Here is a 72,089-nt window from a genome sequence, read left to right as displayed (position 1 = left end):
AGGTGTTGTATAGCTAGGAATGAGATGGGAGTTGTGCAGGGCCTAAACACCATGGCCTTCTTCCTCTTCTGTGTGCAGCTTAGCGGCGGCCGCCGCGTGCGTGTGTGAGCGGCCGGCCCGGCGGCAGGCTGTGTGCGTGAGATTTGAGGGCGGCCTGGTGGCCAGCCCCTTGTGTGCGTGCGCTCCGTGTGAGCGGCCTGACGGCCAGACATATAGTGCGTGGCCCAGCCCCCTGGATGTGAAAATGTGCTCCTTTATATAGCCAATGCCTAGGGCAAGCACCTGCGTGGAAGAGATCAGCCGGCGCCGCCGCGGTGACGTTGCAAGCCGAGCTATTCTGCGGGGCAGCTCCTGCATGTTCGGCAACGCCCGCTGCATGCATGGCCTAAAGTGCTAATGAGAAGCTACGTGCTTATCTTATCCTCCTGCGTGCTAACAACTTTGACTAGTCGTGTGAGCTACAAACTCACATCTTGTACACATGAGGTCAGCTTTACGTGCCCATTGGCTGGATAAAGGTGACATTAGCCCGTGAATTTAATTAATAAACTACAACAAAAACATCCGGCCACGTGCATCAATATGTGAAGTGGGCTCTATCAAGTCAAGTCCACTTAGCCTGAGGAGATTACCACAAGTGTACACGATCACGCGCTAGCCCGTTCCAATCAATAAGTTTTCCTTATTTGTAGATGCATATAACATTGATGTATATTTATCATTTTCTCATACACATACATATGTGTCTGATAAAAGATGACAAAATCTCGTCGAACAAACACCTAGCACCCGTTGCTTGCTTGTTCATGCGGTCTACGTCTCCACCCACCACGACGGACCACAACCAGGCCTTTGCCGCTGCGGCTCTTCAGTATGGCCCCCTCTCCCTAAATTTGCAAGAGTATGTGTACATTTATTCTCCAAACATAATTAGATTTAGTAAGGAATTTAAGTTTACTGAATTTCATCTTACAAAACGTTATGAGAGCAAGCCTGTCTATTGACCACACGATATGCCCTCCTGCTAACATTAATGTAATTGGGTTATTTACTCAAATTTTTAAGCTTCCCATCCTCGTATAGTCTTCTGAATTTACGTACATGAAATAAGAAGTTTTATGCTTAACTTTGTTCTGGCATAATCTGCTCATTTTGACTATTTACTTAATTCTAATATATTTTTCCCATATTTGTTTTACTACATCGTTAATATTCAGAAAGTACAGCGCTAAGTCTGCAGCATATAATCCAGAATTGGTATATAACTCTAATATATCATGTAGATACGAACTTATCCTATGCACTATGAAATACGGTACATATGATTTATCCTGTTTCTCCTATCTAAAAAATAATATTCTGACCTAGCTTGTTAACCATAGTAGATGATACCCCGCGCGTTGCCGCGGGACTTTGTGGTTTCTATGAGTAGATTCAAAGAAAAACATATACTGTATGAATGATTATTAATACATTTTGAAATGTTGAACAAATATATTTCCGCACAAACATAAAGAGAATTTTTTTTTAGAAAAGGAGGATGACCCCCGGCCTCTGCATCTGGGCGATGCATACAGCCACTTTATTAATTATTCTCACAAGACCTTACAAAAACATAAAGAGAATTATCTGTTGAACAAATATATTTCCGCACAAACATAAAGAGAATTATCAGTAAAGTGCGCCGATTCCTCTCCCAAGCAACTATGTCAAATACCAAGAGATCCAACATTTCTAATAGCTAAAATATTCAAGAGAAAAAATAACGCTACCCAAATAGACAAAAGATAACAGTGGTGGCAAAGAGGGAGCTTTTGAAACCTTCTTGTAAGCGGATGGCGACGGCGTGTGATGGGACGATGGTATCCCCCAGAACCCACCAGCTGCTTCGCGCCCCACCATTTATCTTTGCACCACTACATATGCACATCCCGTGACAGATAGGTTAGGTTCAGCCGGCGGCATATGCCAATGTATGGCAGGTGAGGCGCAAGAGAGACATACCCTTTTTTACGCAGCTTGATTGACTGGTGGATGCATGCTCTGGACTATATTCCTGATTGCCGAGTGCATGGTTTCTTGCCCCTGGTCATGATTATTTGGTGGCACATATGGATGGAGCGAACTGACCGCATTTCCAACCTCGAAGCTTCGTCGTTCCTGCATAAGTGTGATTCCATTGTTCTGGAGCAGGGCACCTTGCGGACAGTAGGATCAAGAGCGTCCGGTGGCTGGGTAATCACGGCTAAGAAAAGTTTAACCAGTCCAGGCCTTTGCTGCTTTGCAGTTTTCAATCACTAATCGTCTAATCTTACTTATCCTTCTACTGTAATTTCATCCTTCTTTATTTCCTTCTGTCGACCTTGCACGGTGCATCTGTAACTGAACTTTTCACCTCATTTTGAGGTGTGCTCCCGTTCTTATGAGTGAAAACAGTGATCTAGTTGTGTTTCGTAAAAATAAAATAAAGAAGAGCACAAGAACTTAGACAAAAGCCTCATTCAGAAGAAAAGAAGAGCTTGACCAGAGAAGAAATGGGACACCGTCGTGGCCTCCTCCAGATCGTCATCTGTGGATCAAGGCGGAAGAAGCAGGCTGGTCGTTGGGGCCACAGACACATGCGTCGCTGGCCGTTGTCAGGCCATTGGGCGAGGGAGGGTGGGAGCCGTGCCCAGTGGCGCTGAAGGATGCTGACCGGCGGCGGGAGGTTGAATCACGGGCATAGATCAGTGTTGGGGGAGGCGGATCAGCAGCTGGGCATGGGTGAGGCTATCGTCGGTGGCACACGGCGTGTGGCTGGGTTGGCGGCTCGTGGCGCGCGCAGCGGCATGGTCGAGGGCGGCGCCGACGGTGAGGTGGGTGGCGACGGCACACTGGTCGCTGGCGGCGACCTGCGGGGTCCAGACGTGGTGGCGGGTGGGAGATGGGCGGCGGTGGGCGGCGCTCGTGGGGTGCATGGCTGGGGCGGCAGCTGTCTAGGAAGACGACGGCCCGTGCGCTTCTAATCGTTGCGGCGAAGACGAAAGTTTACAGGAGAATGGAGAAGATGAATCGGAATTGAAGATGGAAACCAATGGGTAGAGATCAATGGGCAGAGGAGTTAATCGAGAGGATTATTGGGCCGTGGGGAGAAGCCGAGCGGCTGCGGGTGAGGGGAAAAACAGGGTTTTTTTTCCGACCGTGACTGCAGGGGAATAAGAACGGAAAAAACCCTGTTTTTTCCACCATTTGATTGGCTGCTTTTGCAAACTGAATAATGACGTGGCACATCGCTGACGTGGATAGTGTGCATGATGAGAGAATAGGAAAAAATGGAGAGCAACTTCTTAAGAATGTTAGATACCCAGCACCCGGTACTCATTACGTAAAATTACGGCATCTGATATCTGCACCATGCCTTGACGCACAGTGTAGGTGGCACACATGCACGAGGTAAATTTCTTGCATGCATGGGGTAATTAATACTTACGGCTCTCTCATTTCCTTCACGGAACAAAGATGTTTTCCCTTTGGCTGTAATATTGGCGTGGGATGGGGTGGGGTGAGGAATAAGAATTCCTCGCCCAGGGTGACGACGAATAGCGCGATCCTATATATATATATATATATAGGACTCCTCTTTTGTACTCCCAGGAGTACATACTCCCACCTCTTAACCGATTCTTCAGTTTGGATAATACCTAATCGCAAGAAACAAACAGCCATGCAAGAAAAAACAATACTGTTGCATGCAACGACCACACGCATGCATGCGTCTGGTTGATCCTAAAATTAAGGGATTCAATACCAGGTGCCTAATCCATCCATATGTATGCACCGTTCAACAAGAAAAAAAATTCATACATTTTTTATGTCCCCGCAAGAAAAAAGGGATATATACTGTTTTTATTGAGTATATACTACTTTTATCCAAATGAGTGTGTACTGGACTTTTTTATTAAATATATACTGCTTTGTTTTGCTGGTACAGTATATACTGATTGGTTTCATAATATGGATATACTGGGATTTTTTCAGTTAGAATGAGTAGGTATTGCTTGTGATCAAAAGAGGTATGTACTGGTTTTATTGAGTATATACAGCTTTTATACAAATGATCGAGTGTGTACTGCCTTTTGATCAGTATATACTGCTTGTTTTGCGGGGCTAGAGTATATACTCCTTGATTTCATAATAGGCATATACTGGTTTTCTTTCCTTCAGAAGGACCATCTACTACTAGTACTTCATCGCCAAAAACTGAAAGAAGTATATACTGATTGGCAAATTCATCCGTGTATGTTAATCTAATGGGTATGTGCTACTTCCAAAACAAATGAGTCTACTACAATTTGAAAATAAAGGGATTGCCAGTTTTTAAGATCGGTCGAGTATGCATACTACTTGGTAACAAAGTAGTGTACTACTTTTTTTAAACATGTCAGGGACATATTTACTTAGCAAACACAGGTTCGTCGATTAGTAGTATATACTACGTTTCTTTGCAAGCAAAAAGAATACACAATGGGATATCTTTGATTTACCTCAAAAAGAAGTATCCATATTTTTATAACTGAACAAGGGGTATCACAGTACTGTTCACTATGCGTGTTATACACTCCCTCCGTCCCAAAACAAGATAAGTGTCGCTGATTTAGTACAAAATTGGTTTTGGGACGGAGAGAGTATATAAAACAAAAGTCACTCTGCTTCTTCCATGGTTACTAAAGATACTCGACACATTGGTACATCATGTACAGAAATTTTTATCTTTATACAAACATGTACACCGACTAAGCAAACTGGACTATGCAACTACTTTTACATCTCCAAAAAGGTTTAAATGCTAAAAACTGGAGAAGAAAAAAGTGGTATATCTTCCAGCAAGCTTCAGATAACACCACATGTACTACTGGAGGGTCGAGTATAATGGAGCTGCTCCTCGGTCAAACAAATATACAACATGGATATTCAATGGAAAACAATTAACAACATAAGTTAGACTTGATTCAAGAAACATTGATTAATTGTAAATTAGCTAATATCAAGCTATATATACAGAAAATACTGAACTGGGTACTATGAGAAAAGAAACAGAAGAAAAATCTTAAAAATTGTTTACACTAGCAGCTATAAGAGTAACCTGATCTGCAGACTTTGTTAAGGTGTTTAAGAATAAAAAATTCATTAGGTGTGATTGGATGAGACAAAGTGCTTCTCATCTGGTACTACAATCAATTTGGCCGGCCGGTGATGGCTTCACTTAAACAGAGAACTGGACAATATACTGAATATACTGCCGAACATACTCACTTGATTTACTAGATTTTGCACTGACGAGATGATGAATGGGTCTCATATCCTCAGTTACTCACAAAACTTGAGATGAGTATAACAATTAGTAGTTGGTATCGCTAATACATTAACCCCTTAATTATTAGAAGAAAAAAATGCAGAAAATCTATGATGGTTTCTGCACTGTTGCCTAAAAGACAAATTTAGAAGAAGAAGAGGGGCTAGAATCAATGCCGCTCAAGGAGAGGAATTGTGGATATGAGGAATTTTGTATCAAGATGATAGCGAGACAAATCGATGAGGTATCTAACCAGTGATTTGTGGACTCCAAAGCTGCTTGCGGTTGGAGAACTTGGAGTAGACTTTTACATCAAGCAGTAAGAACTGGGTTCCATTGTTCTCATGGATGGCACTCTGGTGTTGGAGACGCGGAAGGCAGTGGTTGCCTAATTCCAGCCACCTAGAAACCGGCAGAAACTGAGAGTTAAGTGCCTTGTACAAGATCTGATCTTGAAAGATACCTGGTCAGTCAGGCCGCCGTTGTCCGGTGTTAAGATGACCCGCAGCCAACGGAGGCTGCTGCCGAGCGAGCTACTTCCCTCGGAGGCAGATGTAATCCTCCAGCAGCGGTGCGAGCCGCCGCCGCCGCATAACGCCAATCAGACGGGAGGAGATATGGATAAGCGCAGCGCATGTAAAAACGCCTGAAAAAAAGAAGCAATGACCTTTGTTTGTTTTAGGTGTAGTTTTTTTCTTTAACTAAAAGCTAAATGGCTCTGTGCAGTAGGATTCTATAGCGCCAGTGACCGCCACGTACATAACTATATATGTACAAAATGAAGTCCCCTCGTGCATCTATTTTTCCTGTATAATTGACTACATAGATTATGATTTCTTCAGATAATTATGTTTTTCTTCTTCAATCTTCACACCAAATTTCATTGACATTTAGAAGTATGGTTTTAGACTGGAGAATAATAATTTCTTTAAACAAGCAGAAAAAGGGGTTGTACAGGTTGCTCAATCTTCAAATCTACAAAGTTGAAATATGCAAGCCACCAATAAAAGCTAGATCAGTCATCAAATACATAATTGAACATCATATAAAAAGATGGAATTAAACAAGTTTGATTGCTCGAAATGTTGGGGAACGTAGCAATAATTCAAAATTTTCCTACGTGTCACCAAGATCAATCTAGGAGATGCTAGCAACGAGAGAGAGGGAGTGCATCTTCATACCCTTGAAGATCGCTAAGCGGAAGCATTACAAGAACGCGGTTGATGGAGTCGTACTCGCGGCGATTCAAATCGCGGAAGATCCGATCTAGCGCCGAACGGACGGCGCCTCCGCGTTCAACACACGTACAGCCCGGGGACGTCTCCTCCTTCTTGATCCAGCAAGGGAGAGGAGAAGTGTTGGGAGAACTCCAGCAGCACGACGGCATGGTGGCAATGGAGCTCGTGGTTCTCCGGCAGGGCTTCGCCAAGCACTACGGAGGAGGAGGAGATGTATGAGAAGGAAGGGGGCTGCGCCAAGGGAAGGGTATGGCTGCCCTCCCACCCCCTCACTATATATAGGGGGAAGGGGAGAGGGGGCCGGCCCCTCTAGATGGATCTAGAGGAGGAGGAGGCGGCCAGGGGAAACCCTAGATGGGTTTGGGCGCCCCCACCCCCTAGGAAACTTGCCCCCCAAGCCGGGAGGGGCGGCTGCCCTAGGGGTGGCACCCCCACCTCTCCTGGTTACGTGAGAGGGGTTGGGAGGGGCGCACAGCCCCTTAGTGGGCTGGTTTGCCCCTTCCCCTTGGCCCATAAGGCCCCCCAACGCTTGCCGGGGCCTCCGAAACCCCTTTCGGACTTGCTGGCCATAGCCTGGTACCCCCGGAACAATTTCGGACTCCAATACCCTTCGTCCAATATACCGATCTTCACCTCCGGACCATTCCGAAGCTCCTCGTCATGTCCGGGATCTCATCCAGGACTCCGAACAACCTTCGGTAACCACATACTATTTCCCATAACAACTCTAGCGTCACCGAACCTTAAGTGTGTAGACCCTACGGGTTCGGGAACCATGCAGACATGACCGAGACGTTCTCCGGCCAATAACCAACAGCGGGATCTGGATACCCATGTTGGCTCCCACATGTTCCACGATGATCTCATCGGATGAACCACGATGTCGGGGATTCAATCAATCCTGTATACAATTCCCTTTGTCTATCGGTATGTTACTTGCCCGAGATTCGATCGTCGGTATCCCTATACCTTGTTCAATCTCGTTAACGGCAAGTCTCTTTACTCGTTCCGTAACGCATGATCCCGTGGCTAACTCATTAGTCACATTGAGCTCATTATGATGATGCATTACCGAGTGGGCCCAGAGATACCTCTCCGTCATACGGAGTGACAAATCCCAGTCTCGATTCGTGCCAACCCAACAGACACTTTCGGAGATACCTGTAGTGCACCTTTATAGCCACCCAGTTACGTTGTGACGTTTGGTACACCCAAAGCATTCCTACGGTATCCGGGAGTTGCACAATCTCATGGTCTAAGGAAACGATACTTGACATTAGAAAAGCTCTTAGCAAACGAACTACACGATCTTGTGCTATGCTTAGGATTGGGTCTTGTCCATCACATCATTCTCCTAATGATGTGATCTCGTTATCAATGACATCCAATGTCCATGGTCAGGAAACCATAACCATCTATTGATCAACGAGCTAGTCAACTAGCGGCTTACTAGGGACATGTTGTGGTCTATGTATTCACACATGTATTACGGTTTCCAGTTAATACAATTATAGCATGAATAATAGACAATTATCATGAACATGGAAATACAATAATAACCATTTTATTATTGCCTCTAGGGCATATTTCCAACACGAAATTCTAAAAGTTATAAGAGATCCATGAGAAGGAGAAAATGCCCAAGAGGCCGAGAAACACCACTGGCATGGTCACCAGCGAGGAGTCCTGATGTCTGGCCACAAGGGGCAGCCTTCCTGGCACCTGCTGCGGCTGATGCCTCTTGCCTTAATCCAACGCTAGTTGCCATGGGTGCAAGGCAGATAGCACGCCCCATTGTAAACGGTGACCCTGAAGCCTAATCGGCCATGCAAATATTGTCGATTGATGGGCTCCAAGAAGACGCCGAAGGCGTAGCAGGGAGGCATTGGTGCTGCTTGCGCAAGCATCATCTCCTAGATGATCCTCGAACCGAAGTGATAGCCTTCCTCCTCCTTGATCTCGAGCAAAGGCGACGAAACAAGGGGACGTCGGATGAGAGCGTGACGCAATATCAGAGGAGTGCGCACAACAGCGACAATGGACAGCACGAGAGGAAGAAGGGGTGACACAGGGGAGGGTGAGTGAAGGCCAGGGGTCTAAGGCGGCGGCTCGAGAGGAGGAGGAGGAGCAACACGCGGTAAGGCAGGGGATTTTTTTTCACGGTTGGGGAAGGCGGCGGTTCGCCGGTTCGATGCCGAGTAGAGGTTGCTGAGACATGGCAATGTATGAGAACGCAGGGGAAAATAGATGTTCACTCGCTGACTCGCGGGGACCACAACGAAATAACAGCCCCGGGCGAGGATAGAGCCCCATTTCATTGGAGCTTAGTAACTGTACATATATATAGTTATACTACATTTGTGTAAAAAAGTATGTATTTTGAATCATACATTTGTAATTTATTATTATGTTATTTTCAAATTCATGTCATCTTTGGTTATTATGGCATATACTGAAAGTCCGAAACCATACCGAAATAATTTGGCATGTACCGAAACCAAACCGTATCTTAATTCATAGTATATGTACCAAAAAGTATTAATACTTACAAACCAAAAAACTGTATAAACCAAATAAACCGAATGCACTGTATTGTCGACCCGCCACCTTATCCATCCGTGCAGAACATAGGTGGTGCCGCCTTAGCCCATAGCCCGTGGATCCCCTTTCCAGCGCTAACCTGCGCCTCCCGGCACATTTACCCGGCCTCGCCATAGCGGCTGCTCCTTCACACGGAGTGGGCGAGCGACGATGAATGGCTGCTACTCTAGGTCTCTCAAACTCCGCAACTCCTTAGCATGTCCGGCTTCCAGCTTCTCCCTAAAACACTCAGAGTTGAAGATGTTTTTTAGGGAATTTGAAGATGTGTTCAATGGGAACCCATATGTCTCGCATTCTGCGAGAGCGAGGGCATCGTCGCTGATGGGGGCGAACCAACATGGGCCGGCGCACGCGCGCACTAGGCCGCAGCCTGGTTCTCTGTTTTTATTTTACGTTTTGTGTTTTTGTTTTTTGCTTTATTTTTGGATTCGGTTTATACTTTAAAATATATAATACAAAAAACACTCTATAAAAAACTTTTGCAAAATGTTGAATAAGTATTTGAAAAATGTTAAACAAGTATTTGTAAAATGTTAATCAAGCATTTGAAAAATGTTGAACAAGTATTTAAAAAATGTTAATCAAGCATTCGGAAAATGTTGAACAATTATTTGAAAAATGTTAATCAAGCATACGAAAAATGTGGAACATGTATTTTAAAAATGTTGAACAAATATTTGAAAAAAAACAATCAAGAATTCGGAAAAATGTTGAACAAGGATTTGACAAAATGTTGAACAAGTATTTGAAAAATGTAAATCAAGCAATCTAAAAATGTTGAACAAGAATATGAAAAAAATTGAATACTTGAAAATGTTAAATAAGTATTAAAATTATTGAAAAAGTATTTGGGAAATATGTATTAAAAAATGTTGAACGAGTATTTGAAGAATGTTGAACAAATATTTTAAAAGTGTTGAATAAGTATTAAAATGTGGAATAAGCATTCAGACAATGTTGAACGTGTATACAAAAAATGTTGATCACTTATTAAAAAATGTTTTTGACATATATGAAATGTAGAGTGAAAACAAAGACAAACATGAGAAAAAAACAAAAATTGGAGAAGAAAAAACAAAGAAAAAATGGAGAAGAAAAAAGGAAACAAAATGAAAATAGAATAATGCAAAAAACAAACATAATAACCAAAAAACAAAATGCAAAATGAGAACGAATAAAATAAAACGTAAAACAAAGAAAATAAAAAGAAACAGAATAAAACAAAAAAGGAAAAAATCCCGAAGAAAAAGAAAAGAATGAAAAAATCCGACAAGAAAAAAACGAAAAGCCCATTGGGAAAACAAGAAAACCAGCTCTTTTCGCGTTAAGTGGAATGTGCCTAACATATTAAGCAAGAATGCGCCGTTAGCTGAGTGGCAAGCAGCGCGGTGCGTCAGCCTGCAACCAGGGTGTGTCATGCCTTTTTCATATTTTAAAGCGAAGCGACACAGGCCGGCCCAGTAAAGAAAAACCTTTAGCGATGTGTATGCTTAGCGCTCGCTTAAAGAGAAAAATAGTCACCGTGGTGTTCAGCATTGCAACTTCTCGGTTCAATCATTGTACCAGGCCGCCAACCCATTTAGGCGTGTGTGGCCTAATGGCCTAGGGAAATTAATAAGCTTGTAGCCTAATTCAGTAGCGGCTTTTGAGCCCACTCGGCTGCAGGGTCATCTCCCCCGAGTAGGAGCACATCCCCATGATCGCCGCACTGCTGCATGCAGACGTTGTCGAAGGGAGCTCCTATACGACGCGTTAAGTGCTAAATTTTTTTAAATAATACATTTTTTATTAAATTACAGAAATATTACGCCGAAAATATTATTTTTAAAAATAATACACCGTCGGTCCGCTGCAGGCCGACTGGACCTAATCAGCCCACAGCAGGCCGACTGGAGGCCCATCTGCACTTGCTGCTGGCTGATTGGGCTGTCGGCCACCAGATCAAGTCCAGTCGCCTGCAGTTGGCCGACAGGGTCCAGTCGGCCTGCAGTTGGCCGATAGGCCTGCAGTGGGCCGACTAGGCTCAGTTGGCCTGCTGTGGGCCGACTGGTGCATGCCATCATTTTTTTTTCGAATGATCCCTGGTTTTTTTGGTAAAACTATGACGTATTCCGCACAACCCTTTCCCGCCATATGTTCGCGCCAACTATTTCCCGCCACCCGTTTCCCGCCACCCATTTCCCGCCAACCCTTTCCCGCCATACCGCAGTCGTTCTTTCCCGCCATATGTTCGCGCCAACTATTTCCCGCCACCCGTTTCCCGCCACCCATTTCCTGCCAACCCTTTTCCGCCATACCGCAGTCGTTCTTTCCTGCCATTTTCTCCTCTCTACCTATAAAACCCCCTTCAGACGGAGGTGGATAAGCATTGCAGTGTAGTGTAGTTGAGATGTCCCATTATCCTTTCGATCGTAGTTTTCACCCTGGGATGAGCAGGACTCTTCTGAGGCTAGCTACCGATTTCAGGATGGATAATAGGATAGTTCCATGGGAGGAACTCACCGGTAGTGACACCATAATGAATGAGTTGGCTCACCAATTACGTAGGTCTGGGTGGCCTGAAAGGACCTATGAGGAGGTACGTAAAGAACTTCTTAGGTTGCATGACAGGTGGAAGAAGGTAGTGGTGCCAAAGAGTGAAACTTTCAGAAGGATTGCAGCAAATAATCCATGTTTATGGACTGAGGAGAGCGAGGACGAAGATGATATCTTCATGCCGCCGCTTCCGGGTTCTGCATCGTCGAAGGCCAAGAGTTCTTCATCATCGAAGGGCAAGGTTTCTGCATCGTCGAAGGGCAAGAGTTCTTCATCGTCGAAGGGCAAGAGTTCTGCATCGATCGAGGATGACGATGATGACTTCATGTAGTTTTTATGCTGTATGTTGTGAGTTCAGTTACGTACCATTTAATTTAGATGTAGTTCTATCTAGTTGTTTGTAATGTCTCGTTGTATGAATATTATGTTCTATCTAAATATGATCTTGTAGTTCGGATAACAGAGTACTAAAATAGAGTAGGCATATGTCTCGTACATAAGAACATAGTCATTTGTCTCATATATAGAATAGACATAAGTCTCACACAGAAAAGATGGTAATGTCTCTACTGATAGATAGAAGCGTCAGTGACGACGTCTGGCCTAGCGGAGAGGCGGATCTCGAATGACAAATTCATCACATATAACTCGGTTTCCTGTAGCAATGCAACTCAACAACCCTTTTCCATTCCCATTCGCTCAGCATTTCTTGAATCTTGCCATCATCAGTTATGTCAATCAATTTTCTTTCCCCAGGGCCATCTGACTGCTTCCTGCTGACGTAGTACACAAAATCGTCTTCCTTCAACCCTTGCTTCAACATGAATTCAGTTTTCAACCAATCAAAAGTGAGGTCCACTTCACTAACTTGCACAACACTTGGAGAAAATCCTTGGACATGAACAATAGGGCTAAGCACCCACTGAGTACCCTTAGCCATCTGCAACACACAAATCGCATTGAGTACCTAACCTACCCCTTAGCCATACTACCGGAGCACCTACGAAAAATAAAATGTGGGCTGAAATATACCTTTGAAGCGTGCGTGCGAACGAAGAAGGACGAACGGCGGCCACCAAACTGCCGGTACTCCGCCTCCAACGAAGAACGACGAACAACAGCTTCACCTCCACCACACTGCCCCAACTTCACCACCACCACACTGCAATGCTTATCCACCTCCGTCTGAAGGGGGTTTTATAGGTAGAGAGGAGAAAATGGCGGGAAAGAACGACTGCGGTATGGCGGGAAAGGGTTGGCGGGAAATGGTTGGCGGGAAATGGGTGGCGGGAAACGGGTGGCGGGAAATAGTTGGCGCGAACATATGGCGGGAAAGGGTTCTTCATCATCGAAGGGCAAGGTTTCTGCATCGTCGAAGGGCAAGAGTTCTTCATCGTCGAAGGGCAAGAGTTCTGCATCGATCGAGGATGACGATGATGACTTCATGTAGTTTTTATGCTGTATGTTGTGAGTTCAGTTACGTACCATTTAAATTAGATGTACTTCTATCTAATTGTTTGTAATGTCTCGTTGTATGAATAATATGTTCTATCTAAATATGATCTTGTAGTTCGGATAACAGAGTACTAAAATAGAGTAGGCATATGTCTCGTACATAAGTACATAGTCATTTGTCTCATACATAGAATAGACATAAGTCTCACACAGAAATAGATGGTAATGTCTCTACTGATAGATAGAAGCGTCAGTGACGACGTCTGGCCTGGCGGGGAGGCGGATCTGGAAGCGGCGACCATCCCAACCTGTCGGGTGCCCTAATGTGACGAGGAGGAATCTCAGACTCTCCCTGGTCATGCTGTGTATCCTGTGTGGGGCCTGGTGGAGGAGTCGAAAACATGTTCATCCACTGGGTGTGCTGCGACATCTGAGCATGTATGTTGTCCTCGGGATGTTGATCACTCCCCCACGTATCATGTGATGCCGACATAGACGCCTGATATCCATAGGCTCCTACGCGATGGAACGTTTCATCATGAAGAATGAGGTCGCGTCAATTAATATTGAAAACAATAAATATGAAGACACATACCTGTTGGCTGTGTCGTCTGCTCTGGCTGAAACACGAAACTGGATGAGGGACCGTGCTGTTGTGGCTATGGAGATAACACGAAGCTCGACAAGGGACCGTGTTGCTGTGGCTGTGGAGAAAACACGAAGCTCGACGTGGGACCATAGTGCTGCGGGTGCCACATAGAACTGCCAGGTTGGTCAGGACGGGGTGGCCTGGTTGTCGGCTGATGTGCTAGACGTGGACGTGGTTGATGTCGGTGCATGGAGTGACGCGGCTGCTCCTGCTGGTGCTGAACAACATCGGTTCTCCGGGTGCACGTGATAGCCTCGTACACAGTCCATATCTTATTCTGAATTCTTTCGAAGAAGGGCCGTAGCACTGGACGATGCTGAAGAAGAGGTCCAGACGATAGTGATCGTCCAAAGGTGGCCACGTCGTCGTAGAGTTCGCGTGTCAAGGTAGCCTGCAAATTTCCATGACGATTAATAATGTCTGTCTCTTGCACGTCAAAGTATGTGACAACATTACGTAAAGAAAATATATCTTACCGCGTACTGCCTAGAGCCCGAAGTATCATAGCTCGGGTACATATCCAACGGAGTAGGATCCGGTATCTCCTCTGGGTGGGAGTACTCAACAATGCGTAACCGTGTTCCGGTCATGTAGCGCCGCAAATAGAGATTGAATTCATCGAGATCGAAATTGTGATTCTCGTGCCATAGATTTGTGTTTGCTGTCTCCCATTCTATAACATACGGCTCTAGTCTAACTAGCCAGTCAGCAGTAGTCCTGGTCATGCCCTTCCTTGACGTCCTAAAATTGTGGTGTGTGTTCAACAATTACCTAAAGCTTCGAATGGAGTACTATGAAAGATAATGCAACATTGAAAAACTGGTTAATACCTGTGGATGCGTGCTGGCACCGGGTTCTCTATAGGGGGAGGTAGCTCCAACTGCAGAGGACCAAATTGCCTCATAACCCTCTGTTGTGCCATCTCCTCGACGAAGACATCGAAGATGATCTTAGATTTTGTCATCCAGTAATCTCGGTCCCTTGTGCATAGCACAGACATACCACCAGGGTATCTCGCTTGTATGGCTGCTTCCGTGTAGGGCTGACAGATGACCCCGGTGTACGCATCGAACTTCTCGTTCAATGCTGTGTAAGCCTTCCTGGTCTGATCACTAGCAAAGCGTCTCGGCAGAGAAGAAAAGTTAGTAGCCGCTAGCATCGAACTATCTCTTGTGCAGAAAAAAGTTGCATTAAACTACAACACGGTGCGCCATACCTCGCGACGTGTCCAACACAGACCGAAAGTAGGCATGTCGATGCCGTCAACATCAAACATGGCGTCTATAGGCTCATGAACACGTACATCTGGTCGCCCTATAGAGAACCTCTCCCACGACCACAGCTGTAGGAATAGAGGGCATCCAAGAAGGGCTGGCTTTCTCGATGGCTGGCAACCGTTGCACATACCTCGGTATGTAGCCGCTAAGACCGCCGAACCCCAACTCCTCTGTCTGATCTGATCCGCCGTCTGAGCGCTCGCTATCTCGAGTGCCACAGGGATGTAGAGGGCGCTAATAGTGGTGACATGGTTCTCCGTGAACATCACCTTGCCGAAAAGCCACAGTAAGTAGGCCTCCAGGCTCCGAGTGATCTGTTCCGCAGTCAACGGCGCCTGGAAGTTCTGGATCTGCATTAAGCGAAGAGAAAGTATTAGTAAGCCGCAATTATTTTCTGTAAAACTGTATGCACGATAATTGAAGATAATAGGTAGTGGAAATTACCCGGAAATTTAGCAACCACTCATACTTAGGTCCGTGATGCTCCCATACCGGATCCGGAGCATCCGAAAAAACACCATGAAAACGTTGTGTAAGAGCTCGCTCCCAACCAGCCGGTGCGTCCAACGGTCCTACGGCATGACCTGCCAACGGTAGTCCGAGCAAAAGTGACACATCCTCCAGAGTAGGAGCCATCTCTCCCCATCTGAAGTGAAACGTGTGGGTCTCTGGCCTCCAACGGTCCACTAAGCAGCTCAGCAAAGACCCATCGATGGCGAGGCGTTTCTCACCCGGGATAGACTCAACCAGACGCGCGAAAGGTAAAAGGCCGGCCCATTTCAACCTTCATCAGAGAACTTTTCAGTTAGTGTCTCCCATTTCAATCATTAATATGCATGTCAGTGTGCAAATTTATAAAGCACGTACCGCTGAAGCCATACTGAGTGTATCTTCCAGTTTTCCTTAGGAGTGCGAGTGACCAGAGGCTCAAGCTTGCGCTCATACCATATCGCAGCATGATGACCCCTATCAATGTCCCCATTCAGCAACCACAATCCCGACATTCCTGCACATACAAAATTCAGAACATAGTGTCACACTTCATAAAAATTCAGAACATAGTGTCACACTTATTACAAATTCAGAACATAGTGCCACACTTAAAAAAATTAGAACATAGTGCCACACTTAAAAAAAATTCAGAACATAGTGCCACACTTAATACAAATTCAGAACATAGTGCCACACTTAATACAAATTCAGAACATAGTGCCACACTTAATACAAATTCAGAACATATTGCCACACTTAATACAAATTCAGAACATACTACTGCTAGCTTAGCTTCTTCCTCTCGCCCTTACTCCTCTACTGCCTCTACCTCCTCTTCTTCCCCGGTTGCCTCGTCCACACCCAGTGACGAAAGTGGGACAATTAGTGTCCCTATGGCCAAATTCATTGCATAGAATGCATTGCCTAGTCGGACCACCTGCTTCAGATTCATCCATATCATTTCGGATGCGCTGACACTGCCGTCTGCCTCTACTTGTACGCATATGCTCTGGGTTTGGAATGTAACGCCTTTCGGCGGGGTTGACGCTGTTGAAATTACCCATTGATCGAAAACCCATCAGCTCACCTGTCCAGGTATTGAGGACAGACTCTTTCAGAAAAAATGGAGACACAAACGATATTGCGTCCATTCCAAGCTGCCCGCAAGCAGCAAGTACATGTGAGCAAGGTAGGTGAAGCAATTTCGGTTTATTGCATGTGCACTCACACGTTGGCCAGGCTTCATTGCCAATTTTCACCTCAAGCGTCCTCAACTCATTTGCATATCCGAATTTGTTGTTGGCTAAGCGGACCTCAAACCTTCTTTCTTGATTACCGATGGCGACTACAGTGTGTGACCTAGCTTTTTGCATCTTGTTGTCCATATACTTCGTGACTCTTTCACAGTACCGTGTATTTGGGTTGTTCAAGATATGCTGCTCTGCTTTTTGACGTCTGTCTCTGAAATACTTGACGGTGCCATAGAAAATACCCTCAACGATGGTTGTAAGTGGCAATGCCCGGTTTCCTCTGAGGACAAAGTTATATGTTTCCGCGAGGTTCGTTGTCATGATACCGTACCTTGCTCCATGTGTGTCATGTAGCAAAGACCACCTCTCCAGAGGCTCATGCTCTATCCACTGCTCGAAGGTTTTAATCGACCTCCCGAGCCTTCTCCTAGTACCAGGTGGGTCAAAGCCTGGCAGGTCACATAGCCCAACAGGCTCCTCCTCCACGGCCGCTGTTCCTGTTGCCAACTGTGCAGCTACTGCTTCAACATGTGCCCTCACCGCTGCATCTCTTGCAGCTTTCCTGTCCCTCACGTGTCTCTGCGTGCACACATTAAGTCTGTCGCGTATCAAATTGTACTTCCATAACTGGTTCTGCTTGCAGAGTTTTTTGAACAGATTCATCAGGTTCTTATTTCTAAACTGCGAGAAGAAATTTGCCCCCAGATGGCGCATGCACCAACGGCTCTGCAAGTCCTGCCATGGAACTTGTTCCTCAGGGCCTGGGTTTGTCAGTGTCCTTATCGCACTGAGTATACCTGCATGCCTGTCATGAAGGATGCACACATTGGGCTTCTCCTTCACAACTGATATTTTCAACTGCCTGAAGAACCATGTCCAACTTTCAATGTTCTCACTCTCCACAAAAGCAAATGCCAGTGGGACGACTTGATTTTGGCCGTCTTGACCTATGGCTGTCAGGATCTGACCCTTGTACTTGCCTGTGAGAAAAGTACCGTCAACACATATCACCGGTCGGCAATGCCTGAAAGCTTCGATGCATACACCGAAAGAGAAGAAGAGACGATGCAACACCCTCACAGTTGGGAACTCTGGCATGAACATATCTTGGATATCGATATAGGTGCCTGGATTCCGCTGCTGCAGGGTGTGGAGGAGGTGGACAACAGAGTCATATGCATCAAAGTAAGAACCAAATCTCCTCTCAAGCGCCGCATGCTTAGCCCTCCAAGCCTTGCCATAAGAAATTCTGTACTTGAACCTGGCGAAGACTTTTGTCTGGACTGCCTTCACTTCCATAGCTTTGCCCTGCACTATCTCATCGTAAAACAATTGAGCAATAAGCGTGGATGAAAGGTTGGCATGATCTTGAGGGATGCAGGGAATAAGACAAGTGTGATTAACTAAGTCACTTATCACCCAACTTGTGCCATACTTAGGGAGAAAGCCGTGCACCCTGGCGGGACAATCTGCGTTCTTGCATACCATTGTCAGGAATTTCTGACCGGACACCTGAGCTGTGAAAACCCTTTGCGTGGACATTGCCCAATTAATTATTGCATCCTTCAGGGCTTGCTTGTTCGGATACATAGCACCCGTCGCAATATTGTTCTGGTGATATTGCCAGGCTGAATCATGTCCATCATTCACGGTCATTGCAGATGATAAGTCATGATTCCACCATGCAGGATTCGGGACCTCCTCTGCATTTTCTTCTTCATCTGACTCGTCAGAATCATCGGCATGACCCCTTTCAACATCGGTGTCTTCTTCTTTCATCTGGTTCTGCATGTGCCCATCTACCTCGTCAGCGTCCACCTCGCAATTGTAATCACCATCGGCATTTCCTCCTTCTACCTGACTACTCTGCCCTGGTTCATAACCATAAGCATTTCCTCCTTCTACCTGACTGCTCTGTCCTTGTTCGTAACCATAAGCATTTCCTCCTTCTACCTGACTGCTCTGTCCTTCGTAGCCACCCTCGCCTTCATGTGCAGTGACCTCCTTCACGACGGGAAGCACTAAAGCAACAGGATTGCATCCCCTTCGTTCACAACCTTGTAACCACCACACCCAATCGGAGTCTCCCTCTATTGGCCTCAAATAAAAGTAAATTTTTGAACTTGACCGTGTCCACAATGCATGAACACCGACGGTGTGTGTTTCAGTATCAAGACCTAAACTTGCCGCAATCCATTCTTTCAACTGACTGACAGACCATGTTTGTGGTGCGCTCATTGCCACCTCTATGTGAGTAAATTCACTCAGATCTGCTCCCAACTCAGTTGTTTGGACAGTACCAGGACCGTAGTAAAATCTGAACTACACTACATCGGACATCTCGACTCACCTATTTTTTTTCAACAACGAAATACAAGTATTAAGCAACAACTTAATATCCCCACTAACAAATATTAGACATGTCTATATATTACCTAGCTATATATTACAGAATATTAACGAGCAACTAATACAATTCACACACCTACAAGTATATTACGAATATTTGTCGTAGCAACTACAAATATTGACAGATTAATATATTTGACTGGACTGCCTATATTACGGACCTTTTTTCGGAACTACTACAAATACTTACACTCCTAAATACTTGACATCCACATATAGTACGGATTATTACCGGAGCAACTACACATTTTTACACAACTAATTAGTTGACATCTAAATATATTTACGTATACTACCGGGGCAAATAACAATAATCGCACACCTAATTTATTTCACATCGAAACATATTAACAAATACTACCGGAGCACCTACGAAAAATAAAATGTGGGCTGAAATATACCCTTGAAGCGTGCGTGCGAACAAAGAACGACGAACGGCGGCCACCAAACTGCCGGTGCTCCGCCTCCAACGAAGAACGACGAACAACAGCTTCACCTCCACCACACTGCCCCAATTTCACCACCACCACACTGCCCCAACTTCACCACCACCACCTCCACCAAAATGCTCACCACGACCACCACGAGCTACCCCATCAGTAGATCGAGACCTCTTTTGGCTGCCCTAACTGAGTTGAATCCATTCACGGTGCCAGAATCGTGAAAAACTTGCTCATTTAGGTGTATAAATTGGTGGCATTTTTGTGTAGAGAGAGGAGAAGGTAAGAACACAAAAGAACAGAAGAAGAAGGGAGGAAGGGGAGAAGAAGAAGGGAGGAAGGGGAGGATAAGGCACGGGCCGGCCAGCTGCGTGAGGTGGCAGCACCCTGTCGGCCAGTAGCTGGCCGATCGGCCCGCGGTAGGCCGAAAGGGGCGCACCCACGCCGACAGCCCACTCCCTCCCCCTCGCGACGTGGCCCGACCAACCAGAGGCCGCCGCGTGCCAGCCTGGCCTGCAGTCGGCCTGCTGCTAGCCGATCAGCCTGCTGTGGGCCGATTAGGTCCAGTCGGCCTGCAGCGGGCCGACGGTGTATTATTTTTGAAAATAATATTTTTGGCGTAATATTTCTGTAATTTAATAAAAAAATGTATTATTTAAAAAAAATTAGCGCGCTAAGTGCCAGTTATAGCAGTTGGCGCTCGCTGCTGCACCTGGTGGGTGGGCCCACGACATGCAGTGCAGCGAAAAATTATTTATAGCGCAAAAACCCCTTTAAAATGTTGCTCCGTGAGGAGTCGACCTCGCGCCTTCCAAAAAAAAGCTCCATTGCTGGCTGCCTAGCCACTAGACATACCAAGCGCTAGTCAATTACTACAACGCGAACGTTTTAAGATTAAGTGTAGCCACACTATTTACCGCACATAAATTTTAGGAAAACGTGATTTTTTTTAGAAAAAAGTCTGAAGAAAAATTGAAAGTTCATAGATTTCAAAACAAATCATGAATTTTGAAGAAGTTCACGAATTCATAGAATTTCACATATTAGAAAAAAAATCATCGATTTCAAGAAAGTTCGCAAACTAGGAAAAAGTTCATCAATTCTGCAAAAAATTTCAACAATTTTGCAAAAAAATATTCAATTTGGAAACAACATCAATTTTGAATAAAGGTTCATCAATTCTGAATAAAAGTTCATCGATTTTGAAAAAGGTTCAACATTTTTTTAAGTTCATCAAAAATTGAAAAAATGTTTATCAAAATTAAAAAATAGTTCATGGATTTTGAAAAAAAAAGGTTCACTGAATTTGAAAAGGAGTTCATCCAATTTTAAAAAAGTCCATCAAATTAGAAAAAAAGTTCACCAATTTTGAAAATAGTTCGTCAAAATCGGAAAAAAATTAGGGATTTGCAAAAAAAGTGCATAGATTTGAAAAAAGGTTCACGATTTGAAAAAAGTTCATTGAATTTACAAAAATTTCATCAAATTCTAGAGAAACTTCAAGAAGTAGAAGAAAAAGTTCTTGTACTTGCAAAAAAAAGTCATCGAAACAAGAAAGAATGAAAAAAATAGAAAACAAAAAAGGAAAACGAAAAAAAGGAAACAGGAAAGAATAAAAGAAGGAAAAGGTGGAATGTTACCGGATCCCATTGGGTGGTCGGGTGGTTACAGCAGCCTGCTTTGATGAGGGAGGTAGCACTACAGGAAACAACTATTTTGCCGTCTGCCACGGCGGACGGCAAAGGCTCGAACGGCGGACGGCAAAGGCCTTTGCCGTCAGCCGCGGACGGCAAAAGGCTCCGGCAAAGTAGGCTACGGTAAACAGGTCCTTTGCCGTCTGCTTTTTATGGCGGACGGCAAAGAGTCCTTTGCCTACAGCGGCGGACGGCAAAGAGGGCGGACGACAAAAATACTGGACGTCCGCCAGCGTTAGTCCGTTAGGCGGCTAACGGCGGCCTTTGCCGTCCGCCAGCGGACGGCAAATTTGAGCGCCTCTTTGCCGTCCGCCAGTTGACGTCAGCAATGCGTCAGCGCCCGCTGTTTTTTGCCGTCTGCCACGGCGGACGGCAAAGGCAAAGTCTTTGCCGTCAGCTTAGCTTTGCCGTCCGCCACGGTAGGCAAATTTGCCAAATGGTCCATCTCTCAGGAAGCACAGGTGGGCGCCACGTGCCCCCTTTCCCGTCTGCCGCCTATGGCAAAGGTGTCTTTGCCGTCCGCGGCGGACGGCAAAGAGCCTGCACTGCCTCTTTTTATTCTGTTTTTCTTATATCCAACAATTATCACAGGAAATATATCACAACAAATATATCACAGGAGCCAGCACATATATATCCAACATAATAAATATCCAGCACATATATATCCATACATACATAGTAGGTTGCACATAGTTCCATCGATCCATACATATTACAATATGCAAAGTTCCATCATAGCAATCTAGTTTCATCATAGCAAGCGAGCAGAATACAAGAAGTGCATCAAAGGAAAAAACAAGCAATCCATCATAGAAAGCTGGCTTCCGTGAAGTGAACGAAACCTGCAAAATGACAAATAAGAAAGTTAGAAAAAGAAGACTAGAAGAAGAATTAGACTAGAAGAAAAAGAATAGAAGAAGAAGAAGAAGAAGACTAGAAGAAGAAGTATATGCCATTTATTAGCTAACTTAGGTGAACTGGATCATTTATGAGCTAAATTAGTTGAAATGGATCATTTATGAGCTAACTTAGGTGAAATGGATCGTTTATTAGCTAACCTAGGTGAAATGGATCGTTTATGAGCTATCTTAGGTGAAATGGATCGTTTATGAGCTATCTTAGGTGAAATGGATCGTTTATGAGCTAAGTTAGGTGAAATGGATCGTTTATGAGCTAACCTAGGTGAAATGGATCGTTTATGAGCTAACCTAGGTGAAATGTGTCGTTTATGAGCTAACCTAGGTGAAATGTGTCGTTTATGAGTTAACCTAGGTGAAATGGGTCGTTTATGAGCTAAGTTAGGTGAAATGGATCGTTTATGAGCTAACCTAGGTGAAATGGATCGTTTATGAGCTAACCTAGGTGAAATGGGTCGTTTATGAGCTAACCTAGGTGAAATGGGTCGTTTATGAGTTAACCTAGGTGAAATGGGTCGTTTATGAGCTAATTATGCAATTTTTGACAAAATGGATGGTTTATGAGGTCAGTAAGCTTATTAAGTCATTTTGGAGGAAAAGAAGCTAACTCTAGGTCATTATGGTAAGCATATTGGAGGAAATAAAGCTAAGTCTAGGTCTTTATGCATTTGTTAAGCAAAACACTAGAGAAACTTACCGTGATCAGGGAGGTGTAGGAGCGGGGTGGCTAGTGCCGCTACCTGGAGAAGGATCGTGCGATGCGTTTCTGGAGTTAAGCTGCACCAAAGATCATTTCCAATGTCTCGTTAGCATTACGACACTCAAATGTTAAGACTAGCAAGTAATGTCCATTCAAATTAAACTCACCGTGCTCCCAGAAGCAATCACTGGCATCGGCGGAGCGGGCTGACCGGACTTCTTGCACACAGACTGCACATTTGGTTTTCAGAACAGAGTCATACTAGTTAGTAATGAGACTCAAATGTTAAGACTAGCAAGTAATCCGCAGAAGAAACTTACCACAAGGAGCTCGTACATGGCCCTTGCCTGCATGTCATTCCATGCCCTCTCCTCCTCCATCATCTTTCTCGTCCTCTCCTCCATCTCCCGCTGCCTCTCCGCCGCCTCCGCCAGAAGTTTCTCCGTTCTATCTCTCTCAGTCTGTATAGCAGCCTGCAACACCACTCACATGACCATTTGTAATCATTGATGGAAGCGCACACAATGTAATGGAGAAAGATAACTGAGTACGTATCACTAACCTTGATGGCGAGTTGCACTGGCCGTTCACGAGGCCTTATCTCAGGAGCGGAGCTCGACTGGCGCGCCTTGATCTCCGGGAGAGTGCTAGGACAACGGATAAGTCCATCTCCAATGGCTATGGAGCCATGGGACCTCCCGCCACCAGATATCATCACCAGCTCTGGATCAATGGGACCCTGGCTCGGGTTAAAGTCCTCCCCTTTCCTCGCCTTCCCCTCATCTCTATATCTCACGAGCTTGTTGTGGGAGGAGATGTTGGTGAAGTTGTTTGCATCATCGAGGTCAGACTGAGAGAAAGCCTTGACTTTCTTGAAAGAGCTAGTGTGGGCCATGGCATACAGGTCGTACACCTCTGGCACCTTATCCACCTTATTGTAGCGTGCCTGAAAGAGAGAAACAATGAAAATTAGTAATTAAAGGGCTCAAGCTAGCATGATGAATGAATTGCATGAATCATGAAGCAAACCACATACCCAGTTGCGCCCGAACTGATATAAGTTGGAGCTGCCTTGATGGTGTGGCACACCTTCCATTTGGGCACGTTTGTCCTTGACCTCGTTGTGGAGGGCTAGCCATTCTTTTGAGCACCACTCATCGACCAACACCTCCCATTCAATTTATCAAGACTGGCTCCCCTCTGTAGATTCGCTGCATACCCATCGGGGAACATCAACTGCATTTTCACCCACAAGATAATTTCCCTCATAGCTGGCCTTCCAAGATTGAACCATGCCTTTGGCTTCGTCCAGTTCTGCTTTCCTTTCGGTTCTTTCATGTTTTGTAACGGCCTATCACATAGCGCCTCCAGATCGACTCTAGCCTTAGTATTATCCTTTGACTTCCCATCTATGCCGAACAATGTACCAAAAAGTGCCTCGGCGATATTCTTCTCAGTGTGCATCACGTCGATGTTGTGTGGGCAAAGGAGGTCTTTGAAGTAAGGCAGATCCCATAAGCATGTTTTGTGAGTCCAGGCGTGCTTAGAATTATACCACTTGAAGTACCCTGGACGCTCTGGATCTGGCTCGAGGGCGTTTAACTGATCCAGGGTCTGTTGGCCTGTCAATGCAGGTGGTGCAGAGTTTTTGACAACTCTACCTCTGATGAAGTTCTTCTTGTCTTTCCTGAACTTATGGCGAGGATTCAGGAACTGTCTATGCATGTCGAAGCAAGAAAACTTGCGACCGGCCTGAAGCCAACGAAACTCAAGAGCTCCCTTGCATGTGGGGCATGGGAACCTTCCATGCACACACCAGCCAACGAATAGCGCATACGCCGGCAAGTCATGCGTCGAGTACATGTACCAGACACGCATTATGAAGTTCCGTTTGCTATAGGCATCGTATGTCTTGAACCCATTATCCCAGGCTTCTTGCAATTCGTCCTTAAGCGGTTGCATGTACACATTCATATTTTTCCCCGGATAGTTGGGCCCTGGAATTATCAACGTCAGGAAAATGTTCTTTCTTTGCATAATCTGTCCGGGGGGAGATTGAGTGGAAAGACAAATACGGGCCAACAACTGTATTGGGCTGCCGTCATACCAAACACACTGAACCCATCCGTGCTGATGCCGACTCGAGGATGCCTCGGATCTGCCGCTTTGTCACCATGTAATTCATCAAACTTTTTCCACGCAACACCATCCGATGTGTGTACAATCATCAGATTCCCATCTGCATCTAGTTCGGTTCTTTTGCCCGTTTTGTGCCATGTCATCTGTCTGGCCGTCTCTTCGACCATGAAAAGACGTTGAAGTCTTGGTACGATTGGCATATACCGAAGAACACTAACGGGGATTTTGGTCTGTGTCTTCTCACCCATACCGTTGTCTACCACAACATACCTGGAAGACTTGCAAATGGGACAATAGTTCAAGTCCGCATAGTCAAGCCTAAACAAGACACATCCTTTCTCACAGGCATGTATCTTATCATAGGGCATCTTCAGTGCACGGAGGATTTTGTCCGACTGGTACAGGTTTGCAGGCATTACATGGCCTTTGGGTAGAAAGCGTCCAAATACTGTCATCATTGCATCGTAGCATTCTCTGCCCAAGTTGAACTGAGCCTTCAGAGCCATTACTTGTGAGATGGCATCCAACTGACAAAGCTCAGTGTGCTCATGGAGCGGACGTTTTGAAGACTCCAACATTTCATTGAAGGCCTTTGCAGATTCCTCCATCTCCTCGTCCGAATCCCGAGCATCATCAAAGTCTTGCACCATGTTTTCCATCCCGGTACCATGCTCGTCGGTGCGACGACGATCCACCTCAGCTCGGTCACGTTGGGCAGACTCACCATGAAATGTCCACACCGTATAATCGGGCGTAAAACCACTCTTCTGCAGGTGTTTGCCCATTTCAGCCTCTGTCCTCTTTTCCCAATTGCCGCACCGTAAACAGGGGCACCAGGTTTTCCTCTGGCCATTTGCAAATGCAGCTCGCACAAACCCCTTGGTTTTTGTGAACCATTCAGTGCTCCATTTGTTCTGACCAGTGTGACCGGTGTACATCCACGCACGATCACTCATCTTGACTTTCAGAGCTACTAGACACACAACAAATATATATATATATATATAATTCACCATGTATATATTCATCAGTTGATCTACTTTGTCAATTTTATTACGTCCATGCAACCTACACTCTAATAGGTAATGATAGGTCCTAATCCCACCCGAGTATGTTTAGATTGGGTTCATTTTCCCATGCTATGCTCCGGATCCTACGTAAAATTTCGGCAGCACCTCCCCGCTGTTCTCCTGATACACGTCTCTGCAATAAACAGAGAGGATGTGTACCCGGAGAACAACATGGGAGGCACTGACGAAATTTATGCGTCGGATCCGGAGCAAAGCATATGGGAAAACGAACCCAATCTAAACATACTCGGGCTGTCCATGGATAGCGTTGGACAATTCGAAAGAATTAAGGTTATAAATATGCAAATGCATGCATATTTATAACTATGACGCTTTCGAACGGGAGACACATATTGGTTACGCATACTGATGATTCAAGACACATATATATAGCTAGCTATCAAGTTTCATTGGAATAGATCAAATAATTAATGGGGGAGGAGGACATGTCATTTGTGCTCACCCACGAACGAAGGGGCAGAGCTCGTCAAACGCACGGCGAGGTCGTCGAACACCAAACCTCGCAGCGATGAAACAAATGCACATTTAAAACTACCCGATCAACACAATTATATATGATATTTTTCATAACAAAATCGAAAAATATATGACCTAACTAATAATTCACAAATATATGACCCCGTCGGCCTCTGGAAGGCCAAAGAACACCTTTTCGGGAGGTGTCGGGGGTCAGGGTGCCGTGTCGGGGTCGGGGTCTCGGGGTCGGGGTGTCGGGTCGGGGTGCCGGGTCGGGGTCGGGGTGCCGTGTCGGTGTCGGGGTCGGGGTGTCGGGTCAGGCTCGGGGTCGGGGTGTCGGGGTCGGGGTCGGGGTCGGGGTCGGGGTCAGGTTGTCGGGGGTGTCGTGTCGGGGGTCGGGGTGTCGTGTCGGGGTCGGGGTGCTGTTTCGGGGTCGGGGGGTCGGGGTGTCGTGTCGAGGTCAGGGGGTTAGGGGGTCGGGTGTCGGGGTGGAGTCGGGGTCGGGTGTCGGGGTTGGGGGGGTCAGGGGGTCTTCTCATTCTTCTACTACTTCTACTTCTTCTCATTCTTCTACTTCTTCTCATCCCCCGTCTTCTACTTCTTTTCTTCTTCTTCTTCTTCTTCTTCTTCTTCTTCTTCTTCTTCTTCTTCTTCTTCTTTCTCCTCCTCCTCCTCCTCCTCCTCTTCTTCTTCTTCTTCTTCTTCTTCTTCTTCTTCTTCTTCTTCCCCCTTCTACTTATTCTACTTTTCGTCTTCTTTTTTCATCTTTTTTCACTTCCTTTAATTATGACTATTTAACTAAAACCTAACACTAGTCTAATATAATCCAATCTAATTGATCTAATCTAGCTAACTATATAACCTAAACCTAAACTAAAAACCTAAACTAATTAAAACTAAACTATTTAAACTAATTAAACCTAAACTAATTAAACTAAATAACCTAAACTAATTAATTCTAAACTGAAAAAACTTAAACTAAAAAACCTTATCTAAACAGAAAAGAAAAACAAAAAAACAGAAAAAAAATAGGACACAGGGGGGCGGCAGGGGCTCACCGTGGGGGGCGGCGACGGGTCGGGGAGGGGGCGGCGACGGGGCGGCAGCAAGGCGGCGCAGCGATGGGGAGGGGAGGGGCAGCGATGGGCGGCGCTCCTTGGGGGGCGGTCGACCCGCGGCTGCAGCGGCAGCGGCGGTTGGTCGGGCGTCGGGGGCGGGGACGGGCGCGGCGGTACGGGGCTTGGACGGCCGCGGCGCGGCTGGCCGACGTGGAAGGAGCGGCGGGGCCGCGATGGAGGTTGGGGAGGGGTGCGGGGCGGCGGGGAGGCCGGCTACGCCGGACGGGGTCGGCGGCGGCGGCACGGGCTGGTGTGGGCGGGGCGATGTGAAGAGGCGGCGAGGGTGCGGTGGAGGTCGAGGCGGCGAGGGTGCGGTGGAGGTCGGGCCGGGGCGGGGCGGGCCGCGGCGGCGGCGGCGGGGTGGGAGGAGAGAACGGCGAGGAGAGAAGAAGTGAGTAACGGGCGGGGGGTACGGGCCGTTAGGTAGTGCCCTCTTTGCCGTCCGCCTATCTTTGCCGTCCGCCCTTTTTGCCTCTTTGCCGTCCGCTGGCGGACGGCAAAGAGGTGGGCCGTTAGGTTTTTTCTAAATGGGCGGGGGGTGGGGGCCACCTCACTCTTTGCCGTCCGCCAGCGGACGGCAAAGATTCTTTGCCGTCTGCTAGCTGACGGCAAAGATTCTTTGCCGTCTGCTGGCTGACGGCAAAGAGCTCGCAGATGGCAAAGAGCTTCTTTGCCGTCTGCTTTTGGGTAGCTGATGGCAAAGAGCTTCTTTGCCGTCAGCTAGCAAACGGCAAAGAGCCGGCAGATGACAAATTAGCTGATTCCAGTAGTGTAGTGGGTTTAATTCCATGGAGTTCGAGTTCGCCTCAGCCACCTAGTGTGGATTTTCCATACTCCCATGTAGCTACACCTTCTATCTAGGCCATCCAATTTCCATATATATATCTTTCTTGTTTCTTTCAAACAAGAGAATATTTGACCTTGAAACTTTACAGGTCAATGGTACACAACTGGCAGTCTTGTGCATAAAATGTTTCCGTCTTTTTATGAAACATAAATTTGTCAAAATTCAAATTTAAATAAGTTCCATCATTTTAAAATATTTCAGCCGCTCAAAATTCCGAAAATATTTCTGCATGTGGTACTGGTAGTGTGATGTTGTTTTGCAAAGTTTCAAGTTCAAAATGTTCTTTTATTTGGGAGAAACTGAAAAAATAGAAGTTTGTCATAACTTTCTCAGATTAAAACTCCTCGCAATTCTCAAAGATCGACGAAGGCGGCATGTGATCGGGTGGGAAGTAAAGAATTAGGAGAGGTTGGTAGTTGTGTGCATTAAGGACATCATAAGGGGATCATCTGCAGATCACAGAGCCACATCAAGAAGGAAGTAGAAACTTTTATTTTATTTTAACAGTGGCAGGGTATTTTTTATAGGTAAGGTTTTTGGTAGATTTTTTATATTTTTTTAAGTTGTTGTCACGGGAAGAGAAAAACGAAAAGGTTCTTTGTTACATAATGGCAAAAGTGGGTAATTTGCCCAAAATTATATTTCTATTAGTAAGATCAGTTGGTCGTGGTTTACTGATGTATCAAATAGACGGTTGCATGTTACTGATTTTTGTAGGATTTTCTAATCTATTTCTCATTTTTATGGTTGGCCCATAATGTACTTTTAATTATTATACTCATCTAAAGGATGCTGCAGTATTCGCCTCCATGGGCTCTCCGAGGACGAAGAGCGCATCCGAGCTGTCCCTTGCTCGGTGGCGTGCGCGGGGACTACTTGGTGGGTGCTCCGAGCCATCTGATCTTCCCGGACGGCTCGGACCCAGGCGACGCGGCTGGGCGGTCCATGACGAATGGACCGTCTAGCGCGCCCGGGGCCACCGCCATTGGGCAGTTCCCGGCGTGCCCATTGGTGAGAGACCGCGCGCTTTCTTGCACGCAAAGCCATGCCTGTGCCCACCTTGCGGCATGTATGCTCCGCACCGGGCTGGTCCAGTCGCAACGGGTGTGGGTTCATTGCGGTCGCGACTGGCGCTTGGGGCTTGTTTTGGCATGTATCATTGTCCCCACGTGCCGCTTGGGGCTTGTTTTGGCATGTATCATTGTCCCCACACAGGCACGTGTGTGGAGTGTGCACTGCTTGTTCCGTCTTTGCATCCAACCAGTTGTGCGCCGGCTCTACGTCCAGTCAGCTGTGTGTCGCCCATTCAGCCGGCCATTTAAACGCCAGTTTAGCCGGCTGTGTGGACGCGCAGTCAATCGGTTGTGCAAGATGTGTGGCATGGTGGACAGTCATGTATCTGGATAAGGTTGTCATGTCGGTTTGCCCTGGGCCCTTCGCATACTCTGCGGAAAACGAACGCTGCTAGATCAGGACCTAACAGCGGCATACGCTGCTAGTACAGAATTTGACCCGGGCGCTGCTAGAATCCTGTTACCAGCGACGTCCTACTAGCAGCGCGCCGACCAAACACTGCCAGCAAGCACTTTCACGCGTTGATAATTAGGGGGTCCTGTACTAGTGCCTAGTTCAAGGCATTCCATAGTGGTGTGTAGTTTTGACATTTATTTGCTTAATTCTGGTGATATTCTCTCTTTGTCCACCTTGCTCTCGTAAAATACACTGAAGGACCATATGGTTTATTAACTTCCAACTTGTTGCAGATGCAAGTTCAGGGTCAAGGAAAAATCTTTTTCTCTTAAGCTATGGATGAGAAAAGATCTCCCAAAATCCTCCCTCCATGTGCCCATATTAGCAACAGATGTTACATGGCTCTGTGTCATTCAATGATATTATACTATGGTGCACCATGCAGATATGCATGTGTTTTCATTGATTTCAATATTCGCCTTACAAGGTTGAGCACAATTTACACTCTAGAGCACTTCATAAGAGGCCTATATATACCTCACAAGTTCAAGCTTCTTTCTGTGTAATACTCCTTCAATATGAGCTAGGAAGAGGAAGAAATAGTCGAAGAGCGGAGAGAAGGGGAACACAGAGGAAACTCTAGAAACAGAGGTGGATATCTTTGTCAGTGTTTCCCCTTGCCTCCCATTCCAATTGTTCTTAGGTTCCCCTTCCTTTCACCTCATGAGGAAGTGTTTCCATGCTGAAAGCTTAGTAAATGGTAAATCTTAAATCGTGAGGCCTTGAGAGAGAGTAGGGAAAAGGAAGCCACGAGTATCTCCGAGCGGTGGGCATGGGAACATGGAGGAAAGCCTAGATTTCTTGGCCTCTTAATTTAGGGCAAAGTTTTGATTTCTTGTCGTAACTATTGTTCCTTGGAGTAAACATGGCACATGCTTTGCTTATTTAATTTCAATAGGAATTTAGTAATATCAGTTAACTGTTTGATGCAACTTGACTTGCCGTTGAGTATTTTGTTGGCCCGATCCTTCACATTACTCAATGAAACAGGAAGAACACGTCGACGAACGATCGTCACAATAACAGTGGAAGCAAAAGTAGTAGAACGATTCTTCGGATCAACCAATATGCAAGAAGACCAAAGAATAAAAAAAACAATTAATTGGAATCAATTAGATCGAACCGTTCGCGTAGTAGCAACTAAATCACTCAGATATTAGCAAACGAACACATATATTTGGCGTGCCCAAACATCTTATATTTTCCTCAACTCCGATCATAACAAAATTGTGCCTTACATGGTCGTACCCAACCTCTTTTAGAGGCGACCCAAACATAAGCAAACCGACTATGGAACACTCTCTTTCTCTCTTCTATCCAAACTAATCAAGGTGATTCGGCCACGTTGATTACATAGGATCTTCTTATCTTACCTACCAAAACTAGATAGACTAACAAATAATGTGACTAGTACTCCATTCAGGCGACCTTCTGACTCCAAAAAATAAAGGACCCCAATAACGAACGGACATTCGATCCGGGTGGCTCTCAGATCGAACGAAATGTCCCTTGCAAACCATCAAATTGATCGAACGAAAACGTTCGATGTGTTAGCGACTCCAGATCGAACGAAAACTTAACCGCTTGCACCGATCGGATCAAAGCCTTATGGATTAAACTCCACGCGTTAAAAACACCAAGACCCGATAAACTTGACTGCACACATGAAGCAATATGAATTGCTACATGACCAATTTGACCTCTTCTTTCTTTGGTTCTATTGATGGGGGCTCGATACAAAAAGCGCCAACCTGCAACGTATATGGAATAGTATGGTCTATGGTTATATCACTGTGCTTGTTTGTCATTAGAATGAAAAACCGTGAGATGTTAGTTGGAGGTTCCTTGTCAACCGGGTCATGAAGTGCTATGCTTGTGGAAAGTTTGTGCACATATGTGACATGTCATGTTCTCCACTCCCCCTGGTCACTCCTAATAAGAATCCAATAGAATGGTTCCCTTTCCTTACCCTTCTTATAAATGCACCACCCGGGGTTAGACTATTTTTACATTGAGTGTTATGTGTCCATGCCATCATTGACTCCAATGCTATATGGTGCACCATGCAGTAGGTGCATTGATTTAGTTGCTTTACTGACAGAGTGTCTGTGCATTGTTCAATAGTATTAGCTATCTATTTTTAAAGATGTGTAGTTCAAGGGCTCAAGAGTGAGCTGAGAAGAGGAAGAGAGAGATTCCAAGAGCATTGGGAATAGGATCATAGAGGAGAGTCGAGAGCTCGATTTCTCCACCATTATCAGAGGTAGAAATTTGCTTTGTGTTTTCCCGATGCCTCATATTCCTATCAATCCTAGGCACTCCTTCCTCTTCCTTTTGGCTTGCCTAAATATTTTGACAGGAGAAGGTGGAAAGTACGAGTGCATATGATGTTTCAGATGATAAAGCGGTGGAAGTGAGTCGGGGAGAGGAAGAAAAGAGGGTCCGGGAGTGGTGGTCATGGGAACATGGAGGAAATCCAATATTCCTGTCCAATGGTGGAGCTAGGATTTCCAACGTGGGTATGCAGAGTTCGATTTGTATGCACAACAATGTAAGATATAAGAAATTCATAATAATGACAATGAAACTATATACATTGTTCTTTGTAGAAACAATGTCGCCAATAAATTAGTTACATTACAAGAACAAGGAGAACCATAATATGACTTTATGATCGCCCTTTTGAAAATGGGAAATGATCGTGTTTTCCTATAATTGCATGAAGAATTTAAGTAACAAGCAATCATTTAAGTATTGTTACCCCCATTTTGGCTGTTATATCTTATTCCTCACATAATTCATTGAAGAAACAATATTAATCAAACAAATATTAAGGAATGAAGAAAAGCATCTATTCCTGATTAACAATTCTAAGAAAGAAAGATTAAAATAAACAAATAAACATAACACTCACAAATTATAATCAGACGATGGGCGAAATTGCATACGCCGCCGTTGGCGACTTGCCTGCTAGACAGTGGATACGTCGTGCACGTCGTGTCTCTCCCGAGCGCGTACTGCGGTGGATGTGGATGGTTCATCAATCGTCGGCAGGTGGCAGGTGGCAGCCTAATTGGTGACGATCCACGATGAACGGTGCGGTGGTTGCTTCCAATGGACGATGCGGGCATGCCGTGATGCCCTAGTTTTACGATGCGGCAATTCAATCAGCGGAATCATACATCGAGTAAACGCACTGGATCCTAGTCTGACGTTTCTCCTCGGCTTAGATCGTTCTCTTCTTCTTTTCTCATGTCTTTTTTAACACAGTACAGACGCAAATGCTCATACATACGCGTATACACTCACCTCTGTGAACGCACACACGCACACCCTACCCCTATAAGCACCTTCATCTTGAGAAAGCGTATCACCGGAAATCCTAAAATAAATTCAAGAATAATGCGAGCACCAGGACTTGAACCCTGATGAGCTGGGGATACACTGTCCCTCTAACCATCCAACCACAGGTTGCCTTTCTCATTTCTCATGTCTTGTACGCATAACTAGGCCGCCATATGCTATATAAATCCATATTAGAGCTTAGGCCAACTCTAGCTGATCCCCTAAAAATAGAGGATGATCCAGTCTACTAAATTTAGTGGAATAAACTTTTACTACTCTGTGGCCGCACCTACCCTATCCCCTAAACTTAGTGGAGTAAAATAAATTGCATAGGTTATGCGTCCTAGCCGCATGAACTTCAAACACTTCGCAATATGTATCATAAAATATTCAAATTTAAACATGCATAACGTAATCGTTAACAAGCATATAGTTTCATCATTGCGATTTTGAAATTAAATCATGCATAGTTCATCCAAAAGGCATCACTTGAACACAATGTTTGGTCCAAAATCACCACAAAGATAGCATGTGTATGTTGTGGATCGAGCCAACCAATGGATGGGGCAGCCGGACGCGCCAGAGCAGTGTCCGTAGGGATGGGCGAAGATGCTGCACGAAGCATCGAGCATGGATGGGGTGCCGGAGTGGCCGTTGGTTTTTTAGCTCTCTTGGCGCTGGCGGGAGGGTGGCCGAGCATTGCCAGAGAGGCAGTCGCCGCCCCGGTGGCCTTTGGTGCGGTTGGAGCTGGTGCTTGTGGCCCGTGGAGGTTTTTCATCCCCAACATTTTTCCGGCGTGGGGGTGGTTTCCTGCAGCGACAAGCCGACCGTGGTGGCGGAAGCGTCTTGGCTATCCATTCCAGCGACAGGGCCGGTCATCAGTGGAGACCACGGCGCATGGGGGCAACAGTGGCGGCAATGGCGGAGCCACGAGGGCGGGAGAAAGAGGCACGCAACTTTTACTTGGAGGCGTAAGCGTTAAGTATATTTAGGCGGATTGGAGGGGGTTTTCGGCGAGGGAGTAAAAATTATCCCCCCTTATAGATTTTAGTAGTTCAGATAGGTGCGGCATAGAGGAGTAAAACCCAAATTATCCTCCCTTATAGACTTTTAGGGGATGGGCTAGAGTTGGCCTTATACACTTATATCTTTTTGCAAAAAAATATTGGGTACGCATTGCATGCCCTTGATTAGCCTAGCTCTACCTTGTTTCCCTTCCTGACTATGCCTCACATGCCTATTGTTCTCTGATGCTCCTTCCTCTTCCTTTGGACTTGCTCGATATAGATTTTGGAGATAACAAAAGATATTAAGTCATATACTTAGCATATATGGCTTTGAGGATGAACCGGGAAGATGAAAAGAAAAAGTATCTGCAAGCACACAAGCAGTGACCATGGGAACAGAGGAAAGAACAAAAAGTTCCATCTAAAATTAGAGACTGAGGTTTTATTATTTTCTATTATTTTTCTTAAAAATATCCTTGGCAGACAAACAAGAGACAACTTCATTGTTTAGTTGATCTTTTTGGCTTGCACGATTTCTTGGCCCATTAAACAAAAGGAAGTTTCAACTTTCATGGTTCAATTGGTTTGTCGCTTTTTTACAGTATGGAAAGTAAGTACTAGGTGTTAATTATTCATTGGCATGCGCGGAAGCCCTGCATATGCTATTCCTAGATCAATAGTTTGAGTTAGTAGCTATTAACTAGTGGCACAATGGCTCGTGAATGGCGATGCCCTATACGAACTAGTGAAATAAATTATAGGATGGGTAAGATGCCAACTAGTAGTCAACCCTATTTGTTTTTTACCTGAAAACCTGAAGGAATTTCTTCCCATATAGTACTTCAGTAAAAAAATTAAATAGTTATGTACAAAAGGGAAAAATAGCCATCCCTAATGAGATATTTCTTTTAAGAAAAAGGCATAATGTATTTGAAGTTAGCACATATGCAAGGGTACATTCTTTTTTCTTGCGGGGATGCAAGGGTACATTCTAATGTTGCTTGTAAGATGTTAAATTCGAATGTATACAGATTACTTATGAAAAACGCAAAAGGTACATTGGTAAACAAAGTTCAGCAGGAATCACCATTGTAAACAAGTGTGGTCCCACTAGTAGAAAACGGAGCTTTATTACCAGTTCGTAAGGGCCTTTAGTGCCGGTTCAAGGGTGGAGACTAAAGCCCCCCCCCCCCTTTAGTCCCGGTTCAACACGAACCGCCACTAAAGGCCCACCACGTGGCGCGAGCCCGCGCCGTGGTATGGGGGACCTTTAGTCCCGGTTGGTAACACAACTGGTACTAAAGGTTTTTCTTGAATTTTTTGAAAAAAAATGATTTTTTATTTATTTTATTTTTTGAATTATTTGACGATTTAGTCTCTAATCACCCCTCATAACTACTCAAGTGTGGATCACTCATTCCAAATCGTCTAACTTTCCGGCCGATCACCCATCCTCTCACTACTCCAGCCTGAGCACGCTTAACTTACGAGTTCTATTCCCCCTAGTTTCCAAGTCTGCACTTGTTGTTTTCCTGACAATAGTAAGTTGTCAATCCTATTAACCCTCGGGAGTTTATCTTGAGCATTAGGTCACACGTTTCACCGTTTGAGTTTGAAACTATGATTTAAAAAACAATAATTATTTAGTAACACTAATATTTCTTGAATAAGTAGTTTGACCGTAGTTTGATCAGATTTGACCAAAATTCAAAAAACTGAAATAATTATTTAGTAGCACTAATATTCTTGAATAATTATTTAGTAACACTAATATTTCTTGAATAAGTAGTTTGACCACAGTTTGACCAAAATTCAAACAAACTGAAATTTGAACATATCTTTTTCTCCTTTTAGAATTTTTGACGGTCGTAGGCCGTTCTGCAAATTTTTAGAATCCTCAAATTCTAAAAGGAAAAAAAGATATGTTCAAATTTCAACTTTCATCACACTTTTTTGCAAAACATGTCCAAATTTAAGTTTTTTGAATTTTCCTAACTAGTACATGTAGTAACATAACTGCATCTCGAAGGATTTTAATTTTTGAAGTTTTTAACATTTTCTTTTGTTTTCTTCAAAACTGAAATGGCGATACACGGGTGGGGGGGTGTAGAGTTTGAAAATTGCCCTATAGTACCGGTTTGTGTCTCCAACCGGGACTATAGGTTAAGACCCCTTTAGTGCCGGTTTGTGACACAAATTGGGACTATAGGTTAGACCTTTAGTCCCGGTTTGTGTCACAAACCGGCACTAAAGGGGCTCGTGGGGCCCCTGCCTGACGCCAGCCTGCCACCCCCCCTTTAGTACCGGTTCGCGGCACGAACCGGTACTAAAGGTTCAACACGAACCGTCACCAATGCATAGCCGTTCGAACCGGCACTAATGGTCACATTAGTGGCAGTGCCGGTTCAGTTACAAACCGGGACTAATGTGCTTCACATTAGGCCCTTTTTCTACTAGTGTCCCTACGCAGTATGAATGAACATTGTCACATGATAAATGCAAATATAAGAATACTATGAAGATATTACAACATTGATACTCTAGAGCTACTTGATACTAAGAGATCAAGTGTACACAAGCTCAAAACGAGAGTTGGAACAAACCATGGAAGGGAATATGACATAACATGAACATGTAAGAATTGCAATATTTAGAATAACTAGAGTAACTTATAGGCTGAATCCTGATGAATTAATTCTTCATCAAAATAAGAACGCTAAGAAAATTTCTTAGCAGTGAGCTAACATGTTCTCAAAAGAAGATAACTCGGGATGATGCTATCGAGATGAATCATGAGGCCTTCAGGTGCCTGAAGCTAACTTGTTCCGGCTGTAAACACTGATCAAGCATTAGACGGACCCGCTCTGGAGAAAAACATCGCTAGTCTAATGCGACCTCGATTAAGATCAGATAGTTCACGGTCCTACTACTATTGAGTATTGACCAACATAACTATCAACCACTTAATTAAGAAGACAAACCTTCACGTAGCTAGCATATCAATCTTGTGACAAACTAACAATTGGTCTTGAGAGTTGAGAGCACCCTACAATTTCCATGTCAAATATAGAGTTGCCTTGGAATCTTGGTTGGTGGTCATTTGGTATGTGCTCTTCCTGTATTTATCTTTCTTAGCATGTTAGTGTTTATAGGATCTCCCAACATAATATTGGTGCCTTTTGGTTCCTCCTTGCCCTCGCAACTTCCTTGGTTCCTCCACATCGTCATCACTGGTGGTTGCCCGATGTGGCGCGGTTCCTCCCTACGATCCACCTCATCCATCCACCCACCCCGACGTCCGGCTGTCCGGCGTCCTCCCGATGGTGGAGCCTCATCCCGGCCAATCCTTGTCCTCTCAGGTTGGTCGTGGGGATGCTGATGGCGGTAGATTTGGGCCTCCTGTTGCAAGATCTGGCATGTAGCAGTTTTCGGTGTTGGCGCCACTAGTATAGACTAGTGCTATTAACCCCCCTATCGTGTGTGTGATTAATGCATCACATACAATATATAAATAAAACTAAAACAAAAATGTGTGCAAAGCTGGAATCATCACACACACATATTTTCGGACAAACTACGTGCGATGAGTTCAACTATAAAACAAGATCCTGTTATGTAAACTATGTGCGATATTGTTCCACGTTAATATCAAAACATTCGTGTGTGCTATTGCAAAATCGCACATGGGTGGATAAGAACGCCCGTCGGTCCACATGTCTTCTCTTCGCTTGTCAGGAATGACTCGGCTGGACCGGCCTAGTTTCCACCTGTGATGACTGGGCTGGACTGGGCTGGTCAATTTCCACCTGTGCGCTAGGGCGTGATTACCTTTGATCTAGTTCCAGATGTAGATAGTCCCTTCCTTTTTCCCAAAGGTGACCTTGGGTATCAAACCCACGCGACGGATGATAATTGAAAGGCGATTCTTGCAAGCTTTTGTTGTCGTAAAGAATTCCAGTTTCCTAGACCAAAATCACATAGGTTTTAGAGTCAAAACAATGATAGGAAAATTGGCCAAGGCTAAGGTCTTAACTTGCAACCATATACTTGCACTTGCAATTTCATCTAAATATTCAACATGGTCCCGGTAGACACCACTATTATGTGTTATCAACGTGTATATGTGGGGGATGCGTCCTATTGACCCCGCCACGGATCAACAACTTGCATTGTAAGACCGTTCCATCTATTGAACAAAATGATACACCGATTTGTGTATTCTCTAATACAAAAAATCTAGCTCATCTAAAAGTAGATACCACATGCAGGCATATGCTACAATTGACACCAAATCATTAAATATAACATATGCATGTCTAAAACAATACATGATTCCAAATTGTAAAGGTTCATGATAAATTAGTCTAGTTATTAGCACAACAATATCAAGTAATTTTGGTACCAGAATATAGGAGAAATCTTGTATCGTGCGAGGGTACATACTGAGTGAACCAGAGTAAGAATCTGAGATATCAAATTTTAACAAGCTTTGAATTACTGTCAGGTATATTTGGTAATAAAGATCGATTGAGAACTCTAGCGTATATGGAAAACTATAGAATAATTACAATTTTATCATTGTCAGTACTAAGTGCATATTGCATAAAATGCATTAGCGCTATCTTATTACTTCTAGCACTTTAAAAAAGAGCAACACCCCATATATTGATTAAATTAAAATATTGTTACAATCTTTCGTTATAGGATATGCCATGAGGGCGGAACACTACTAACAAGAATCCCATCAGAAAGTTTATCAAAACTGAACTTTGCTAACTCATGCACCACCACATTTGCGTTCCTACTTATCTTAACCAATTTAAAACTTTGAAGAAGTTTTGTGATGCCCGATGCTTCTTCAAATCAACAAGCGGGGGTCTGTCAAGGAGCTCATTTGCCAGGAAAAATCTTACACAAAGGAACAATCAGTTACCAGAATAAACGATCAATATCCGATGAGTTATCCGAAGTTAATATTAGATGTTTCTCAACCAATCAACACATCCGGGAAGTTTTCAAACAAAAAATAAATCTCATGCAATTTATCGAGAATCATCCGATACAACGATATGTTCCTTAGTTCAAGGAATTCCATATTGGTTTGTAATTGTGACAATTATTTGCTTGGTTCTGGTGATCTTCCATCACATGGACTATTCTCTCTTCATCTACCTTACTCTCATAAAATATACTGAAGGACTGTATGGTTTATTGCCTTTCCACTTCCTGTGAATGCAAGTTGAGGGTCAATGACAAATCTTTTTGTTCTTTATCTGTAAATGAGAAAAATACCTCCTAGTATCCTCCCTCCACGTGCCCATAATAGCAATAGACGTTCGATGGCCAATGTCATTCATTGATACACTATGGTGTACCATGCAAATATAAGTGTGTTTTCATTTATTTCAACATTTTGCTCACAAGATTCAGCACAGTTTACACTAGAGCCCTTCATGGGAGGCCTATATATACCTTACGAATTCAAGCTTCTTCGTGGATTTTTAGATTCATACTCCTTCAAGGTGAGCTAGGAAGAGGAATAAATAGTCTAAGAGCCTTGAGAATGGAAACACAGAGGAAACCCTGAGCTATCCGTCTGCGCCTCTAGAACCAGAGGTGTATATCTGTCTTAGTGTTTCCCAATGCCTCCCATTCCTATTGTTCTTAAGTTCTCCTTCCCCTTCATTTTATCTCAGGAAAATGTTTCCGTGCTGAAAGCTTAATAAATTTATGTATGTAATGTTTAGGGCGAGTAGGGAAAAGAAAGCCATGAGTATCTTAGAGCTATGGGCATGGGAACATGGAGGAAAGCCTAGACTTCTTGGCCTCTAAATTTAGGGGCCAAGACTGATTTGTATTTTCCCGATGCCTCTCATGCCTATTATTCTTAGATATTCCTTCCTTTTCCTATTTGCTTGCGCAATTATCTTAAAAAAATGTGCACATTTTAGGTTTAGATGATGGGGACGTGAAGGCAACTGGAAGAGGAAGAAAATGAGCATCTAAGAGCATTGGACATGGGAACATGGAGGAAGGTCTAAACTAGTGTGTCTCTCTACAACTAGGCCAACCTTTTTCTTCGGAATTTTCTCAATGCCTCCCATGCCTGTTGTTCTCAGGTGCTCCTTCCTCTCCCTTATGATGTGCAAAATTGTTGTGAAAGAAGTGACAATAGATATCTTCGTGACTCCAGTTCCAGTTTCTGGTTGTGCTTCTGTTTTAGTCCTATTTCTTTATTCTCTTTCACTGTTTGTTTGGATAACTTAGGTACCTTTTCAGTTTTGATTGGGCTTTTTTGGATATACTCAAGGTCACCTTGACAACTTTCTTTAATAGAAAACAACAAGCAATTGGCTGTGTGTTAAGGGCTCAAAAAAATTGGGTGTGTGTTCAAGAAAAGGACATGTATTGTACGATGCTTGGCCTTAGAGTTACTCATATGCACCAGATAACTGGATACGCATGCCACATTTCCATCGAATTGCGTCATATGAAATCTTACCATCAACTTGACCTATGAAGATTTCACTTAATTTAACCGAAGGCATTAACATGGACAATTCCAATGCAGTGACTTTGACAACAAAAACCACATCGCATATAAACGAGCTATCACCTAAACAGGAGCAACCAATTATAACTATAGATGATGAGAAGGAACGATTGAAGAAGGGAACTCACTGTACAATCACTCTGTGCATTTTAAATCCAAACCGGAAAACATTGAAAATAAACCGAACTGAATGGCTTTTTGTTTAGGTATGGTATGAACTTTCCATACCGGTTTGAATTTCAGTTTTTATGGTATATACCCAAAAACCGAACGGTTTACCGAATAAACCAAGATAAAAATGTATTTATATTTTTTGAGGCAAACAACGATACAAGTTGTTATTTTTCTTATATAGGAGCCAGATTTCTTGCTAAGCACGTCCATTTTCTTGTAACGTAGTCATTTTTATCTTAAGATAATGCTAAGCACGTCCTTAACAATCAAGGCATGAATACATGCATGCATATATACTTATATATAGTTAAACTACATTTGTGTAAAAAAGTATGTGTTTTGAGTCATACATTTGTAAATTATTATTATTATGTTATTTTCAAATTCACGACATCTTTGGTTATTATGGTATATACCGAAAGTACGAAACCATACCAAAATAATTTGGCATGTATCGAAACTAAATCATATTTACCAAAGTATTAATACATACAAACGACATAAATCGAACCATGTAAACCGAATAAACATAATGCACAGAGTTACAATACATAGTCGATCCGCCACCTTATCCATCCGTGCAGAACATAGGTGGCCCTTGCCTTAGCCCATAGCCCACGGTCCCCGTTCCGGTGCTCACCCACGACCCCCGGCCTCGCTATAGCGGCTGCTCCTTCAGCGGAGTGGGCGAGTGAGGATGATGGCTACTACTCTAGGTCTCTGTTGTGCCTCAAACTCCACTACTCCTTAGCATGTACGGCTTCCAACTTATCCCTAAAAAACTCAGAGTTGAAGATGTTTTTTTAGGGCATTTAAAGATATGTTCAACATCGCAGCTTCGCGGTTCAATCATTGTACCAGGCCGCCGATCCATTTAGGCGTATGTGGCATGATGGCCTACTAATGTAGCAAAACACCATACCTAAGCTAATCAAAAGATTAGCCACCACAAGAAAAACAGACACAATGTAAAGGGGCCTGTCCTAAACAGATTGACAAGACGAGCCTCGACCAACACCGGCCACTCCAAAGAGAAACAACTTCCACTGAACTTTCCTCGTCGACGCACCAACCTCTCTTGTATGCCTACTAAGAAGAGACGGTGAGTGGGTAGTGGGACTTAGTCGGACCTGAGAAAGTCATCATCTTGGGCTCACTAGCAGTTGCGTACATAGCGCTCATGAAGATCCACTTTGACGAGCAGCAAGCACCGGAGAAACACATCGGAGGACCTCCAAGCCAAGTCTCCATCCACGATGCTCCCAACGGAGTAACGACGCCATGGCGCCGCCATCGCCGGTCCGCCAAAGAACCTTGGGTTTCGCCCGGAGACAACACCCCAATCGAGAGAGGAGAGATGCCGACACACATCAACGTTCCATCCATCCTCCAACACACCAGCGCCACAAGCAGCCCCTTCCGTATTCCAACACCCGCACCAGCACGGCCAGGCCGCTGGCACCACGATCAGCAAGTCCACCACTCCAGGCGGACAACCGAGTGACCCAGATCAGATCCGGTCGACGCTGCCGCCATCCACACGTGCGTTGTAGCCTTCGACAGACTCCCATGACCCCAGGCACCCACGCACAACACAAGTGATGCAGCTTCAGTGACTTTATGAAGCCAAGTCTCACCGTAACTTAGCCCCTATTATCAGCCGTCCGTGAAAGATCCAACGTTCCAGATTGACCTATTTTCCATACTGAAAATTTTAAAGTGTTTAAAAAAATAGAAAAAAATAAATCATAAATATTTTGTTTTGTATTCTGGGAAAGTTTCAACCTATTTGGATGCATGGTTTGCGATTAAATAGCCTTTTGAGCTCAAATAAATAAAAATGTGTATTCACAAACTATACATCCAAACGGATTGATTTTTTCACAGAATACTAAACGAAACATTTACGATTTATTGGAATCTATTCAAAATTTTCTGAGCACTTTAATAAAATTCAGTTGAAATATGAATCAATCCGGTCCGTCGGATAATAATTGGATGACTGATAGTCGGTGAAGCTGCGTTGGTCCCAGCACAAGCCGCCGCTCGCGCAGCATCTTCGGGCCGCGCCGAGCCGCGCCGCGCCTCCCTCTGCAACCACAGCCCAACTGCGCCGCCACCGACGCGTAGCCTGCCGGCCACTCCTCTGCGTGCTCCCGAGTCCCGACCCATCTCCGCCGTACCACGAGCTCCCCGCCGCACCGGAACTCATCCCGCGCCGCCCCTTGACGCCGCTCCCCCGCGCCGCCCCTTGACGCCGCTCCCCCGCGCGAACGAGGCCCGTCGGGGCGCGCCGTCCACGCCCTCCCTCCGCCTTTGGCGGCGGCGGCCAGGGGAGCACAGGGAAGGGGGTGTCGCGCGGGGCTCCCCTCCGGAGCCGCCCGGGACGGAGAGGGGAAAGTCGCATAGTGTGGTGGCGGCCCGATTCAGTGGCGGCCTTTCAGCCCACGAGGACGAGCCTGAAAGCCCGAAGCCCCCACTCCACCGCACTCCACTAGCTTTCCCAGCCAAAAATTTCAAAACCCTCGTCTCCGGCGGCGGCGGCGGCGGCGGCGGCGCCATGAATGTGTTTGCGGGGATTGGCGGCAGCGCGGGGGAGGGCGGCGGGGCGGGCGCGGGGACCGGGCCGGCCGCGAGGGACGCGGACTTTGGGGCGCTGCTGGAGCTGACGCCGCACAAGATGGCGGTGTGCCACCTCGTGCAGGTCTTCGCGCCGCCGGCGCAGCAGCAGCAGGCCCCGCCCTTCCCCTTCGACTCCGTCGCCCACCACAACCGCCTCGGCCTCTTCCTCTTCGCCCTCACCCGCGTAACTTCCCCTCGCTCCTACGCTCGTGCCCCCTCTCACTCTTGTCCCTGTGCTCCCGCTGCTACCATTTGGTGGAGATTAGCTTTACCGTTATCTCTAAGCCCCATTGCATACAGTAATGTAATTAGCATCAAAATGCAGAATGGGCTCCATCTGCTCAAGTACTCATCTAGTGAGCAGCATTGCTTCTTCTACTGTTTTTGATATATACAGCTATATGTTGCCAAGTTCGTGGGCTTGTGTGTATTGCATTGTAGCTTCCCTTTTCTTGTCTCCTTCTCCAATGCAACATTTTGACTCATAGATGTCCTGACTCGCACCTTATTCTTTTTGCAGTCATGTGAGGATTTTCTGGAACCGCCGCTGGAACAGCTTTTAAGGCAGTTGAAGGCGATAGATGATTTAGTTAATGGTTGGCTTTGTGAGCAGTTGACAACCACACTGGCTGGGCTTAACTCACCAGACGATTTGTTCAACTTTTTTGATAAGCTGAGAGGTGAGCTTCACAGTATGGATGGATTTTTGAGTCCTTGCTATTCCCTTCAGCAGTTGACAACTTGCAGTGTTTTTCGCCAGGTGTGCTCACTTCACCAGAGGGTGGAAATGTGGAAGATGAATTTCTGGACCCAAATAGCCAGCTTGGAGTTTTTCTTCGTTGCTGTATACTGGCCTTCAATTCCATGACTTTTGAGGTGCTACAAGTAGAATATTGCACTCACAGCCCTTCCTTTTGATATTTATGCCCTTCTTTTGATTATTTATATGCCCTTCTCTTTTCTTATTTGGGATATTAACTGAGTAGGCTGAAAATTCTTGTAGGGTGTCTGCCATCTGTTGGCAAATCTTGTGGCGTACTGTAACTCCGCTGACGCTTCATATGATTTGGCAGAAGATGAGGACTTTAATGGTGAAATAGAAATGAGCGACCCGATGGATGCAGATATAGGGGTTAGATCTGGTGTATTTGACAGATATACTCAAGGCTATGCCACTGAGAGCCATATGGGGGAGAGCTCTTCGTCTCTAATCCATGCACCTATCTCACTTCATAATTTTGATGAAGGTAAACTTGAATTCTAAACCCTTTTAACCTAATTTTAAATTTTAAATTTAACTTTGATGGGACTGTGGAATTATTTGAATTTGCCAAGGAAGAAAGAATAAATGGCACACCAGAATTTTTAAAATCATCTGTGACCAATAAGAAAGACAGAATGCAAAAAGTACAACATGGAAGCAATGGTAGCTCAGAATTTAGCATGTAGTCAGCCTTTTTTTTTTGTGCTGTCATATGTGATCATGCAGAGTTATCTGCCCCTGAGTTAGTATTGACATTAATGTCAAGCTTGTAATGTTTGCCTCCCAAGATGCTATCTTGACATCTGGATCTGGTATTAGAAAAATGCACACTATTATTCAACCGATTTCCTCCAAGCCATTTAAATAATGTCATCTAGCTGTGTCAGAATTGCTACACTTTCTTTTTCCATGATATAATTATTTGGTTATAGTAATGCCAGCATTTGCGACTTCACCACCTTGCTTCTTTTTCTAATGCCATTCATGTGCTGGAAAGTGAACCATTTGGCACTCTGGTTATGTGAATTGTGATTCAAAATATTACCAAATGATGCTCCACCACAAATTATTGATGATTGATCTTTTATTTTTTATATATGCTGGTTTTTTTGTTAGCAAACAGATTAAGTGACTGAATTTTAGTCTTCTTATCCATACCACATGAAATCTATTTGTGAGAGTTACTTCGGTTTTACCAGGATGGTGGGATGTCAATGATCAACTATACTTATTAAGTATTTGTCTTTTCTTTTCCAGCCGATATTTTCAAAGCAGAGGATAATCCAACTTGTCTGAGATCAAGGTGGCAATTGGAAGCATATCTGAACCAGCAAGCTGATGTTCTTGAAAAGTGAGTGCTGTTTCCTACATTTAATCAGCTAATCCACGTATTGAAAACTGAAGGATATGCGCAGTGCCTTTAACGACAGCTCTTTTACTGCAGGGATCCCAGCTCGGTGCCTTTGAATTCATTTAACAACACTATGACACAGCTTCAGACATTAGCTCCGGAGCTTCATCGTGTAAGTTATGCCACAGTATAATGCATCTGATATGTGACTATGCAGGACAGTGAACAGCTCCCAATTTACTTTGTACCCTTGTTCTACCTGTCAGGTCCAATTCTTGCAATACTTGAATGCTCTTTGCCATGATGACTATGTTGCTTCATTAGACCATCTTCACCGCTATTTTGATTACAGGTCAGTCCCAGACCCTCAACTATAGTATGGGGAGTGCTGATATTGTGACCACATTTTTCCATAATTCAATGATACTATTGAGCATTTAGTCACCAGCTCATTGTGTGACTTTTTGATGTTTTAACATCTGTTCTGTCCATTTAAGCAAATCCTGATGAAATTTTTAAAGTTAATGAATGCCTTTTGTATGCAATGTCCTGATAAATCAGCATAGTCATGTTATGCTATAGAATCTAGACTGTTGAAGCATATACACGAAATGAAACCACCAAAAGTCTTTTTCATTCAACAGTGTCACTTATATTACCCTAGTGTAGTGTTGCTCAATGCTACAGCTTATTTGTTGGCCTGCTTGCTAGGCTGAAAGGTTGGAATCTTTTGCCCACAACCCAAGATGTGATAATGACATGTTGCTGTATGCTGTATATTGGAGACACAGTAACCTCTTGTAAATTTATTCTTAACTGGTTATACTTTATTTATAGTGCTGGGATGCAAGGACTTTTCAGTCGTTCTTTATCTCCTCACCAAGATAATATTGTCGGAAAGTATGAGAGTGCTCTGCTCTGCTTAGGCAACTTGCATTGTTATTTTGGACATCCAAAGAAAGCCCTAGAGGTAATATCTCTACTCTTATAAAAAACCGAGTTGGTGATGATGGTGTGCCTGCCATCTTGCAATATAGACCGTCCGATCTATATCTGACGGATAGAAAGCAAACTATGGCAATTTTGCAAAAGGATACCCGCACCTCTCTCGTTCATCCTTATCTCCCACAACTTCATTGTTGAGTAATTAAAAAAGGAAGCCTCTGGAACAATCTGGCATGGTGGCCGCTGCCGGCATCGTCCATCCCCATGCCTCTGCTAAGTCCGACCACCAATCACCACCGCGCCCCACTCCTCCTCACCTTATCTCTCATCTTTCTCGATATATCATTTTTTTGATGAAATTCTCGAGATATCATTAGTTTTTACACATGGGATTACTCCTACATGGGTCAATCACAACAGGTGTTTTGAAAAAAAAATGCATCTTGATGTTCCGTGCAATGCACGGGCATCTTGCTAGTAAGGTATTGGTTTATCTTGTTTTCTGCTATCAGCATATCACTCCATTGAGCTATTTATCTCAACATTGCACATTAATTATTGTTCTGCTGCGTTGCTTTCTTGCAGGCATTCACAGAAGCAGTGCGTGTTTCTCAAATGGTTAGTTTACTGAAGTTGTCTCTTTCTCAAATAGAATTCTATCCAACCATTTTTAAAGAAACAATGATGATTCATGCCTTCCATATGTGTTACATTTTTTCAGCGATATTTCAGTATTAATGCAAGCCACTCTTCAGTTGGCTGCTTAACAGATGCGATAATTTGTTTTTTTTTCAGAACAATGATGATTCATGCCTTGCATATATATTAGGAGCCATTTCGAATCTATTATCAAAGATAGGAATATCAAGCACAGTTGGACTAATTGGTTCTCGATATTCCCTTGGAAACAATATTGGACTGGGCACGCCATTGTCCATTCAGCAGCAGCTGCTTGTTCTTTTGAAGCGATCCCTTAAGAGAGCTGATATGCTGAAACTCACAAGCTTACTATCCTTTGATCACATCTCTCTTGCAAAATTTGATTTGAAGGTAAGATCACAATTTGGTATTATTTGCCTTTATAAGGTCTTTAACATACTTAGCTATGTTTAAGTTTCTTTGTTCATCTTCCTGCTTTTGTACGCTGTCGGGCTGTCCTAGTTCTATTTTTCAGACATGGCATCACAACTTTTATTATACAGTGTAGTTGTGCATCCTTGTTGATCTGTTTTTTCTTTTGACTCAAACCTTTGCTTGCCAGCATGTCCAAAGACCGTTGGTGTCCTTTGGCCCTAATGGTTCTACAAAGCTTAGAACATGTCCTGCAGATGTCTGCAAGGTATGTCACACTTAAGCTATACTCAGTAATATCACTCAGTCACTCATCCTCAATATGGAGGATGTATATGTTTGCTTCTAAATTAATTAGTTTTTCTTTCTTATGTTTTATTGCAGAATTTGAGATTAAGTTCCCACGTGCTGTCCGACTTTGGCACAGATGGCTTATCAATTGCGAATGATAATGGTAGTTTCAGCACGTCATGGCTTAGGAATCTGTCTGATGCTTCCAGTTCTTGGCATAGTAGTTCAACAAAGCCTAGAAAACTTATTACAAATGACTTTGACAATTTCCACTTTCATGCACAACCAAGTCCAATACCTACATCAGTATTGCAATTAGCTGGCTCAGCATATTTGATGAGGGCCACTGCCTGGGAGCACTATGGAAGGTACTTATCTGTTCTCTGTTAATGTTTACTATAAAAATGCATTTTCATAGCAGAAATTGCAAGTTGTATAATTATTTTGCCAGCTTGGCACATAATTGTGGATGTGCTGGCGAAAGGGAGCGTTAGATAAACAATGACCAAGTGTCTCAGTTTAGGAAGTGCAAATACCTGGGCCGCATGTTGTTGGACTATTCATTGATACTGCTAAATATTAGATACCTTTAAATACTAGAAACAGCGGGATATTGGCCCCACCTGTTTTTACTTGTTTGATGTGCATAAGACCTTTTAAAAACTTTTGGTCTTACATAGCGTTAATTCAACCCTTGGTCTGCTTCAGCATCGTGCTACATGAAACATTTGATTGTCTCTTTGTTGCCAACTTTCAGCTGACGTTTTATTACATTCCATTGTTACTTAAAGTTATGGTAAATCATATTAGGGAATGAACTCCAATGTTTCTCCCTTTTTATTTTATTTTGCCAACTTGCTATCTATATCCTTTCTAGAAAACTGATTTCGGTTAACCCTCTCCACAGTGCTCCGATGGTTCGAATGAATACGTTGGTCTATGCAACCTGCTTTGCTGATGCTGCAAGGTAGAACATAATGAAATTCTGGCAGTTATATTTGTGTAACACTTCAACTTTATGTACATAATTATCCTGTAGAATACAATGCAAGCAGTAGCTTTTAAATCATCTTGATGCTTTGCTAATCTAGATATGTGATAGTATTGTATTTTCTTTAACAGTTCATCGGAGCTGTCACTGGCATATGTCAAGTTAATTGAACAGTTAGCAGTCTTCAAAGGATATTCAGGTTAGTTACTTGTATATGACCAACATGTATGTGCTACAACCTCCAAGAGCTATGTAAGTTTCCATAGTTTCTTATTGCTTGATAATATCCATTTTTCTGCAGCGGCATTCTGTGCGCTCAAGCTTGCCGAAGAGAAGTTCCCATCCTCGACGAATTCACAGATCCACCTTCTCAAAATGCAATTGCTACATGAACGTGCCCTGCATCGGTACGAAGCTGTTTCTTCACTTCTATCAACTGCACTGCGTCCACAATTTGATCTGTTATTATTTGGTGTAAAATTGATCTATGTAGAGGACACCTGAGAATTGCGCAACAAATCTGTGATGAATTTGGGGTGCTCTCATCTTCTGTCAGTGGAGTAGACATTGAGCTAAAGACTGAAGCTAGTCTACGGCGTGCCCGCACGTTACTTGCTGCAAAACAGTTTAGCCAGGTTCTGAATTTACTTGCTTACTAGTGTTTACCCAAGAAGCACGTCATCTTATTGATCCTTTTATCTTTCATCCCTGCAAGTGGATTAACATATTTTGAACGTGTTTACTGTCTCCTTTGTGTCCTTTGTGCAGGCAGCAGCTGTGGCGAATTCCCTTTTCACTACATGCTACAAGTACAACATGCAAGTAGAGAATGCAAGTGTCCTTTTGTTACTTGCCGAAATACATAGAGTAAGACAGATCATTTTTGTTGAGACTAGAACCTCATAAATATTGCAATGCCACACAGAGAGAACTAATATTTTCCCTCCCTCTCCCACAGAAGTCCGACAACGCGGTCCTTGGCCTCCCTTACGCATTAGCCAGCCAATCGTTTTGCAAATCGTTTAATTTGGATCTGCTTGAAGCTTCAGCCACACTTACTCTCGCTGAACTGTGGCTAGCTCTTGGATCTAACCACGCGAAGAGGGCCTTAAGTCTTGTTTATCAAAGCCTTCCTATGATTCTCGGCCATGGCGGTCTTGAGCTGCGTGCTCGGTCTCAGATAGTCTTAGCAAAATGTCATTTAACTGATCCAGAATTTTCAGGTATATAACTGGATGATGATTTCCTACCGCATGCTTCCTACTTCACATTCAGTTGCTTGATGGACCTCTCGTTATTTATTATGACAGTTTCTGAAGATCCTTGTGCTGTTCTGGACCCTCTAAATCAAGCGGCTGAAGATCTGCAGGTTTTAGAGGTGAGCTGACGGCTGCATCTCAAACTTTCCTTCCTGAATTGCTGAGACCTTACCAGGATCGATTCAAAATGCATAAAGAGGATTATAAATCTCACGCAAATTTAAAATCCATTGTGATACGCAGTACCATGAGATGGCGGCAGAGGTGTACTATCTCAAGGCGATGACGTATAACCACCTGGGCAAGGAATATGAGAGGGAGGAAGCCGCGGCTCGTTTCAAGGAGCACGTCACTGCCCTCGAGAACCCGCGCGACGAGGAGGATTCACTTGTTTACTGACGTTGCACAGTTAATCACTAGATTCTACAATCGCCGTGTCACAACAGTATTGCAGACAGGCAGCAGAAGGACAAACAGAAGTGCCTGCTTTGTCCACCTGATCTCGAGACTCTTTCCATGACTAACTCTGCAAAGTTGCCTCACCGGTGAGTGAGCGAGTACCACACTGGCTAAATTTCAGCATGGTTCGAGAGAGCGTCGTACGAGGAAGAAAAAAATGGGTGGTGTCACTAGGTAGTCATGGCCTGATGCATTCTATTGATGCCTACTGAGTTGTGAAATCAATTGAACTTTGCAACTGCATCATCTCAACTTTCGACCAGTTGTCTCAAGAGTGAATGTATATCAGGCATGTGATGCAACTTTTTTAACAGCTTCTTATTGTTTTCCTGCCTAGAACTTGTTCTTGTACCGTGTTTGTCTGATGATAATAACATATATGCTTCAGCCATCCAGCTCGCTCACTTGCAATGGATGTTTCATGACAATTTTTGTTCACTCAAGATTCAAATAATGAAACATCTAAATGAATAATTGAATCAACAACATCAAAGGCACATACATGCATACCAACTACTCTGAAACAATCCATGCAAAAAGTGCTTTACATAAGGTTCATATATCGTATCCACTGTTGGGGTCTATATATCCTGGTTGCCACATAACATGGATGACTGCTTTCTGGCCATTATTCATGGTTCCCTAGGATCCGGTCCATGGCACTTTGACCCTTTTGTAAGAGAGGGTGCCTCGAACCGGGAGCAAAGGCTGTCGAACTCCATAGCAAAACTTGAAATGGCGACCAGGGAAAATTGAAGGAGAATGCCCAAATGGCTCCCAACAAAGTTTCAGCGCCTCAAGCCATCGTCAAAGAAGCATCATTGGCGACAGAATCACACACACACACACACACACACACACACACACACACACACGCACGCACGCACGACAGTTTGAACCAACACGGTCGATAGAAGCTAGCAATTTATACAGTCTTCCCTCAACGGGAACCGAAAGTGCCTGCCTAAGGAGAAGATTCACGCCATGGAAATCCTGAAAAAGGGCAGTAGAAATGTGGGTTACTAGTTTACTGGAAACAGACAAGATACAGCAGCAGCAACAAGACAGCAAGTTTGCACACTAAAACAGGAACTAAAGCAATGTTCACAACTAAAACAGCCTAAACTACATAAAGAAAATCAATACTAGTGAAAGGCAGGCCCAGTCTAAAATATGCAACGGGCCACACTTCATAAATGAACGAAGTTTCTAGTGATAAACTGGCAATCACTACTTGCTCTTCATATAAATAGACGACGCAAAATACCAAGCACAGGTCGCAGCTGGAATGTTTGCAACGAAACCAATACTGTAGAAGTAAGTGAACTATCAACTGGTGCTGAATTGATAAACACAAACAAGAGCAGATTATTCATGGAGCACATAGGTCCTTCCAGTTTCATTATCACTTGACACACAAAACTGACTATTACTACAACTTAATAATGATACATGGACAACCATGAACAACGACACAAAAATCACATTGTGACATTGCTAATTGATTTCTAATAATATAATGTGTTACTTTTCCTTTAAAACAAAGTTATATTATCCAAGGAAAATTAGTTCGCAAACAGATATTTTCTCATGAGTATGCATATACATAATTTGAACACGAAAGCCCAACAAAAAATTAGTTCGCAAACTATTGTCGTAGACTGGTCTGGCCAGAAAAGAATTTATCTAACAAAAGCAATAAAAGAAGACACTAACCTTCATTGCTTTTCAGAACCGGGTAAGCAGCCAGAAGGCATTGTCCCCATACCCCCACAGCCTGGGGGCATTGTGAATCCAGATTTGGCACCCCCCATGCATTGGATGTTTGCAATATCCCCAGTGCCTTGCCCAAATACCTGACCACTCATAGCACCATCATCACCCATTGCTCTCATCTGCATTCCTGGATTGCAATACATCTGATCGTTGCATCTGAAATCACACGAGTTCATAACCTGGGCACTGCCAAGAAACCCCCCCTGATCAACACCAGAAACCAAATCGCCGTTCTTCACAGGCCGCTGGTAAGGGAAAGTGCCAATCTCCCCGTCGATTCTCCCCCTGATATCAACAAGCAGGCAGCGGAGCCTGGCAGCCTCGGCCTCAAGTGCCGCGTGATTCTGAAGCTTCTTCAGCAGCTGCTTGTTCAGAGCCTTCAACTGAACCACCTCTTCCTCCAGCAGCGCCGTGTGGGCCTTCTTCTTCTCCCGGTACTTCCTCACGGCTGCGCGGTTGCCAGACGGCCGCTTCTTGGAGGCACCGCTGTTCTCGGCCGGGGAGTCGGCGCCGCCATCGGACGACGCCGAGACGATCTTGGTGTGGACGTGGACGCAGGTGTGGGTGTGTGAACTGTCGTCGACGGGCGGGTTGCAGGTGTGGGTATGAGTGCAGGCAAGGTGCTCTGTGTCGTTGAGGAATTCATCAAAGTAGCTGTCCATGGAGCAGCCACCGCCGGGCAGATCGGCGCCGGTGTCCAGGTACGCCTCTGGGTTGGAGAAATCGAGGTCCCCATCATCCATTGCTACAACCAGCTGCTACCAAGAACGCACACCAGTCACCTGGCAATGGAACAACAGGCATCAATCAGGTTCCATGGTTTGCCACCGAAATTCCCCATCAATCAGTTCTAGACAAAGGGGAATTCGCACCATAAAAATTATTAAAATTAAAACTAAAAGGGAATTCGCTGCCAAAATTGGATCTCGTCTAGGTGGTGCGCCGCTCCCAAAATTCGTGGAGGTTAACTGGCTGATTGGTTGATTAATAACTGGATCGATGCCGAGAAGCTCATACGTACCTCAGGAAGCAAGGTTGCGGACGGAGCAGGGGCGCGACGAGGTTGGGTAGATGGGAACTGACGGAGATGGCGACGCGCGCGATAGGTGCGCAGCGGAGGGGGCGCGAGTCGCCGGCGGTGAGGCGGCACGGCGGCGGCTCTAGGGCGTGGCGGTGGTGGGTCAGATGTATTTTTCGCAGGACGAGATTCCCCGCAAAAGAAACAAACAAATAAACAAGAGAAGAAAAGGGGCCGTGTCGATTTTGACGATGAAAGACTAGACGGCCGATTGTCTAGAAGAAAAATAGTATTGTTAGAGACTCTTTTAGCAACCCTTCTATCTTTGATGCCTCTGAATTTGCTCCCTTCTAGTTCACAAAAGATTTACATTATTGATATTATGGTCTTAGAAATGTAGTTTTGACCGCTATTTCTTGTTGTAATATATGTATGATGTCGAGCAAAACCGTAATATTGCAAACAATACTTTTTGAGAGAAATTTATATTTGTAATGTTGAAGTTTTAAATCCAAATAAACAGCATCGCAAGTACAACAACGTGGATGAAGCTAGATCCAAGACGGTTAAGGGAGTATTCGGTTAGCACGTACAACGACGGTGGTTGATTTTGCGGCATGATCTCAAGGCAAGATATCATCCGAACATTCTCGCACTTCATTGAACTTTCCAACTTCACGAGTGCACAGTTGTACGAGCTGATATGAAGATTTATGCCATAGTCACACCTAGACAACAGAGTACGAGGGAGATGCACCACGTAGGTGAAAGGGACAATGTGCATGCCATTATTCTAGTTATCCATTGGTAATTCCGGATGCCTTCTATGCCTATATGTACCAAATTAGGATCCCTAATATGTAGAGTCACAACAAATAATGGATAGAATGATATTAGATAATTCTAAGACATCATTTGCTTGGAGAAGCCTTGCTCTTTTATAAGGTCGTGGGTGCCCCTCTCCACCTCCGTCAATAACCAACATGGACCTCAGGTAGGTCAGATTTTACAAGAGCTTTAAGCAAGTGATGCATTCACTTAGCCTTTTATTTTTGGAAAGGTATTAATTTTATGGACATTTTGACCTCTACAACGTAACGTGATGATGCACAAGGACAACACACAATTTTGGAGTACAAAGTCTGGATGGTGCGCCTCCCGAAAAAACATGGAAGTTAACTGACTGACTGATTGATTAATAACTGGATCGATGCAAAGAAGCTCATACGTAACTCAAGAACCAAGGTTGGCAGACGGAGCAGTGGCTCGACGAGGTGGGGTAGATAGGAACTATCGGCGATGGCGATGGCGACGGCGGTGACACGCTAGAGGCGCGCACCAGAGGGGCTGACGGCGACGGTAAGCAGCGGCACGACGACATCTCTAGGGCATATGGGCGGTGGTGGGTCAGATGTATTTTCCACAGGACAAGATTCCCCACAAAAGAAACAAACAAATAAACAAGAGAAGAAAAGAGGCCATGTCAATTTTGAGGATGGAGACTGGACGGCCGACTTTCTAGAAAATATACATATTGATATTTGGTAGGGACTTTTTAGCAACCTTCCTATCTTCTATGCCTCTGGACTTGCTCCCTTCTGGTTCGCAAAAGGTTTATATCATTGATATGGAGCATAGCTCTAACGGTTAGACTTGTGGTGAAATAAACCCACCTGGGTTTAAGTCCTGGTGATGTTGGTTTAGTGAGAGGAGGAGTTTCGGTCAACTACAAAGGCGTTTGTGGTGACTTTGTCAATCTCAAAATATAATGCCGACTCAGTATATCAAAGGGTCTGTGTGCATGCGTTTGAGTGTATGTGCATATATGTGGGCATCAATGATTTTATTGTATAAAAAAAGCAATTTTTGCTAATATTTTTTGTTCTAATATATGCATGTGTGATGTCGAGATTTTTTTTTTTTGATTTTCAAGTTCTAATTCTAAATAAACAACATCACATGTACACTGTACCGTGGATGAAGCTAGATCCAAGACTCCACTCTCTTCCAAAATGAAGGGAATACTCTGTTAACACTTATAACGATGGTGATTGTTTTGCAGCATGCCCCCGCAGCAAGAAATCCGTTAAACTTTCTCGCACTTCATTTAGCTTCTCTTCATGATCATGGCTGCACAGTTGTGCGAGCCGATATGTGACAAAGAAGGCCATAATCACACCGACCCGGCATAGTAGAAGGGGGATTCACGATGAATGTGCAAGACAAATGGTGCATGCTATAGTTATAGTTATCCATTGGTAATTCCGAATGCCTTCCACGTCTATACATATCCAATTCGAATCTCTAATATGTAGAGTCACAACAAATAGTGAACATGACGGTACTAGATAATTTTAAGACATCTCTTGCTTGGGGAATCCTTGCTCTTTTATAAGGGGCATGGGTAACACCCTCCCACGATCATTAAGTAGCTTGGACCTCGGGCAGGTCGGAGGTCACGTGAGCTTTAAGCAAGAGTCCTTTTACGGTACATCAAGTATATCAGGGTCGTTGATTTTTGTGATTGAAGGCCTAGATTAACCAATACTACAACAGATTTCCAGTAGTGTATTGATTAATTAGGGGCATTTTAGGTAGTTCACTATGTTCATCAATCTCGTAGGCAGGTTCACGCATGCAATTTTCCTCCCCGCCATGGCCAAGTCTTTCTCCCATCATCCAAGCGTCCTCCAGGCTCCAGACTCCAGTTAAGTATCAGTTCTATGGCTAGCACTCGTCGTGCTACACGTGCGACTTCTCGTTTCGGCCACGGCGAGCTCTCCTTGTGGCCTCGTAAATTTTTTTTCCGAAACGAAGGCAAAAGATTTGTCTCATCCATTAATTAAGCAGAAGAGAATTGCCCAGTTAATCAACAGAAAACTGGGCGAAAACCGTCACAAGCCGTTGAGCGGCACACAAGATATCCCACGCACACCTTTACAAAGAGTGCCTCGTCAAGCTAGAACACAAACATCATCGTCATCACTTCTCCCCAAATAGGCATCATCGCCATCCCTAATCCCCGAGCAAGCGACTCCGACTTCGCCGTGGACGAACGTCGAACCAACACTCACCGCAGAGGCTGTGTAGGAAAACATGAAGATCCATGCCAAAACTCAACCACCCGCATTGAGGGCGACGCAGCTCCGACTCTGAAGCAAGATCCAAAGGAGAACTATGCAAGACTGGTGTCGTGGAAGACCACCGAACGGACCACCTGCTGCCTGTCATCGTTGCCACAGGGGCCCGCCGCCGCAGCTCCGACTTCACCACAACAACCAAACCGAGGTAATCCCACGAACACGCCGAAGCCACTGCAGTGTCTCCGACTTCACTTGCCCTATCGTCGTGGCCACAGAAGCCTCGACGCCACACCAACACATACCACCAACCTCCCAACACACCAGCTGGTCCCTCTGACCGGATTGAACTCCAAAATCGATGCCCTCGAGAGGGAAACGACGCCAACACGCCGCCAACGGCCGACCCTCCGGGTCTGGGGTTTCTCCTGGAGCTGTCCCTCACAGAGGAAGAGAGAGCATCCTGCCGACGCCTTCAAGAAGGTTACGGCGTCCACAGACGCCGCCGTCACAGGCTCCGGCCATGGCCAGAGACGGGTTTTCACCCATCCCTCGTAATCCTCCGGTCGACAGCCAATCCGGCATCCCACCTTCCCTTGCTGCATCTCCACATGTCCTCCACCTCGACAGCCAAAAACTGCAGCCTCTTCGCCACATCAGGAAGAGATACCTCGTCTGCAGGTCGCTGCCTAGAGCCGCCACCGGGCCGGACCTGATGCAGAGAGGCCGACAGAGTCTGCCCCTAGCCGCCAGCACAAGATGCGCGCCTGCCGGATCCGCACCGCGCCTCGCCGGCACCCCTGCCAGAGCGCCTGAAACCGCGCCAATGCGCACTGTGCGACCTCGCCACACCTGCGCCGCGAACCGCCGCCCCTTGCCACATCGGACGATCCGCGCGACAGCCTCCGAAGATCTGCGTGCACCGCGCCCTGGTGCTTCCGTCGCGGCCTCGAGTGACCGCGTCGCTCCTTGCCGTCGTGAGATCGACGAACCCCTTGACGGCGTCCCTGAATGCCAGATCCCGTGCCGCTTGAGGCCGCCACGAGCCAACCGACGCGCCGCCCCTCCGCTCGGACCACCGGGGCCTCGTCAGCCCGCGCCGGAACTTCGCCAGATCGCGCCGGAGCCACGCTCGCACGCCCGCCCAAGGCCGCCACGCCACCATGCCAGATGCGCCCTTGCGCCTTGCGGAGAGATGCCCCGCCGCCGCCCTCCCTGGAGCCTGGCCGGGCTTTGCCGGCGGCCTCCTCAGGCGGCGGCGAGGTGAGGGGGTGGAGGGAGGTTGGAAGGAGGCGGCGGCCGAGGGGTTCCCCCCGTGCCGCCAGAGAGAGGCGACGCGGGGGTGGATTGTGCACTCGTAATTTTGGATAGGGTGCGAGTGCGAGGTTCCTTGGGGGGAACTTAACGCTGGCACCAGCACCACTGCTTGCCGTGTTCACATACGGTGTGGCCCAAGGTACGTCGAAGTTGATGTCGAGCATCGCGCTTGCCGGACACGTCGTGCTCTTGCTCGAGGCCTGCTGACCCACAAGTATAGGAAATCACAACAGTCTTCAAGGGTAGTATTTCACCCAAATTTATTGATTCGACACAAGGAGAGTCCAAAAATATTTGCGGTTTGCTTGTTGGGATCCTATTAATTATGGGTTTATAATCAGTTTATTCATGAATATTATTTGAGTCTTCTCTAAAATCTTTTATGCATGATTGTTATAGATTTGCATTTCTCTCCGATCTATCAATTTGGTTTGGCCAACTAGATTGATTTATCTTGCAATGGGAGAGGTGCTTTGTGATTGGTTCGATCTTGCAATGCTCAATCCCAGTGACAGAAAGGGACATCACACGTATTTGTATCGTTGCCGTTAAGGATAAAAAGATGGGGTTTATTCATATTGATTGGGTTTACTTTGTCTATATCATGTCATCTTTCTTAAGGCATTACTTCGTTTTTACTAACTTAATACCCTAGATGCATGCTGGATAGCGGTCGATGGGTGGAGTAATAATAGTAGATGCAGACAGGAGTTGGTCTACTACGTGATGCCTATATACATGATCATTGCCTTAAATATCGTCATAACTATTCAGTTTTCTATCTATTGCCCAACAGTAATTTGTTTACCCACCGTATGCTTATGTTCAAGAGAGAAGCCTCTAGTGAAAACTATGGTTCCCGGGTCTACTTTTATCACATATAAAATCCAAAAATATATTGCTGCAATTTATTTACCGTTATTTTATTTTACCTATCTACCACTACGAGGTTTGATCCTTGCAAATAACTGCCGAGGGGATTGATAACCCCCTTGATTGTGTTGGGTGCAAGTGTTTGCTTTTGTGTGTGTAGGTGCTGCTAATGAGGTTGTGCGTGGTTCTTCTACTGGATTGATAACCTTGGTTCGTAACTGAGAGAAATACTTATCTCTATTGTAATGCTTCATTCTCTCCTCTTCGAGAAAATCCCAACACAACTCACAAGTAGCACTGCTGCCCAGGTTCCGCCTCGAGACGGCGACTCTTCTTCTCGAAAGTCCTCTCTTGATTTTTTTCTAGGTCAAAACCCTCATATAGCAGAAGATGAGCACCGGAGGCTAGCTGTGGGCCCCACAAGGCACCAGGGCGCCCAGGGGTGGCTCCGCCCTGTTGCCTTGTGACAACTAGTGGGCCCCCCTCTGGTATTTCTTTGCTCCGGTATTTTATATATATATTCAATATCATAAATTCTCCGTGAAGTTTCAAGTCATTTAGAGCTCTGTAGAATAGGTATCTCTGCTATAGCTTTTTCAGGTCCAGAATTCCAGCTGCCGGTAACCTCCCTCTTCATATAATCTGGCAAATTAAGAGAGAAAAGAAATTAGGATTGCATCACAAAGTGTAATAAATGATCAAAAATATTATAAATATCAGTAAAAAAGCATGATGCAAAATGGATGTACCAGCGGCTGGATGAACCCTTGTCTCTCTCGATCGTCTCTCTGTCTCTTTCTCAACGTGTCAGTTGGACGGGCCGCTCCCCTCATTGATATGGTTGGGTTAGCAATCCGGGACCGATGGAAGCTTGATGCGACCTTTGACACCGCGAATAGTGTTCCCAATCTTTGAAAGTACGAGGTCCACCGATGCAATCACCATGGGAACAACATGTACACCCTACAAGAGGAAGTACATGGCTCTGAAATAAATCTCACACCAAAATCACAAAGCCTCAATAGACCCGCTGGAGACACACCTCCACACGTCCTCCGACGATACTAGATACACCACTAGGATGGGGCTAGGTCGGGAGAACCTTATTTCATTTTCAAAGAGCCGCCCTCGCCTCGCCTTCCTGAGCAGGACACAAACCCTAACAAAACTCAAAGAAACATTTAAAAATGGACTTCCAGTGGCAAGGGTCAGGATCAACCGCGCACCCATTTTCCTAAGGCCACAGGAGACGAGCCAGATCACCGCCGCCGCCGATGGGTGGCAGAAACCCTAGCCACCTTTTCCCTTAGGAGGAGAGACAAAGGGCTGGGGGAGGACAGACGCCTCTGAGTTTTCGAACAAAAGGTGCTAACAGTTTTTTTAATCATCCGATTTCTAATAAAGAAAATTAATGCAACCACTTCTATCTTCTATGCATGTGCAGTTACTCCCTTCGGTTCATAAAAGATTTAAGCTTACATGTCGATACGGTCTTCAAGATGCAGTTTGACCACTATCTATTTGTAGTAATATACGACCGATACCTGATAAATTACAGTATTAAAAAATACACTTTGATATAAATATATACTTGTGAATAAAAAATCTAAATAAATGACGTCGAAGGTCAGAGTTTGTAAAAGAGTTAAATACACCGGAGGTGCCTAAACTTGTCCTGCACGGTTAGTTTGGTGCCTAAAGTTGCAAAATACATAAAATTAGTGCCCGGACTTGTCCAGTCGTGCAAATACGGTGCCTCCTTCCGTATTCAAACATACGCCCTGCCCACGTGAAGTTCCAGCATTGCAGTGGCCCACATGTAAGTGGATACGTGCAGGGAGGAATTATTTTGCAGAAACATCCCATGTATTTTATTTAATCATGTAGGAAAGTCCTCAAATACAGTGTATGCTAGAGAGAAATAACATGAAAAAAATCTCCATGACGGTGTTTAGAACCTGCACCTCCAGGTTACCAAACGTCACGATCTGCCCACGTGGGCAAACTATCCGGTATGTACAAGTAATAGCTAGAAAATTATGTAGACCAATTCCACGTGTTGCTTTGCAATTTTTCTGATGCGTAATCTATCGGTTTTATTTTTTACCTTTTTCCAAGTTCCTGTTTAATTTTATGACACGCAAATTTCCCATATAAAAAATACAATAATTATCGATATGCAGTTACTATTTATTTTTTATCTTTTCATTGTGTACTTTGAAGAGGTAAAATTAACTTTTTCAAAAATATATGTGGATTTAAAAGTTTCAACAAATATTTAAGATTATTGTATAAATTTATATATCTTCATTCCAGACCAGAAGGATACATGATTATGGTGTATCTTCATTGTATTTCCGAAATACAAAATTATTAAACAATTGACAACATTGTATTTTTTTGAAATTATTCAACATATATGAACATTACTGTGTAATAATAGTAAATTCTAGAAATGTATCAAAACATGTCAACCGTGTTTGTAGAATTGTAAGGAAAATTTTACACAAAAAAAAAACTCTATGGACATATTCTAAAACATGTTGAACCTGACAAATTTCGAAAACATGTTATACCTTTTGAATACATGTGAAACATTTTCCAAAAACATGAAATGCACTATCGCTTTCTTTTAAGTTCATGGCAGTTGTAACTTTTTCTTGCATTTCTTCTTTCAAGAGGTAAAAACAATATCAAAGACAAAAAATAAACATAAACTTGAAAAATAAAAATAAAACTTGTGTGGGCCCAAACGAGTACCATATATAAAAGAATAGCTTGAAGAGGTACATAGCAGCCAAAGCGGATTTTCGGAGCACGGTGGCCACTGGGTATTTTTTTAAAGGTTAAAAACTGTCACTTAAAAGTTCAGCTTTTTTCACACCAGAAACGTATGCACGTGCTCTGACTGTCAAATTTCATATGAAATTATGTTATATTATGCCCTGCAATAAAGACAAAATTCCTGACAAATAACAAGCAAAATTTTGCATGTATGTATATTTTTGGTATCTCTCACATACAAACGCGAATTTTGATGAAAATTCGCACAATATATTACACTTCTATGTGTGCACGTATAAAAGATTTTGGAATTTTTTTTAGTTGTAAAAATCCAATTCTCTGAACTTAAGAGAAACTGGCACAATATGCCCGTGCTCCAAGCCTTTTGCACAGCAACACCGTATATATAATTCGACCCCATGAAAGTCCACTGTGCATATTTTGGCGTGGTGGATAGCCTATGCGTACAATACAATCTGGGACCGTGAGATCTCAGCATGGATTCTAAAGCATGCAATTTATTTTTTACTATTGGCTTTCATACGTGATTAAATAAAATATGAGGCGACTCCTCACGCGTAGGCTACCTAGCTCCTCCCCTGCTCTCAGCCACTTACATGTGGCCCACCGCCATGCTGTCACTCCATGCCGGCATAGCGTACGCGGAAGGAGGCACCGTATTTGCACAACCAGACAAGTTCGAGCACCAGTTTCATGTATTTTACAACTGTAGGCACCAAACTGACCGCACCGTAACAAAACTCAAAGAAACATTTAAAAATGGACTCCCAGTGGCAAGGGTCAGGATTAACCGCGCACCTCCGATGGGTGGCAGAAACCCTAGCCACCTTTTCCCTTAGGAGGAGAGACAAAGGGCTGGGGGAGGACGGACGCCTGTGAGTTTTCGAACAAAAGGTGCTAACAGTTTTTTTAATCATCCGATTCCTAATAAAGAAAATTAATGCAACCACTTCTATCTTCTATGCATGTGCAGTTACTCCCTTCGGTTCATAAAAGATTTAAGCTTACATGTTGATACGGTCTTCAAGATGCAGTTTGACCACTATCTATTTGTAGTAATATACGACCGATACCTGATAAATTACAGTATTAAAAATACACTTTGATATAAATATATACTTGTGATTAAAAAATCTAAATAAATGACGTCGAAGGTCAGAGTTTGTAAAATATGAACGAAGCTATATCATGAGGTCACCACTTGGTGAACTTGAGAGAATATTAATTCGATTATCCCGTATCACATTGTGACTTATTTATACAGTTGACCTCTCAGAGACTGATCTGCCCAACATGCTCTCATATCATCCACCTTCCCATGGTGATCCTTAGTAGGCAGCCATGCGGCGGTATGACGATGCAAACCATGGCCCCGTCGAGGTGGCAGAGTAGGAATGAGATGCACACCGCATATGAAAAGCATGTGGTGCAGGTTCTATTTTGAGTTATCTATTGGTAATTCCTGGTGCCTTCTAATCCTACACCTATCAAATTCAAATCCTTAGTGCGCATAAACACGACAAAAACACACATAATGATATTAGATAATTCTAAGACCAAACTAAATGACAGTCTGGGTATTCATCTTTGCTTAGGGAAGCCTTGCTCTTTACAAGAGACTTGGATAGTACGCAGTGATATAAACGTACTGGCCCTCTAGTAGATAAATAGCCGAGAGTTTCTTTGTTAGGATTTGGTCTTCAGGTAGGTGGAGGCTATGATACCTTTAAATAAACCTACATTTACTTGCCTTTTCTTTTCAAAAGGCGTAGTTTGATTGATATTTTGACTGCATCAAGATGTTGTACCTACTGAACACACAATTTTATAGTACAAAGTTCATGAAAAATAAAGCCCAACGCTCGACGTTCCATCCTCAGAAACAAAAGGCAAGCCGCTAAAACCAACGTCATCTAGTAAATTACCATGCGGCGATCACACCGGTGCTTATAACATAAAATCATAGCTTTGGTGTCAGGTGAAGGATTCCTTTAAATTTAGGTAGCCCAAGATCTTTTGTTTGTAGTTAACAAAGCCACTGACCTAACATGAACTGAAGCAAATATCGTCAATTAATGATTTTATTAGGAAGAAACAAGAGCAGCCCATACTGAAGACTAAATCATAATGATTCTAACAACAACATGAACATCAACTTCTATACCAAACTATTCTTGCAAGTCAAACAACTGGACGTCATATCTGGTACACGTAATAAATTATCATGTTGGCCATCACATCAATGCCCAGAGCAAAAAAAAAAAAATCATAGTTTTGGTGTCACGCGCATGACTCAATTTGCATTTAGGTAGTTCACGCCCTCCAGTTTGTAGTTACGAGTGCTACCCGCCGAGCATGACCTGAAGTCGATATCACCAGCAAATCATATTGATCTTCTAGACTAAGCTCGATGAATATCCTAACATTAACATGAACATCAAGTTACGTATTAAGAGCTATTATCTCAAATAAAAAACTAATTGGACGTCACATCATATACACTAATTTGTGCTAGGGAACAATCTCAATAATATGACATCAAAAATAATTGGACGTCATATCATATACACTAACTTCTGGTTCGGAACAATCTCAATAATTTGGGAGCTAGGTTGACAAATAACAAGACAGCCTTGAATTATGTTCACACCAACGCGACACACTTGTAGATTGCCGTTCCTCGGTTAGTCATCCACGTGCTCTTGTATCCCTACGTTGGCAGCCAATCAGCCATGCAAGAAAAGTTCATCCCAAGCCAATAGAGTGCAGCTTGTCGCCCTCAGCCAAGAAAGTATCATAATGTTCAATCCAGAAGATGTTTTGAGGGCATGGCATACATGACAGCCGGATCAAAATTCGAAAGGACATGGCATGGTGAGAATAGTTATTGATCGGGCAACAAAGTAGGAGAGGAGATGCACGAGGATTTTTCAGATTGAGGAATGGTGGTTGTAATTAACTCCGATTATCAGTCGATAATCCATAGTGCCTTGTATAATGATCTTGGTGTGGGCGTGGATACTGGTGTCGGTGCGGGAAGGAGGGTTGCAGGTAGGGGTGTGAGTGCCTGCAAGGTGCTCTGTGTCCTTAGGATGTCATAGAAGTAGTACTATTGCAATCCACAACGTTGCTCAGTGCTAAGTTGTTTGCCTAGAGCATTGTGCCTTGCACTTAGCAAAGACAATGGAATACCGAGTGCAAGCAAAAAAGAACCTGGCAAAAGAATGAACTTGCCAAAACGTGCACTTTGCCCAGTATGTCCGAAAAAGAACTTGGCAAGATACACAAGGGACACATGTTCTGGTCGCGGCGGTTGATGAAAGGGTTGACGAGGTTGGCTTTTTTCTGAGTACTAGTATATCACAAGAAGAACTAGGCAAAGCCTTGGCGTTTTGGTGTTTCCCCCCTTTGTCAAGTTCTATATACGCAGCATTAGGCAAAGCATTTTAAATATTTTTACTTTTCTCCCCCCTTTGCCGAGATCCATATATGTAGCACCCGACAAAGCATTTTTTATATTTTTTGTTTTTATTTTCATTTATTTTCTTTCTCTCTTTGTCAAGTTCCTTATATGTGGTTGTCCATGGAAGAGCCAGCGACGGTCAGATCGGCGACGGTGGCCGAGCACTGATAAGTCTCTGGGTTGGAGAAATCAAGGTTCCCATCATCCATTGCCGCAACTAGCTACCAAGAACACACACCGGTCACTTTTCAGTGAAACAACGGGCATCAAATTCCATGGTTTGCCACTTAAATTCCCCAACATCTCGGTACTAGAGAAAGCGGAACTCGCCACCAAGATTGGATCTAGTCTAGATGGTGTACTGCTCTAAAAATTTGAGGTTAACTGTTAGTTTGGGTTTAAGTAATCAATCACTAGAACGATGCAGAAAAGCTCATGCATACCTCCTTTTTAGAGAAGCTCATGCACACCTCCTATGTTGCGGACGTAACAGGGTTCGATGGGTAGGGGTGCTGCAAGGTTCCATCGGTAATGCTAAGCTATGGCACATGCGGCAGCTCTAGGGCAGGGCAGTGGTGGGTTAGATGTATTTTTGAAAGCATCTAGTGACTCTTGTTCATCTTTTGATGGACGTGTTCCGTGCTCAGGACTATCTTGCCCGAACTTCAAGACAACCAAGTGATCTTGCTGTGAGGCCTGACCTCATCCACGTTACACTTCTCTAATGGACTAAGTCCCTCTACTTTAGTGCTAATTAGCATTTCCTCACTACATTTGGCCTGAGGAGATAACCATTGTACATATAGTTGACGAGATTCATTAATATAGAGCACACTACTCCTCTGTTCCTCTATGCCATTTTAGTTTCTGTAGTTTTGTGTCTTGGTGAGATCGATTACTTCCTTTAGATGTTTGTTTCACAACCCTTGGACCAGACTCACCCGCAAAGGTTGCCAGACATTTCATGGTCTGGCAGATGAGTCAGTGGTCCAGTAGTACATTGAGGTGGACAGAGACGGTTAAACTTGACAAGTGGGCATGTGATTTTCCATGGGCTATGATTTTCGTCACTTGGGCTGTTAGCAGGACCGCACTTGCCAAAATAGTTTCCATTGTTTGTCAAAACAGATGCTCTCATTTGTCTGATGAATTTGGTACTGACGCTCTAAGCTTAGACGTTTCCTGTCCCTCCGAATCATGCAACACTCGTGGTGTCTAAATGCTCTGAATCAATCTCTGGATCGAATGGATAAAAGCTCGCGACGCATACTTCAGTAACAAAAAGATGAGAAGAAATGAGTCACCCCGATTTTTAGGAATTAAAGTAGTGATACAATTATTCTATTTTTTATTATTATAGTAAATAAAATCAAACAACCCTTCTATACCCACACAACAATTACACCCACAAACCAATAGAAGTAGAATGTTCAAGACATTAAGATATAATGTGATATGGTCTTTCAAATGTCATTTTGGCCACTATTTTTTCACAGTAGCATACGTATGGTACTTAGTAAACCATGGTATCATTTAAAATAGTTTTGAAGACATTATGTGTATATGTGTGTGCATGAGCATGTGGTGTATCGTTATGCACAATTTGAACCCAATTGTTCTTTGTGTCACGTATAACATCATTCCTAAATTCAAAAACATATTCTTCATCCTTTTCATGCCTTGCCTCTTATTCTATTCATGGGGGAACACCAACTTATGCCTCCCCACCACATCGTGCTGGACACTAGAATGCCCATCAACATGATGGAGTCTCCTCTAATGGGTGGGAAGTTGTTTGTCCACTAGTTCAAAGAAGCTATCTATGGAATGAACAAAAACGTCATATGGTCGCTGCTCTACTATACTGGGCAGCCATAAGACCACCACTAAAGGATCCCTCGTCTGGCCTCAACTGAAAGTCTGCTAAAGGGCATCAATACACTCATCAGTGGAAGTACACCACTAGTGGGAAGGTGACCATAAGTACGTGGAAACTAGTCGATATAGGGGTAATCTACAATAGTGATTCATTTGTGATTCCTGGTGCCTTCTTTTCCTAGACCTACAAACTCAAATCCATAGCATGTAGAGACACAACAAATAATGGACGGATTGGAATTGGATAATTCTGAAACAAACAAGTAAGATGACAAATAAGCTATTCACCGTTTTCTTAGAGAAGTGTTGCTTTTTAAAAGAGAACTGTGCAGTAGGCAATGACATAGAGCTGAATAGTCCTCCAGTAGATCAGCAGGCGAGAAACCTTTATTATGTGGTTGGTCCTAAGGTTGGTTGCAAGCCATGAGAGCCTTAAACTAATGCATTTAATTGCCTTCTATTTTTGAAAAGGAAAAAAAAGCATTGATCATTTCTTTGCTTCAAAACGACGCACCTAGACAATAGACAATGTATTAATACAAACTTCAAGAAGAAGAAAGCCCAACCAATCATCTTCTTTTTTTTTTTTGCAGGAAAAACTTCCTATCTATTCAGCAAACATCATGGCTGTGCAAAAAATACGATAAGTAAAAAGAATTACATCCATATTCGTAGACCACCTTGTGACAACTACAAGCACTGGAGCGACCGTCATTGCCCCTCCCTAATCGGAGCAGTCAAATCTTGTTGTAGTAGACAGTCGGAAAGTCGTTGTGCTAAGGCCTCAAAGGACCAGCGCACCAGAACAACAACAACCGCTAATGAAGAGAAGCGTAGATCGAAAGGATCCAACTTGTATGAATGTAGACGAACGAAGATGGGATCCACTGAAAACAAGAAACGATCAAATCCCGCAAGATCCGTCGAAGGCACACCTTCGCACGCCCTCCAACAACGCGAGATACGCCGCCTGGACGGGGGCTAGGCGGGAAGAACCTTGTTCCATCTTTAGGGAGTCGTTGTCGCCTCGCCTTCCCGAGAAGGACACAAATCCTAAACAGACAAAAAAGAAACGCCTATAAACAAAGCATGAGCATCCCGCAGGCAAGGGCCTGGATCCACTGCGCCACCATGGTCCTAAGGCCATAAGAAACAAGGCAGATCGGCGGCGGCGGCAATGGGAGGCGGGGAAACCCTAAACTCCTTGGGGCCTTTCTTTGTTTGTGGGAAAAAAGAAAACCCGACCGTCTCCATATCTCATTCTTCAGCCCTCATAGAAAGAAAAGTGAGCCAAGTAAAAGAAATGTTATCTAGTAAATTATCATGTGGTGATCGCATCAATTCTCGGAGCACAAAATTGTCATTTTGGTGTCACGTGAAGGATTCCATTCGCATGAGGCGGCCGCGTGGAAGGTCTTCGCGGCGGCGGAGGGCTAGTGGCGGGAAACCCTATCCCCTGCTCGCGCTCATTCAATGGGGGAAATGAGAAAATGGTTATGTTTGTTGCGGGAGCTGTGGGGAGTAGGATCGAATCGGTAAGTGAGTGGCAAGCTGGGTAATTTCGCTTAGAAGTTGGTCTGGCAAGCATGGAAGTTGGTGTTACCATGCTGTGGAAAATGCACTACGATGAATCTCTAGCTTTTCAAAATCTACTCTGAGCAGGCGACCTTTGGTCTAGATTATGCTTTTCCAAAGCAGGGGTTAGCTTAGAAGCCAAACCAAACGGACCCTTAGATAATTCATGCCCATCTGTTTGTAATTACGAATGCCACCCACTAACATGAACTCACCGGATGATTTTATTCAGAAGTAACAAGGGCAAAAAATACTGAATTTCCATATAAAACTAAAGGAAAGCCTAACTGTAACATGAGCATGAGCTTCCATCAACAAACTATTTTGCAAGTCACATAACTAGACATTAGATCGTATACCCTAATTTTTTGTGACTTACTTGCATAGTCATTGTTTTTCAATTATTTTGATTGAAACACACACTTCGAATAAACACACGGAAGCGTGCACAAGCTTTTGGACGTGAATATTTTGTGTCAGACTAAATGCGCCGGTTGTAAGAGTATGAAAGAGAGGAATAGAGTTGTGTGACTGTACTACTCATCCCTCTGTAGTGGAATAGAGTTGTAGAAAGTGGTGACATCGGGACAGCAGCGTTGCTTTGGCAGCTGGCGTAGACGAGATTTTTAGACGAGACACACGAGGGCGGCATGCACATCCGTAAGTACGCCCCGCTTTGTCTGCAGGCTGCACTTCGAGCCTATATAAAGCCTTGATAAAGCAAAGCACGCAAGGCAAGCTAGCTGATAAACCCAAGCAGCAGCTAGGATCTCAATCACCATGGCAGGCACCACCAAGGTCGCAGTGGTTTTGGGCATTGTTCTAGTTTTTCTGCAGGTGTTGTGCGCCGTTTCCGGGCGGCCCACTGTCACAGAAGGCAAGTTTGAACTTCGACAGAACGTCCCGGCGACAATGACGGTGAACGGCTTCCAGCAAGGAGAGACGGGCGGCGGGCCGGCGTCGTGCGACGGTCAGTTCCACAGCGACGACGACTTCGTGGTGTCGCTCTCGTCGGAGTGGTACGCCAACGGGGCCCGGTGCGGCAAGTTCATCCGCCTCGCCAACTCAGGCAACATTCACATAAACGCCATGGTCGTCGACGAGTGCGCCGGCTGCGATAACGAGGTCGGCGCGTCGATCCATATCTGGAAGAACTACAGTCTTGACCCCAGTGTCGGGCAGGTGGACATCAAATGGTCCGACGTGCCGGACGAGGCCTAACTCAAACTAAAACTTAAACATGCATGCATGCATGCATCCATGGTGTCAGTCCATTGGTGGATCGAGTTATTTGCTTTCAAGTCTGTATTTGTAACTGGGGTATGCCTTAGCCCCTTAATGTCTCAGCGTCGTTACTATTTGCCCGGCCGTCTTCGGAGCAGAGTACGTATGTAGCTGAATAATAATGTAAATAAAGTATTCCCTTCGTGCAGCCCCGTATCATGTTTCTTTTAGCATGTTATAGGGTTATTGCCTTAGGCGTGGTGAATTGCTTTATACTATAAAGTGGGAAGAAATCATGTTTCGAGGAGTTGACAATGGGGTGACCGTGCTGCCCTGTTTGCCGAGTGTCGGCAAACATGCACCGCAAAGCGATTGTGCCGGTAGTAAAGTTGATCACTAGATGATAATCCTTTTGTGTTTTATAAGTCATTTAATTGCATTTACTAAAAGGTGATTATACATTTCACGCAAAGAAAATGTGTAAACAAAGTGATAAAGCGTGGTAGAAATTCAATCGATGCATATGCACCTCAGGTGTTCTTGAAGTGATGCGATCCCCCACCCAACATTCTCCAACTCATGCACTTTGCCATCACGAACACGAGCTCACGGCCACTGGAGGCGATCTGATGATGCAGATCATGTCCACACAGAGGCGTCATAGCAAGAGACTAAAAAATTTGTTAGTCGTCTAATCACCCTCCTCTAATAGACCATACCGATCCTTTCACCAAGTTGACGGCAGATCAAGTCCCCAGGCACCGGGGACATGAGCAACCTTGTAGCATCCTATGGCGACTCTGACATGGTAATGAAAACAACTGATTCAGTGCTGGGGAAACATTCTGTGATAGAGAAGGCTGACGTGGAGGTGATCCTGGAAGGATCTTTGGCCATGGTACCATGCACCCAGCAACCAAGCCGGATAAAAAACGGGGCAAGATGGAGGTGACACACTCCAAGGAGGATCAGAAAACATAGGTGGATGGAGAGTCTATGGAAGCAAGCGGCCCAGGGGCTGCGTGTCAACTGACATGGCCGAGTGTGGTGCCCGGAGCAATGAATATCTTAAGCTGGAATTACTGTGGTTGTGGGAATGCTGCGATAATTTCTGAACTTTGTATCCTGTCATAGGCACATCATCCCAAAGTTATTTTCCTCTCTGAAACTCGTCAAAAACAAGTCCGTATCCGTTGTCTTAGAGGCCGCTTAGGGCATAATGGTTTTGCTGGAGTGGACAGTGGTGGGAATGCTCAGCTCGGATCCTGCTTCACTCGCTTACTTAGCATTTTTTTTCGCCGGCTCCACTACTATCTTATAGAAAGCGAGCTATCATTTTTGAAAAAGTTTGCTAGATCAAAAGATGACTGGATTGCTTATAGAATTTACAAATAAGAACATAAATTCTAAAAAAATGGCCAGGAACTATAAAAATATTCATGGAATTTTACAAATATTAGCAAATTCGATATAATGTTTGTAATTTTTTCTTGAAATTTAAAAATATTCATGATTTTTTTAAAACTTCAAGGATTCTACAAAATGTTCACAATTTTTATAAATGATCATGAACTATAATTTTGAAAAAGGGGGAATTTTAAAATAGAATTTTTTTGAAATTTTGAAAAATAAAAATAATAACAAGAAAAAACAAGTTTTTTCTTGAAATGGTCACCCGGGGGGGGGGGGGGGGGGGGAAGACTCCCCACCTGAATATATTTCAAAAGTCAAGCAAGTGTTACAGGGTTCACAAATTTTGTGGGGAGAGGAATTCACGCCACAAGCCGGCGCATCCCTTTAGAGTTTCAGACTTAAGTCGATGAGTCCAGAGAATCAAATCATCCAAGATAGCTCTAATAGAAACAGAAGCATCAATATCCAGCCCTTGGAAAACCTTTTTGTTTCTTGCATCCCAGATTTTTCAAAGGTCGAGGAGGAGTATGAAGGGTCGGACGGAAGAGGGTAGCTGAGCGGGGGTAGCAGTGTTGAAGAACTCGCTGATCAGCGTGGCCCTAGGCCGGATACCTGTTGCTCGCCATATTCTTCTAGCTGCAGGGCAGGAGAAGAAGAGGTGGT

General features: G+C 44.3%; 3 protein-coding genes and 1 long non-coding RNA gene across 4 annotated transcripts; 2 read left to right on the top strand and 2 right to left on the bottom strand.

Moving 5' to 3' along the window:
- Positions 1 to 4,648: 4,648 nt before the first annotated feature.
- On the bottom strand, positions 4,649 to 5,983 carry LOC141022286 (uncharacterized). Its single transcript, XR_012183567.1, has 2 exons — positions 5,586 to 5,983; positions 4,649 to 4,914 (listed from the first exon to the last, which is right to left on the bottom strand). It is a non-coding gene; the product is annotated as an uncharacterized lncRNA (long non-coding RNA).
- A 37,295-nt stretch (positions 5,984 to 43,278) lies between these two features.
- On the top strand, positions 43,279 to 51,395 carry LOC109754398 (anaphase-promoting complex subunit 5). Its single transcript, XM_020313311.4, has 20 exons — positions 43,279 to 44,058; positions 44,395 to 44,554; positions 44,635 to 44,750; positions 44,878 to 45,121; positions 45,895 to 45,988; positions 46,082 to 46,160; positions 46,255 to 46,340; positions 46,826 to 46,958; positions 47,519 to 47,551; positions 47,729 to 47,983; positions 48,195 to 48,272; positions 48,389 to 48,663; positions 49,203 to 49,262; positions 49,418 to 49,485; positions 49,588 to 49,693; positions 49,780 to 49,921; positions 50,055 to 50,153; positions 50,245 to 50,509; positions 50,597 to 50,664; positions 50,789 to 51,395. The coding sequence occupies exons 1-20, from the start codon at positions 43,813 to 43,815 to the stop codon at positions 50,942 to 50,944; spliced, it is 2,763 nt and encodes a 920-aa protein (XP_020168900.1). The 5' UTR covers positions 43,279 to 43,812; the 3' UTR covers positions 50,945 to 51,395.
- A 97-nt stretch (positions 51,396 to 51,492) lies between these two features.
- Positions 51,493 to 54,067, bottom strand: LOC109754401 (basic leucine zipper 19). Its single transcript, XM_040388707.3, has 3 exons — positions 53,802 to 54,067; positions 52,721 to 53,562; positions 51,493 to 51,997 (listed from the first exon to the last, which is right to left on the bottom strand). Exon 2 carries the CDS (start codon positions 53,521 to 53,523, stop codon positions 52,723 to 52,725), a length of 801 nt encoding a protein of 266 aa, XP_040244641.1. The 5' UTR covers positions 53,524 to 53,562; positions 53,802 to 54,067; the 3' UTR covers positions 51,493 to 51,997; positions 52,721 to 52,722.
- Positions 54,068 to 69,534: 15,467 nt separating this feature from the next.
- LOC109754396 (putative ripening-related protein 7) lies at positions 69,535 to 70,221 on the top strand. Its single transcript, XM_020313309.2, has one exon. It carries the CDS (start codon positions 69,570 to 69,572, stop codon positions 70,008 to 70,010), a length of 441 nt encoding a protein of 146 aa, XP_020168898.1. The 5' UTR covers positions 69,535 to 69,569; the 3' UTR covers positions 70,011 to 70,221.
- Positions 70,222 to 72,089: the final 1,868 nt, after the last annotated feature.

Source organism: Aegilops tauschii, chromosome 5, assembly GCF_002575655.3.
Source record: "Aegilops tauschii subsp. strangulata cultivar AL8/78 chromosome 5, Aet v6.0, whole genome shotgun sequence".
NCBI classification, from domain to species: Eukaryota; Viridiplantae; Streptophyta; class Magnoliopsida; order Poales; family Poaceae; genus Aegilops; species Aegilops tauschii.
Note: the sequence above shows the minus strand (reverse complement) of the source record. Positions and strands in the feature narration are given on the sequence as shown.

Excerpts from the sequence above, each read along its gene's own strand:
- LOC109754398 (XM_020313311.4), top strand. The coding sequence starts at position 43,813 with ATGAATGTGTTTGCGGGGATTGGCGGCAGCGCGGGGGAGGGCGGCGGG. Across the intron at positions 45,122-45,894 it reads ACTTCATAATTTTGATGAAG|CCGATATTTTCAAAGCAGAG; the intron begins GTAAACTTGAAT and ends TTTCTTTTCCAG. Across the intron at positions 49,263-49,417 it reads TGCTTTGCTGATGCTGCAAG|TTCATCGGAGCTGTCACTGG; the intron begins GTAGAACATAAT and ends TTTCTTTAACAG.
- LOC109754401 (XM_040388707.3), bottom strand. The coding sequence starts at position 53,523 with ATGGATGATGGGGACCTCGATTTCTCCAACCCAGAGGCGTACCTGGAC.
- LOC109754396 (XM_020313309.2), top strand. The coding sequence starts at position 69,570 with ATGGCAGGCACCACCAAGGTCGCAGTGGTTTTGGGCATTGTTCTAGTT.